Source organism: Chionomys nivalis, chromosome 12 (genome assembly GCF_950005125.1).
Source record: "Chionomys nivalis chromosome 12, mChiNiv1.1, whole genome shotgun sequence".
In the NCBI taxonomy this organism is placed as follows: domain Eukaryota; kingdom Metazoa; phylum Chordata; class Mammalia; order Rodentia; family Cricetidae; genus Chionomys; species Chionomys nivalis.
The window spans coordinates 50,584,377-50,656,465 of record NC_080097.1 but is presented as its reverse complement, the minus strand read 5'-3'; the positions used below and the strand labels follow the sequence as shown (position 1 = coordinate 50,656,465).

The following is a 72,089-nucleotide window of genomic DNA, read 5'->3' as shown; positions in this document are numbered from 1 at the left end:
AATACTCAATATAATACTTGCAAGCAGAATACAGACACACATCTAAAAGATTATCCACTATACCCATATTGGCTTTAGCCTTGAAATTCAGGAATGGTTCAACATTATACAAGTCAATAAGTGTAATAAACACTAAAAATGAACTTAAAGACAAAAATCTCATGATCCTCTAAGTGATGCAGAAGAGGCCTTGGATAAACTTCAACACATCTTCATGTAAAAGTCTTAGAGAATGTAGAGTTAAAGGGACCATATCTCACCATAATAATAGCTATATACGAGAAACTCACAGCCGACATCATCCTAAATGGAAAAAAGCCTAAAGCAATCCCACGAAAGTCAGGAATGAGACAGGGATAACCACTGTTCCTCACTTCTTTTCAAGGTTGTGCTGGAAAGACTAGTTGAACAAATAAGGCAACAGAAGGAAATTAAAATCATACAAATAAAGAAAGAAGTCAAACTATCCCTGTTTGCAGATGATGTGATACTATACACTAGATAGCCCAATAATTCTACTGGAAAATTCTAAATGAAAAAGAAGCCAACAACATGACAGTGTACAGAATCAATTTGCACCAATTAATAGCTTCTCTAAACATCAACAATAAATATATAGAGGACATCATGGACACACACACACCCCATTCACAATAGCCTCAAGAAATAAAATACCGGGCCGGGCGGTGGTGGCGCACGCCTTTAATCCCAGCACTTGGGAGGCAGAGGCAGGCAGATCTCTGTGAGTTCGAGGCCAGCCTGGTCTACAAGAGCTAGTGCCAGGACAGGAACCAAAAGCTACGGAGAAACCCTGTCTCGAAAAATCAAAAAAAAAAAAAAAAAAGAAAGAAGAAAGAAAGAAAGAAAGAAAGAAAGAAAGAAAGAAAGAAAGAAAGAAAATACCTAGGAATAAAATTAACTAAGGAAGTGAAGAAAGGCCTCTACAATGAAAATTTTACATTTCTGGAGACCGAGATTGAGACAGGGAAAGACACTACATAATCATCAAAGGAAAAATCCATTAAGAAGATATTGCTTCTGAGATCAGACGAGATCGGGTGTGTCCAGGATGGTATGACGATAGACAAAGATAATGCAAATCTTAATATTTATGCACCAAACACAAGGGCACTTGAGCTCATGAAAAGACACTACTACACCTTCAATCACATATTGACACTCACACACCAATGGCGGGTGGCTTCAATACCCCACTCTCTCCAACAGGCAGATCGTCCAGAAAAACTAAACAGAAATGTTGGCATCATAAACTAAATGGAACCAACAGATATCTACGGAACATTTCACCCAAACACAAAAGAATATTCCCTCTCCAAAGCATGGAACCTTCTCCAAAATTGACTATATACTCGGACACAAAGCAAGTCTCAACAGTTAACAAATGTAATTAACACTCTGCAGCCTACCTAAGCACCACAAACTAAAGCTGGGTATAAATAACAGGAAGCTTACAAGCTCATGGAAAGCGAATGACTCGCTACCAAATGAAAAATGGGTCAAGAAAGAAATTAAAGATTTTATATAATGAATGAAAATAAAAACACGGCTTACTTATTGGATACAATGAAGGTGGTTCTAAGAGGTAAGTTCATAGTCCTAAGTATCTACACAAAATAATTGGAGAGATCTTATATTAGTAACTTAACAGCACACCTGTAAACTCTAGAACAAAGTGAAGAGACAGTGCCCAGTACGAGCAGATGGCAAGAAACAATGACCTCAGGGCAGAAATCAGCAAAATAAAAATAAGAGAAAAAATAAAAGAATCAATGAAATGAAGAGTTGATTTTTTGAGAAAATCAGTAAGAATTACAATTCCTTAATCAAAATAATCAAACAATAGAGACAGAATACCTAAAATAATAAAATTAGAGATGAAAAAGAGGACACTGAGGAAATCTGTAGAATTATAAGTATACACTTTAAAAATCTGTACTCTACCAAACTGGAGAACCTAAAATAAATGGATAAATTGCTTGTTATGTAACACCAGCCAAAGTTAAATCAAGATCAGATAACAATTTACAAAGAGCTATAACCCCTAGTGAAATAGAAGCAGTAATGAAAAGTTTTTCAATCAAAGAAGGCCAAGGGCCAGATGGATTCTGCAGTGGGATTCTTGTCAGACTTTCTTTGGACTGCCAGCCCCCAAACAATAACGTGGAGAGTTATTAATTATGAAAGTTTGACCTTAGCTTAGACTTGTCGCACTAGCTCTTCTAACTTAAATTAACCAGTTTCTATTAATTTACATTTTGTCCCATGGCTCTGTACCACTCCTCAGTGCTATGTCCGACCTGCTCCATGTCTCACTGACACCTAAACCACACAAAAACTCAACAAAAGGAAAAAAATCACAGACCAATATGCCTTATAGAGATAGATGCAAAAATTCTCAGTTAAATATCTGTAAAAGGAATCTAAGAACACATCAAAAAGATCATCTACCATGATAAAGTAAACATCATTCCAGAGATGCAGGAATAGTTCAACATACATAAGTTGATAAATATAAACTCTCACATAAACAGAGTGAAAGGCAAAAAACAAATGATCATATCATTAGATGCAGAAAAGACCTTTAACCAAAAAGAGGATACCTCTTCATGATAAAAATCCTGGAGAGATTAGGGATATAAGGAACATACCTCAACATAATAAAGGCAGTTTACGGCAAGCCCAGAGCCAGCATCAGTTAAAATGCAGAGACATTCAAAGTCATTCCACTAATATCAGGAATAAGACAAGGTTGTCCACTATCTCCATACCTATTCTTAGCTGGAGCAATAAGATAAAAGAGATACAAATTGGAAAGGAAGAAGTTAGAGTATATTGATACTTGATATAAAGGTGATATGATAGTATACATCAGTGATCCTAAAAATTTTACTGGGAAATTCCTACAGTTGATAAACAGCTCACCAAAGTAGCAGGATACTTATCAAAAAAAGTATTCAATACCCTTAGTTATCAGGGAAATTCAAATCAAAACTACTTTGAGATTTTATTTTTATACCCATCAGATAGCTAAGGTCAATAAAACAAACTACAGCTCATGCCGGTGAGGATGTGAACAAGAGGAACACTTGTGCATTGTTTTGGGAGTGCAAACTTATGAAGCCACTACGGAAGCATTGTGGTGTCCCTCGGGAAAACTGGAATCAATCCACCTCTAGACCCAGCTATTCCACTCTCAGGCATAAACCCTAAGAATGTTACATTTTACTGCAGAGACCCTTGTTCAACCATGTTCTTGGCTGCTATAATCACAATAGCCAGATTGGAAACAACCTAGATGACCCTCGGCAGACTAATAGATAAAGACAATGCAGTACATTAACACAATAGAGTATTACTTCTGTCTGGGGGACCAGCCTCCAGCAGCACAGGGCTAGGAGAGAAACAGACACCTAAACACTCTCTTGATGTTTTCCTTTTTTATTTGCCTACCTTCTGGTGGACAGACAGAGCTGAACTCGGCTGGCTTGGCTTACCCCAAACAGTCGAACAAAAGCATTTTATAGATTGCTACATGATGTGTATCCTCATAGCAAGGTCCCATCCTAATTTGCATGTCTTAGTGAGGGGACAATCACATGCCCCCATCACTCTATTCCTTCATTATGCATTGTGTGCAATACACAATAATACAAGAGCCCCAGGTGTGTCTGAGGTGTCTTGTGACCGAAGTCATGGTAGGTCCCAAGGGAAGACAGCACAACAATTGTTGTTTTCCATGAGGATTTTTCAAGGTCAAGGTCCTTCTGAAACACATATGTTTGTTCTAATCTCTATGCTACGCAGTGATTTTGCTGAGTTCCTGCAGAGTACAGGTAATACGCTGTTCATCTCCCTTTCATGATTAAAAACAAAGTCATCCCAATAGCCCATATACACTTACGTCTAAGTAACACATTGCAGACTAACAAAACAGGAGCAGACAAAAAGCATCTCTCTATAGCCAACTCCCTTGCTAGCAGGCTGCACACCCTGGCTACCAAAAAAGAATCAATCATTCTACTGTCTATCTAGGAAGTTAATCTTACAAGGAATCCTGAAGGAATCACAAACCTAAACTTTTGTACATTTACAAAGACAATCAGTCAGCTGTACTTTCTATCTTTAGGGTGGATAACCATCTATCACTGGTTTCTCATATCAGGAAATTGGGGGCAGGAATGGGTACAAGAAGTTAATATCTTTTAAGCATTAAGAGAATTAGGGTCAGCCTGGCTCCCGGAGAATTCAATTGTTCTCCTTAATCATTAATCTAAGCTATGATCTAAAACAGCTCCCAGGTGTAACTCACAGGCTTTGGCTGTGAAACATATGCTTGTATATACTTTTACTCATCAAAGTTTTGTATAAGCTAACATTATTATCAATTAGATGGTGCAGCTTAGGGAGAAAGTCACCTTCATAATAATCCACAGGTAAAAACACCCAGTAGAAAAGATATTTCCATGAGATAAACACATTACCTTACAGGCCGTGGGGAGTCTCCCCACCCCCAATTCAACCATGCCAGATATCAGAGAAGGACAGCAATAGCAAATATGTAAAGGGCACAGCAAGAAGCAAGAGACATTTTGGGGTCTCTGATGTCAGGGACCTTGCCTAACAGAGAATTATCCATCAGAGGGTTGCCTTCTGGTGGATGGGCCTTCTACCTCGGTGAAATCCTTAGGAGGGCAGTAGTGTGGAGCATGCAGAGAAATTCCTTTTAAGGTGAAGGATAAGTTATTGCACCTGGCCCCTCCCTCCACTAAGAAAGAAGCACAATGTTTAGTGGGCCTGTTTGAAGCTGGAAACAGCACAGTCCCCACTTAGGTGTGTTACTCCGGCCCATATACCAAGTGACACAGAAAGCTACTGGCTTTGTGTGGGGCCCAGAACAGAAGGCTCTTCCACAGGTCCACGCTGCTGTGCAGGCTGCTCTACTTGGACCATATGATGCAACAGACTTGATGGTACTTGAGGTGGCAGTGGCAGCTAGGGATGTAGTTTGGGACTGTAGGCATGTCTTTATAGGTGAGTTATAGATGAGACCTTTGGGAGTTTGGAGCAAAACTCTACCATTATTTATAGACAGCTAGTCTCCCTGTAAGAGACAGCTCTTGGACTGCTATTGAGCCTTAATGGAAACTGAACATTTGACATACACCATCAAGTTGCCATGTGATCTGAACTGGGTCACCTTAGTTGGGTATTAACTGACCCACCAAGCCATAAAGTAAGATGTGCACAGCAGCAACCCATTATCAAGTGGAAAATGTATATATGTGATAGGCTAAGCAGGACCTGAAGGCATAAGCAAGTTACATGAAAAAGTTGCCCAAATGCCTATGGTTTCTACTTTCATTACAATGCTCTCTACACCCAGGAATGCCCTACAGCTCATTGGGTGCATCCTATGATCCATTGACTAGGGCCTGGTTTACTGATGTTTTCAGGCATTATGCGGGCACCACCCAGAAGTGAACAGCTGCAGCATCACAACCTTTCTCTGGGAAACCCTCAAAGATGTTGCTGGAGGGAACTCTTCATTCGGGCATAATTTCAGACAGTATACATAGTTACACATTTTGTTTGGAAAGAGAAATAGCCAGATATGTGATTCTTTATGGGCTATAGCTAATGGGTTGGGTGGATGGTCAAGGACTTGCAAAGAACATGACTGGAAAATTGGTGAAAAAGACGTCTGGGAAAGGGTGTGAAGATATTTGTGTCCCATGTAAATGTTCATTGAAAAGTTACTTTGGTAGAGGAATTCAACAATTAAGTAGATAGGATGAGCCATTCTAATGGGCCGTCAGCCTATTTCCCCAGCCATCCCGGTTATTGCCCAATGGGCTCATGAGCAAAGTGGCTTTGATGGGTTATACAAGGACTTGACAACATGGACTCCCACTTACCCAAGTTTACCTGGCTATAGCTGTTGCTGAGTGCCAGATCTGCCAATAACAGTGACCAACACTGAGGCCCCAATATGGCACCATTTCCTGGGGTGATCAGCCAGTGACCTGGTGGCCGGTTGATTACATTGGGTCCCTTCATTTGTGAAAAAAAAAAAATACTTTGTCCTCACTGGAGTAGATACCTATTCTGGTTATGAATTTGTCTCTCCTTTATGTAATGTTTCTGCCCAAATTACCATCCATGAAGTAAGCCACTCTAATAAATCTCATGTACATGTATAAATGTATTATATATATATTCATTTTATCAGTTCTGTTTCTCTAGAGAATCCTGACATTGGAAATGTGTATTTTCACATCTCAACTATTTTTTTTTTTACTTTTTTGAAAAGAAAAATCATGGAGCAGAGATCTTTCTACCAGCACTTTTTTATCCTAGGCTATTTAAATGGGCATTTCAAGGTTGCACATGTGCCTAAGAACTGCAGTCTGGCCCCCTCTGCTCTAGAAGTCTCCACAAGGACGTCTCTGTGGGCTCTTCCATCCCTATTGCAGTTCTGACAATGCTAACAAGGGAAAGTGTACCAGGCCTGGATGTCTGGAAAAGCTAAGTACCCCATGATTCCCCAAAGAATCACCACATAATGTGTGTTCGTGGAAATCTCCTGCTGCCCACAGCTGGTCCACAGGCTGATGCAGGTTCCAAGGGGGAGGCTCAGCAGGTACCTCATGTTCCTCTCTGTAGGGGCTGAAAGCCGCACGCACAGGACTAGGGCATACATCCGAGGATGAGTCAAGCCTGCAGATTAAGCCTTTCATAAAAGCAGGTGGAATTGAATGATCAAGTCGGTCTCCTGGTGTGTAAGTGGTACTTTCTGATACCTGCTCTAATAAATTACATCTCCAGTGTATCATTTGCATACTATTAAATATCCTTATTATGAGGATAGGAAATTGAGAAGTGAGGGCTAAAGCTCAAGCAGGGCATTAGTTAGCACAGTGGGAGGGCCAGAAGTAAAGCCAGCTCTCTGTTTACTGAGTGTTGGGGAAAAAGTGATTTACCATCAAAACAGCAGTTCTGCTTCTAACAGTGTATCCTACAGATGTGTTTCACGTGGCCCACTTAACAAGAGATTGCAGGAGAATGTTCATCAAGGAATTAACAAGAGACTGCAGAAGAGCGTTCTTCAAGGAATTAACAAGAGATTGCAGGAGGACGTTCATCAAGGATTTACTTGGGTATATAAACATATTACTAGATGAATACAGATGTACACAAGATGAAATACTTAAAATACAAAGTGAATTTTAAATAATACCACCACAAAACAAGCATTCCATGTGAAAAATAAAATGTATACACATATATACATGAATATATATATATATGCCATACATTGTTCTCTGTGGATAGATAGTTATATTTTATAAGTATACAATAAAATTACAAAGAAAGCAGATTCAAATGCATGCATTTAGGAACATCTATAAAATACTTTTAAAAATGCAGGCATAGGACCGCCTCAATATAATATTGCAAATACATGAAAGAATGTATCCATATACACAAGAGTTTGCACAGAAAGTATCTAGAAAGATGTGGGAAAATGTGGGAGGGACTTGGGTAAGTGGAACCAGAAGTTCGGACTGAAAAAGAGCCTGACTTTTCATCTCACACAGTTTTGCGGTATTTGTCTTCTATTATATATATTAAGCTTAACAAATCATGGTGCTAACTCACTGAAAATTCAATATAACATGATAAGAGAACTTGCTAGAGTTGAGATGCTTGAATTCCTCCAAACCTTTTCGTTTTCTTTATTTCTCTTGTGCCCAACAAGATCCCTGGTTTCCCCAGACTAAAACTTTGGAGACTCACTGTCATCCCACGCTGCTCACAGAGGCATATTCCAAAAAGGTGGATCCTGTTCTGTTTATTCCTGAACAGTTTCTGTGAACAGTGGATAAATAAATAAACAGTGTGTTAGGTGGTGGCTGGTGTAGAAAGAAAACGCAGCAGAGAGGGCCTAGAATGAGGAAAAACCTTGATGAGGTCATAAGGGAAAAGCTTGTTAAATTGATATTTGATGAAGACGGGCACAAGGCTATCAGGTGAAGGGGATGTCCAGGCGGATGAGCAGCAAGTGCAGAGACCCTGGGATAGAGAGTGCTTAACCAAACAGTGTGCTGAATTCCTATAAAACTTTCACTTCAAACGTACACGGATTGTTCGTGGACTTAACACATACATCAATATGACGGATTTTAATTACTTCCGGTTGCTTTCATTCCTAGGATTAAAACGCATTAACCAAGGCAACTACTTTATTCTCTCAAGCAGCTGTACTAAGAGAACCAGAATTGACTTAAGTTGGCAGCCTGGCAGAATTGGGGTGACTTGGTGCAGCAGAGATAAGTCAATTCCTCTAAGAACAAACGTTGTTTATTAAGTACTTTACAGTATTCAGGGTAATTTTGCCCGTGACCCCGAGTGGTAAGACTTAGTTCTTTCTTTATAGACAGTATCCCAAGAAAGATGCTAGGATAGCTAGGTTTAATTGTCAGCTTGACACACCTTGGGTAATCTGAGAAAAATCTTCAGTGAGGGATTGTCTACACTGGGTTGGCCTTTGGGATATCTTGGGGGCTTGTCTTAAATACACTAATGGGTACGTGAAATCCCAGGCTGATGCGAGAGGCCTTATTCTAGGCAGGGGGTTCTGAAGTGTACGAGAGTGGGGAAATCAAGCTGAGCACAAACAAACAAGAAAGCATGCATCTGTTTCTCTCTGCCTTGGACTGAATGTGACGTGGTTAGCTGTTTGAAGCGCCTGCCTTGACTTCCTCACAGTTACAATCTGTAACAAGGATTGCAAATGGAAACAAATCTTTCTCCTCTGAGTTGCTCATGGTCAGGGTATTCCAGGGACAGAAATGAAGCAAGAACAAACACCCAGTTCACCCCTGCCTTGTGTATGCCTCACTCAGGTTGGATCTGAGTTTGCCTATCCTTAGACGGAAGCAGCAGCCTGCCTGTGACATGGTTCTCTTCGTCTCCTGCTAGGGGCCCATTTCTCAGCAGCCACCGTCATGACCTCTTTGCCTCCCTTGTGGTGGAGGCTTCCTTCAAGGTCTCATGACACTTGACCTCTACCTTATATCTGACGCTAGCTGACCAACCTCTTCCCCAAACTGTCGCCATTCTCAACCACCATGACATGGCCTCTTACTAATCTTGAATGTCCTTTCCTGATGTCCTCCTTCCCATGTTCCTCCTGTAAACTACCATCTTCCCAGGTGCTGGAACATTGTCTAAGAACGGAGCCGTATGTGAAGAATTCTGAGTGCTTATGAGAAAACGCCAAGAAAACACGACAAGAGTCTTGGGACCCTAGTTTTTTTCAAACCATGGGATTGTTCTTAGAAGGTGTTGTCACGCTCCTCCCAGGTGTAGTGGATTTGAATGCGTTTACTTCAGCTGTGTTATTCTATGACTCAGTGGGGAAGAGGTTTGCCCCGTGTGGCTTGCCCTTGCGACTGGACACTTTACTCCTGTGACTCCTCCTAACCCTGAGTATAAATTATTTGATGCTCTCAATAAAGTTGGCTGTTGCATGAGATTTTAGCCCACCTCGTTTGCCAGCTCTGCTGCCCCAGGTCCACTGCCTATTGCGAGGTGACAGCCAGGGACTGTCTTTACTTTTTTCTCCTACCACCTGGCACTGAGTAAGATACTTCGGGCAGTCTCCCAGTGTTAACTCCCAGAAAGAGAGGCTACTTCCCTCCTACCTCCCAGTCATCGCCATTGCGACTTATGAATGTCACCTACCAAATGTTAAACCGAAAGCCAACAATGAAGTGTTAATGTCAACCAGAGACAGCAGGAGACAAAGAGATCTTGGGTACACATGAGGTAGACTCAGCTTGTGTTTGTGTGGTTAGCTGTGGGAATCTGTTTCTTCCCACAGAGGCACAAGTGAAGTGGGGTTTTCACTTTCAGATAAGGATCCTGGAATCTGAACAATAATATTTTACTTCTTCTGAAGAAAGATTTGAGTGGCAGGTGGGACAACAGGGAGTCTAGAGAAAGAGCACATATAACTCTCTTCAAATATTCAGTGGCCCAGAAGAGAGTCTGTGCAGGCCGACTGAAAAGCTCACATAGCCTACAGATTATCTGATGTAAGTGGCTGAAGTTGGGGTTCTTGAGAGGAGAATTCTATTTGGGGTATCTTGGCAAGAAATCAAAAATAAAAAGTCACCAAGTAGCTGGGCGGTGGTGGCGCACGCCTTTAATCCCAGCACTTGGGAGGCAGAGGCAGGCGAATCTCTGTGAGTTCGAGACCAGCCTGGTCTACAAGAGCTAGTTCCAGGACAGGCTCAAAAAAAAAAAAGTCACCAAGAAGTGTCTCTGTGCCCACCTTGGCCTCATAGCCTTCTGAGTATTATAGCTGGACACTCCGTGAGTGCTAGCACTGTCTTCTCAAGTGGTGGAAGCTTACTGCCAACACTGCCATCGCTTTGACTTATAGCTTTTACTTGGAACCAAATAAGGAGTGATAGTTTCTGGAGACAGAACTCAGGAATTAATCACCTAAATTAAAATTCCATTGAACATTTTCTTGACAATACAATTTTTAGCACATTATCTTGATTTCCATATCTGTGATTTGTGGGTAAAAAGAGCATCTAACTCACGGAATTCAAAGGTTCAGCAAATTAATACGCTCAAAGGATGCTGGCTCAGAGTTAGGTTCTCAGTGTCAACTAATAGGGAGGGGATCAGGAGGAAGACCTCATACCTCAGCCATTCTGATTTTAGGGTGCTTGCTGTGCGACCCCCAACATCTGCTCATCATTTCACTGATTCCTTCCCCCAAGAGCAGTCAGTCAGAGGCATGGGACTCATCTCTGGTGATTTTCTTTCTCTCCTAAGATCCGAGCAGAAGAGAAGTCTTACATTGCTATTCATTCACTATACTGTTTTATTTCCCCAAGGACAAAGCGTCTCATAAATCAGAACATTCTTCTACACGGCTCCTAAAGATTGTGAAGTCACTCTACTGAATCCTGATCTGTTTTGAGCTGAAGAGTTCTGAGTGTAAACCATTCCACAGGCTTGTGTTCTACTTTTGAAATTAGCTCGCTGTTTAGGTTTTTCTGTTAGAAGAGAGGGGAACACTTTCAGGAAAAGAAATCTCATGTACAACTAGCTGCTCAGTGATTTTACACCAAGTTTAGCTAACTGCAGCCCAGAGAGACGGGTCAGCGATTAAAAGCACGCGATCTGCAGTCATGGGAGACAGAAATCATATGCCAACATACAAGTAACGAGACAGGTGTTCCTGAAATGGCTGAACCCAGCTCTAAGGGTGAAGATAGCTGAGCCTTGCTGACTTCCAACCCAGTCGAGATCCACCCCATGATGATAAAGGGACCCTGCCTCAAATAAATAAATAACTGGAAAGTGATAGAGGGAACCAGATGCTGTCTTCGGCCTCCATGCTAATGCACAGGCATGCACACACACGTACACGCACACGCACACACACACACCACAGAGTCACATATGTACACACAAATAAATATATCTCAAAAATATTTAACTAAGTGCACAGAATTTTAAGGTGCTTTCTTAACATGGGCTGGATCCATACTTTTGACTATCCTGGATCAATAATTCAATAAAAATCATCCCACTTGTTTCCTTGGCTTGATACCTGTACTCACCATGGAGTTATAATGTGTTACAATAATTTGGGTTTAGGCAGAGAATGTTCTTGGTGGTGATATTAAGTCTGTGGGAAAATTTGGTAATTATATTTCTTACTGTAGATTCATGAGTTGATATCATGGTTAATTATCAACGCTTTGCAAGTCGGGATATAAAACAGCCCCTAAACGCTGGTTGGCTGGGAGTCAGGGTTCCTACAAGTCAGAATACCTGCTTCTCTAAAGCCTCCTCAGTGCTGTGGCCACACCCAGGTCTGAATGCAAGCATTGGTTCTGACTGAGGGACTTCCTTTACAGCATCTCTGCTACTCTGATCTACAGGCATGAGACAGAAAAAGAGTGAGACTAGACCTGGTGTGGGTTTTTGAAACCTCAAAGCCCACCCCCAATGACACCTCCTCCAACAAAGCCCCATCTCCTAATTCTTTCCAAACAGCTCCACTAACTGGGGACCAAGTATTCAAACGCCTGAGCCTAGGGGAGCCATGCTCATCCAAACCACCAGAGTCCTATCTGCCACACAGCAGTTTCACTTAGCTATCTCAGAGATACTGTTAACCCTGCCACTTGAGAATAAAACCAACACCACAGTGCAGAGGTCATAATAAAAGACAAGAAGGATAGTGTGAATCACCTTCCCGTGTCCCTGCCGGAAGGGGCAACTGGGGGTCCAATGTAGAAAGTGTTTCTAGGTATGGGGGTGTGGACACAAAGGAATGGGCATGGGCTAGAAGAAAGGGCTAAGAGGATCCAAAGAAAGAGGAAAAGCAATTGTCCTTGTATCCCATATGGTAGAGGCGCTATCTCCAGCAAGCCAGTGGGAAGGTGATAATGCTTGGCTCAGTTGTGTGCCTTCCAAAAGTATAAAAGCAAATGTCTGCTACCATACTCCCTGCCACGATGGTCCTGGACTAACCCTCTGGAACTGTAAGCAAACTCTCGGTCAAGTGCTTTCTTCTATAAGTTGCTTTAGTCATGGTGTCTCTTCCCAGCAATAGAACAGTAACAAGACAGAAGATGGGTATCAGGGACCGGGATAGTACTGCAATAGGCCTGGCCATGCTGTTCTTTGGAGAAATATGGAAGATTTGGGACTTTGGACTAGAAAAGAAGTTGAATGCTGTCAGTGGGGCTTAATGAAGCATCCTAACAGGATCTTGATAGACAGTAGTGCAGAGAGTAATGTGGACTATGTGTTAAGAAAAAATATTAAGAAAAAGGACAGCTCCGCCGACACAAGAAATTCAATTAGGTCAAATTAAACCAAATCAAAGTACCCATCGTTTTATTAAGCATGACGCTTTCGGGTGACTGAGTACATTGCAGGGAGACAGGACAGCAGGGAGCCAATGCAGACCCGAAAACCACATGATTCTCCCCTGGGAGCCCACCTAAATACCCTGCTGGGATTTGGAGTCCAGAGCAATGAAACTCCCAGGCCATGGATGCCAGGGGCTGGGGTTACGCTCCCAACTTAGCACTATAGAGACCAAGTTAAAAAGATTTCAGAGGGGGGAAATACTGACTGGGGTGGAGACCATTTTTGTGATATTTTGGCAAAGAATATGGCTGCTTTCTGATACTGTCCAAAAAACAAAACAAACAAAAAAAAAAACAACTAGAAATTGCCTTGGTCCTGGCATTTCTTCCCAACAATGGAGCAGTAATTAAGACAGGGGCTTAGTACTAAAGCTCAACTGGGAGAAGGAAGTGAAGGATACTTGTATTTGTGAGAATTCATAGGATCATCATGGGGAAGAAAAGAGAACGAGAATGACAACCGCAGGGGCCAGGTCTGACTGGAAATCAGTTGAACTACAGAATCTAGCAAAGGAAACTGAGAGCAGGATGTAGGAAAGCAGAAAGAAGCCAAGCCCACAGGGATGACACTATGGATGTCAAGAGCAGGAAGTGCTCTAGGGAGGATGGTGTACCTCTAAGAGCTGAAACTAAGGGTCAAGTTGAAATTTCTTCTAGCCCTCTCCTGGGAAAAGTCTACTCTAGCATTGGAATATCTATTTTTAAAGGTTCTCTGGATTTACAATGTAAATTCCAGTTACACTCAATAAAGAAAAGTTGCAAAAATTATTTATTTGGCGTCAAAATAGAGATTTTGAAAGCACATAATTGTTCATCCAGAAATGTCTGTGCAATGCCAAACATTTTAATGTTTTCAAATATCTCAGTGTTTGGCATCATATAAACCAAATGGACAGATGTTTAACTTTCTATTTCCCTCACAAATCATCCTGGCATTCACAAATGTACAAAACAATCTAGAACTTTCCATAACTTGCTGACCTACATTGCCACAGTTTCGCTAAAAGCCGGTGGTTTCTCTGGACCTCCTTATTTTCTGCGCTGTTGACTACTGAAGTCTCTTAGCATGGCATCTGACAGCGTTCTGAGACTTACAGAGAGAATGCCACATGCGTCGCCTCCCACCACAAAGCTGAACCCAGATGAATTTTTAGTCAGTAGCATAAGCTCTCCAAGTTCCCCATATTGGGTTTTGCTTGTTGCCAAGGTGACAAATCCTAAGACTCGTTACTATTTCAAAGTGCAGAGCCAGGCATCCGTCACTGCGATCTATTCCATGTTCTGTTTAATCTCAGCCCCAGGAGACAACTCAGGGATTCCACAGGGTTCCACACCTGTCCTTCTGCAGACATCCACGGGATCACGGTGTCATAATGCAGGAGACCTGGGGAACTCATGCAGTCAAGCTTCTCCCCTTCCACAAAATTGTTAGCCTAACCCCGAGAAACTGAATGCTGTCCATATTTAAAAGATAGTCCCTTCCCTCCAGCAGAGAAGATTCTACAACTTCTAACATACAGCTCCCTGTACTGTTGAATCCCCTCCCTGAAGGACCCCCAGGTGCCCCAGAATCAACACCCATTGCATTTGGAGATCAGCATTGGCAGATAGATGTGGAAGAAAGTGACCTAACACCTAGGAATGACTCAGACAGAATACTTTGAATTCTGGAAAATATTGGGAAGAAATAAAAAGAAAGAAAGGAAACAGAAAAGCACAGCCAGTTCAGAAAATCATGTTTTCCAAATTAGATTACTCATGCCTGAGAGAGTCCAGAGGTCACAGTGTCCACTCGGGGTCAGTTCTGGGGAGATACGGGGGTCAGAATTGTCACTCTTTGTACTCTTTTTGCATGCCTCTGTCAGTTAAACTCCCAGGGGGAAAAGATGTAATGATTCGAATTGTGTCTGCTCTTCTCCAGTGTTTCTTGCCATGTGAACACTTGAATAAAATTGCCTTTTAAAAAGAGAGTAGTTTTTCATTTTCCATAGTTTCCTACAAGGGTTATAAGAGGAATAAAAATCTTCAGAAACCATCTATTCGGTCAACCCTTCATCAACATTTGTGAAAGACCTACTATTGCTGTGTTGAATGATAACTACTAGGCAAGAAAGTCCTTTTAATATCACCACTGTGTGTAACAGTCACTAAATTGACTGAAGGTTCAACAGTCAATGTCCAGTCTCATCTCCACTAGGCTTATGATTTCAAAGGAGAATAATCAAAGAATCTTACAAGCGAACAATGAACCAGGACTTTGTGAAAGTCCCCTGAGTGCCTTAAATTGGGGAGGGGGAATTGATCTAGTTGAGAAGAGGATAGTGACCAAGTAGGAGTGTGCCAGGTGACAGTGGATCAAAGAGAGCATTTAGTGTGCCATGTGTGGAGGAAGACTCCTAAAGAACTAAAGCAGGCCATCTGGATGGCAGACGAGGGCACTCTGGTGACACATGAACGAAGGCTGGGATCAGAACAATGGGAAGCCATCATTACACACCTGTGTACCGAGGAGGCAATGGCATGGTCTTCCCTCTGGCTATGGTACGGTAGCTGGCAGTATGATGGGGTATAAACTGAAGTGAGAAGCCATTTGTAGGAGGAGTGCATTGAGTTGTCTGGAGGGGAAGGAATCGGGACTCATATGACTATAGTGGGATTTGAGATGGGAAAATTTTCAGGGCACATAGATTAATGGAACTGGCTAGGGCTCTAACTTGTGTGTGAAGATGGGTGACCATGCTACTCACTAAGGCAAGTCTGTATTGTACAGAATAAAGGGGGCTGACCACAGAGGGCTCATCTTTGGATGACTTTAATCATAAGTGCCTGTGATCATTGAGGAACAAGGTCAAGAATTAAGTCAGGTCAACAGGTACAAGGAGATACTTCAGCTGGGGGTCACAGGAGCATGCCTTAAATGAAGGCCTGAGGGTACCAGCCAAGACAGAGAAGCAGACCAAAAGCAAGTGAGAACATAGCCATGAATGTGACATCATGGGAAACAAAGATGCAAGGGAGGAAGACGGAGGCCTGCTACCCTGGAAATCAGGGAAGAGAGCACTCCAAAAAGAAAGGAGGGTCCACAGGTCTAAGAAAACTGCAGTCTACTCTAGTAGAGAGCAGGTGAAGATTATAAATACAATGCTCACATGATGGGCAAGGTGGCTGTAATCTCAGCACTTGGGAGGTGGAAGCAGAAGTGTCAGGAGTTCAAGATCATCCTCTGTTATTCATGAAGTTCAAGGTCAGCCTAGCTAAATGACTCTCTCTGCCTCTGTCCTCTTCTTCTCTGTGTCTAAGCTATGTATGTATTGTGCTGAGTGAGTCCATGTATGTGTGTGTGAATGTGTATGTGTACATGGTACTTACAGAAAATTTGTTCTGCACATGCAGAGTGGCTGATAAAAGAAAGTACAGGGTTTAAAACTTTATTTGCCTTCCTCAACACAAAAAGGTTAGTAGTGTTTTTAATACTGATGGTAGAACCATGGAAGACAAAAGACATATAGAAGGGCAGGCAATGCAGTGAGCTCTCTGAGAGGGAAGGCACAGGCACCTTAGGTGGACAGAGTTTATTTTGAAAGTCATCACTGGAAATGAGAAGATCAAGTGTTGACAGAGGTTTCTGTCCTACCCGATCTCACAGCTCTTCAGCCCCAAAGAAACACACAGAAGTCTACATTAATTATAAACTGTTTGGACTGGTGGCTCAGGCATCTTATTAACTCTTACATCCTACATTAACCCATAATTCTTGTCTGTGTTAGCCATGTGGCTTGGTACCTTTTATCAGAGAGGCCTTCTCATCTTATTTCCTCTGTGTCTGAGTGACAAAAGCAGAATGAACCTTTCCTCTTCCCAGAATTCTCCTGTTCTGGTTGCCCCGCCTATACTTCCTGCCTGTATACTGGCCAATAAGCATTTTATTAAAACAATACAAGTGCCAAATCTTTACAGGGTAGAAGACAATTGTCACACATCAATCAAGTGTTTGATTATCTACAAAATCAGCCACATAACTGCTAAAGCAAAGACTATCATTGTCAGCACAAAAGAACCCCAAATAAATAGCTCTTTGTTCTCTCTATGCCCCTCCACTCTACTTAGGGTGCTCTCCACTGGTAGACCTATTGGAGCAATTGTCTGGGCCTGAGACTTTACTCAGAACTTTACCTAGCTCAGCAGAGAGGCCGCTGTAGGGTTTTGGTTCAAAATACTTGTAAACCCACAGCTCAGAAGAGGACTTTGAGCCACAGGCAGTACTACAAAAAAAGTCAGAAAATCTTGAGTAAATCATCAGGTAATGTGATAAAAGTTATAGTAAAAGTCTGGGGAGTTCTGAGATAATGAAAACTCCTTTCCCCAACTTAGAAGATTAGCACAGCATTGCCTCAAGACCTTTCTAACTCTTCTGTTCTTCATGTACCCTCTGTTCCCTAAAATAGACCCTGACTCCAAATCTTTCACCACGTGACATAGTGACTTTCAAAGTCAGTATGTTCCCAGTTCTTTCAGAGAAGCATAAATACCTGTCTTTATGAGATTAATGCACAGTTAATGTTTGCATTGCTGTGACTAAAATTCCTGGCAAAAACAGTAAAGGGGGAAATGACTCATTTCATCTCGTGGTTTCAGAAGGTTCATTCAGTAGCCTCTTAGCTCCATGTTCCTGGTCCATTGTAAGGTGACCACCAAGGCTAGAGGAGAGTGGTAAATGAGTGGCCTCATTCAGAGCAGAAAGCCAAAAGAAGAAAAGTTCTACCAGTAACCATCACGCTAAGAGCAAGTAGGGAAACGGGCAGGGCTGCAGGAGACAGGCATGCATCTGTGTCTTGTAGCTTAGGCTGCACAGTTAGAACAAAGAGAAAAGAAGAGCTGAACTGGGCAACATGATCTTGAACCAAATGCCAAGGCCCTCCCAGGGCATGGTGAGGGAACAAGAATGGCTGAAGAGCTCACCAGTAGCAGTGAGGAGAGGGTTGGGGGCCTAAGAAGAGTGTATCTGCCCTTGCCCAAAGACAAAGTCTCTTTGCTGACCTCTGTTCACTCATTAAAACCAACCCACATGATTAATTTGTCAGAAGTCTTCCCATCACTTCTTCACTTCCCCCTCTCTCCTCTCCCTCTTCAGATGTTTCTGGCTCTCACCACATCTATGACAAGCTTCTGAGCTGACTTCCCCATAGCCCTGCATGACAGCAATCACACGGGTTTATTGGTCGGCTAAGGTAGAATGTCATGGCAGAACACAGATGCTCATCTCAAGCAGCCAGGAAACAAACCAGAGGAGGAAGGGACCAGGGACAGATATATTCTTGAGGACGTGTCTCTGAGCACCTATTTTCTCTAAATAAGCCCATTTCTTAAGTCTATCAGCTGGTGACCAAGCCTTAGTACACAGTCTTTCGGGGATACCTCTGAGTCAAAGCAAGCAGAACCCAGCATACTAGGGTTAGTGAGTATCTCACCTTGATTGCCTACCACTGACAGTGAGAGCTCAAGGGTGAGGTCTCCATCTTATTTACCTGAGATCCAGCAAAACGTTATCCACATCAGTATGTTGCTGAGGAATGTAGGCATTGCGTGGAGAGGAACTCTGGGACACAGACCCCAACAAAGGTCATGGAGAAAGAATGAGACTTGGAAACCAACTGCAAAGCACAATGCCAATGCCAAGTGTTTCCCATGTGCCAGATATGATCTCATGCAGAAACTGAGCAGTCCTGATACAAGCAAGAAAACAGTGCCAGGTAGGCTAAGTCAGTTGCTCCAGAAAGCAAATCTAGTAGATGATAGAGGGAGGATTTGAACTTGGGCTGTCCTACCTGCTGTGAGCTCCTGTCTTGTTTGTGAAACAGCTTCAAAGACAGTGATCTGGGCTGAATTTTGTACTCAGAGATATCAGGACCTCAGGAGGCAAATGTATTTGTAGATCCAATCTGAAGAAATGATTGTATTAGGACGGGATAACTAGAATGTTCCAAACCCAATCTAAATGGAGTCTGGAATATAAAATTTAGGCATACGAAGAGACAGGAGTATGTATGCAGAGGACATGTCATGTGTTGACAGGAGAAGACAGCCGTCTTGAAGACAAGGTCAGAGGCCTCAGCAGAAATCAACCCTGCCTACACACCTTGAATGTCTGACCTGAACTCATACAGTTGTGCGACCCCAAGGACTGTGCTGCTTGAGTGAGTCACAGACAGCAGAACTATAAAAACAAGGGGAGAGTGAGTCTGAGGGGAGCAGGCCAGCTCCTCCCAGATAGAGGCTCTTGGTAGCACAGTGAATAGATGGTTCTGCCCCAGTTCCCAGAGGACCGCTCTATGCTCGCAGGGGCCAGTGCCCTCAATTGGAGTCTCCTCGCACTCTTATATCCCATGGCACGTTCTCATTGTGTGCCCATCAGGCTGCCAGGCACTGGGGGCACAGTGGGCAGGTGGGGGAGTGTAAGCTGCAAGTGGGGAGTCCTCAGAAGATTCCAATGTGGGGCCGCCATCTCTGCTGTCCCTGTCCGAGCAGTCATTTGAATCTCGATAGGATCGTTTTACAGCTCACAGTCACCCTCCGTTCGCCCTGCCTCTGCCATCTGGTCCCCTTATGCTTCCACGCAGGGCCAGTGGCTTCTTTGTCTAAGTACATTTGTCAATAGTTTATAATTTCTCTTGTCATGATCAAAATATTTACTTTCACATTAGACAAACTTCTGGAAACTTGGAAGAAAATGACTTTTCCCCACGTTTCTCTTTAACCCGAAATTCTGATAAATGTGGGCTTTTAAAATCAATTAATTAAAATAAATGACCAAAACTTTCTAAAGCAATAATTCTACAGTTGTATTTGATGCTGGATAATCTAAACATGTGTTTTATTTAGATATCTTCATTAGATCAGATTAGTTTTCATGCAGGTGATACAGGGACATGCACTGGAAGTGATGTCACCTCTTTTGAAGTTCAAATCAAGAAAACCCCATGTCTTGGATCTCTGTCTCTGTCTCTCTCTCTGTTTCTCTCTGTCTCTACCCTCTCTCTCCTGTTTCTATTCTTTTAATTTATTATTATTGTGTGTTTGTAAACTATGGAACTAAGGAGTGCATACATATCATAGCATGTAGAGGTCAGAGGACAAATTTGGGGAGCTGTTCCTCCCCTACCTACACAGATGTAGGTTCCAGGAATAAAACTCAGGTTATCAGCCTTGAATGACAGCGGATCTACCTACTAAACTGCCTGACTGGCCCATCTTTCTTTACCTTTCTTTCCATTTCTTCTCTCTCTCTCTCTCTCTCTCTCTCTCTCTCTCTCTCTCTCTCTCTCTCTCTCTCCCTTTTTCTCTTTTCTTTTTCTTTCTTTCATTCTTTCTTTTTTTCTTTCTTTTGTTTTGAGACAAGGTCTTGTGACAGTCTAGGCTGGCCTCAAACTTGAGACAGTCCTCCCACTTCTGCCTCCCAAGTGATAGTAAAGTTTGTTTGCCATCACTGGATTCAAGGTTCTGGTGTCTAGGATTCCACCTTTCCCAATTGCTTTTTGCCCTGCTGATCCCAAGTCTATGTCTTTTATCCAAAGTTGATGATCCAACCAAAAGGCTTGCTTTATTCTTTAGACCTACTCTCCTGGCCAGCCCCATCATGCGCCTGTCAAGTGGGTAGGAGGTTAAGAAGGATGGACTTGGTGAGAGTGCCATCCTTGCCAGCAGACTCTGAAGCCTAGTAAATGTGCTCTCCTAACTACAAAACTTCGCAAAGCCAGACATGAGGTCTGACTGTTTCCCAATGGGCCCCAGGCACCAGTCCTGTCTTGCACACTGAGCGTACACTAAGTAAGTGTGTGAATGGCTTTGTTTTCTTAACCATGCAAGACTATCAGAAGAGGTGGGATGGGAACAGTACAAGTGACACATGACCACTATGATACACGGTGATGGGAAGCTGAGTGATATCTTGTGTTCCTAATTTCTGTAGTTTTAAAGGACCTGGAGCTCCTTTTGAATTTCAGATCAATAACTCCACTTTAAGTGTAATAGAAGCGTCAAGTATTTATAGCATTCTGTAGTCTAGGTAGCAAAGCTGCTCTAGATCATGTATTCTAAAGACCGCCCCTCCCCAGGTGACCTCATAATTACAAAAGAAGGAGCAGAAACATGTTTGCATATCCTGACCATCTGTCAGGATGGCATGGACCTACTTATCTAACTTCAAAATAACCAAGCACTCACAACCTGAGTTGGGGCATGCAACTATGCTTGCCAATCCCCAAACTCTCTAACCAGTTGGAAATGGGCTGCATTTTTCAGCCTCCACAACTCCTCCCCTTTTATTAATTTTAATAAAGCCTATGCTTCTGCAACAGGACAGATGATTGGGTCTGCCTTAGGTGAACACTTTCCCATTTCCCAGACTTATCCGTCTTCAGTATCTGTATTTTAATCATACAAGGCCATGTCTTAGGAGCCTGGGAGGAAAAAGGATCAAACCCGAAATGACTGCTGACCTCTATAAACAAAGGATTAAAGGAGAAAATACTTTTGGGCTCTGTGGCTCTGAGCCAATTTTTTGTCAAGAGAGTTCATCTGCAATTAGATAATATTTTGTGAATAAACATGCTCCTAATGGCTACAGTCTCCTAATTAAAGGAGAAAGGATCACCAGGATTTGGAATGCCCTTTTCAGTTCATCTAGAGTGCTTCTTAACAATTTTTGGCCATATCAAAAAAAATTATCAAATACATTAAATCCAAGTATTCATAGGAAATGTGTAACTTTTCATAACATCTTATGGGGAACTAAAGCAGTTACAAGCATCAATGGGTCAATACCCATAATTCTAGATGGGAAATTAACAATAAACATATAATTTGTCACGTCACAATTCTGTTAAATTCATTCTAATCAAAAGACAAGGAGAGGTTTTTCTGATGGGTGAGAGTCCAGCTGCATTGCTGCTTTTAAATAATTGTCCCAGTCTCTGAGCAGCAGCAAAAACCCTTAAGCTACCCCTCCTCATATTGAAGAGGGTTTCACACTCCTTGCAATGAGTACTTTTTCCCCGGAGGGGAAAATGAGTTCTCAGTTCTCAGGTCCAATATTTTAACAGTAGATTGAATACCATACTGTCAAAATGAGTTCCATGTCCCGAAGAGTAAAACAGTCAAATATTTAGTCTGTGTTTTTGGTCTGGCTCCAAGGTCAACAGGACTCCCTAAGTCTGGAAATCTGCCCAGCAAGTCCAACAAGAGGCTGGGAATCACCAGTCATCACCATGATCTTCTCTCCCTTCTTAGACTGCAGCAGGTTGTAGTGAATCAGGAGCATTGGTTCAGGGACCCCTTTCCTCAGCCTGAAGCATGATGTTCTAAGGAGGTCAGGATCACATGCTCAGGAACCTCTTTCTGCTTCTCCCATGGAGTCATCACTGACTGCGATGTCATCAGGGCTGGTACTTCTCCGCTGTAAATGCAGTCATCTCATCCGGCTTTATTTTCTTCCAGCGAAAAAAGCACAAACATATCCTTGACCCCAAATTAATAAAGGATCGGATCTTTTTCATAATCCAGTGTGCTTTGGTACCTCAGAACTTGTTATCTTCAATGTGTTAAGCATTGCACTTTTGATTCTTTATTGGAATGAAAAAAAAAACAGAGGAAAGATTGAATTTGGCTCACAGGCTCAGAAGTTTCAGTTTGTGGTTGCTTGGCTCCATGTTTTTCAGCCTCATCTCACAGAGGGTGTGGCAGGGTACAGGCTCTCACCCAGTGTGCACAGGTAGATCCCCCAGTGACCTACTTCCTCCAACTAGACCCCGCCTCTTAGTAGTCCAATTAATTATGAATTCATCCAGGGAATGGTCTATTGATGAGATTAGGGACTTAAAGAGCCAACCACTTCTCAAAAAGTCCATTAACTTGTCACCAGGTTCTTAACACATGAGGTTTCTGGGGACATTTTTTAGATTAGAACCACAACACAGCAAATTGGGTCTGTCTCTGTACCAGGCTTTTTGGTTTGAACTACCAACCAGCTCCCAAATCATGACACTGAGATTTATTATTAGTTTTGAATGTTTGGCCTTAGCTTAGCTCTTATTTTAATCTGTTTCTCTTTATCTATGTCTTGCCTTGGGGCTTTTTACCTTTTTCTTTCCTTCTTTCCTTCCTTCCTTCCCTTCCTTCCTTCCTTCTTTCCTTCCTTCCTTCCTTTCTTTCTTTCAACATATCTTACTTTCTGCTATCTCCATGTCTGAATGGCAGTTGCCTGGCTTCTGGCCCCAGGTTGTGCCCCTCTCTTTCCCCCTTGTTCTCTTCTCTCTAGAGTCTTCCTCCTACTTATTCTCTCTGCCCACCAGCCCCACCTATCCCCCTCCTGCCTAGCTATTGGCCGTTCAGCTTTTTATTATTCCAAACAGGTGCCATAGGCAGACAAGGTAAAACAAATGCAACACATCTTTACATCATTAAATAAATACAGCATAAGCAAATGTAACACGCCTTTACATAGTTAAATATTCTGCAGAATAAACAAATGCAACACGTCTTTACATGGTTAAAGTGATATTCCTCAATATATCTCCCTTAAAGAACCGCTTTTTTTGTTTAAAGAGCACCAAATTGAATATAACATATCCATTTTTGCTTGTTTGGGGAAAAGAATTTTAGATTTAGGAAAGGTTATTCAGATTTGTGGTGAGCACACACTCACCTATATTTTTTTACCAGATTGTGAGATTGCAAATCAACTCTGCTTTTGTTTACTGCCTTTCTCTTTCTTATGTTTAAAATAAGAATCAGAAGGCAACGACAACTATATAAAGCAGGAAGAAAGAGCAGGGAAGGAGAGAGGAAAAAAGGAAAGAGACAGTATTGCTCTTCATCACTTGTCACACTGGAGTGACACTACCGTACAAGCTGAGAGTGGGAGGGACTTCAGCTGGCTAGGCTTCGCCTGTGACACCCACAGCTACCTGTAACTACTACCTGGCACGTATCGGGGCTCCCACAAACTGTTTTACAGACATGACCTCATGTAACCCACAACGGAGGTACAGGGAAGATAACAGTAGCCTAATAGGTGAAGAAATTAAGGCTCAAGGAGGTTAAATAACTTGTCTGCAAATAAAAGGTGGCTGGCTAATTAGCTGGGTGGCAGAGCATGCGCAGGGGCACCGATTCGGTCCTCAGCGCTACCCTTCAGAAGAGACTAGAATACACGTGTGACTTCCATGTCTTCTAATAGCAACACTGCTAGAATTAAGTCTAAGATGTTTTAACCACACCACCAAGTTGCCTGCTAGAGTGAAGATGACCTTCTGCTACCTCAATCCTTAACTCAACCTGAGGGATGGCGACGTTTAACAACATCCACCACCCTGTTGCTGCCAGCTTCCTTGAATGCAGGCACATCCACATCTCTTCGTGTCATTTTGAAACATAACAAAAGAATGTGCGCTGTGTTTGCGCTCTGAGCAAGGTGATAACGAACTCAGTTTCGGCAGTTCTGAGGAGCCTGGAAGAAAACACCCAGGTGTTTGAACTAGTTCCTCAAATGGAGGCATTCCACCCTGCCCTGGTTATGCTGGTGGGTGTTTACCCGGTGCTGTTAGCCGACTGAGGCCGGAAAATCTCTGGGTAAGCCCGAGGACTTCGGATTCGTCACTGTGGGCCCAGGGGAGGGCAGCTTTGCTGCGTATACTCCCATTCTGCCCGCACCAGTCACAATAGAAAACATAGCCGTTGGGCATTTCCTCGGGTGCATGCAAGATTAAACCCTGCACGCCCACTACACCCCATTCTCATAGAGATAGGCCATCTCACACCTCCCCCACTCACGCTTGCGCTCGTGCACACGCGCGCCACCCGTGCACAAGCTCGGGTCCTCGCTGGGTGGCACCCGGGCGCGCCCGCGCAGCGCAGAACGGAGGGTGCGGAGGGCGCGGCCGCGAGAGGGCGCGGCGAGCGGCTGGCACGCGGGCCGGGTCGTTGCCGGGCCCGGGTACGAGGCGCTTGGAGCGACCCGGGGCGGAGGGAGAGCGGCGGGCACGCGCGCCATGAACCCGAAGGCGGGCGGTGAGGAGGAGGACTGCGTGGACTCGGGCGCCGAGACCGGAGGGTGAGCCGGATCAGGCGGGGCGGGCGCTGAGGACTAGCGCTCGGGAACCCGAGCCACTGTGGCAGTATCGGGGCTGGGACTCAAGTGTCTTGCGGGCCAGCGGCGTGGTCCCTTGGAAGGGCCCCACACGGGACTGGAAGGTGGTGGGACCCGAGGCTCGGCGTCACCCATAGCAGCCCTGTGGCCTTTGGTGCCAGGCTCAGCCAGTATTCGCGGTCAGATAGAGATGCGCCTGCACTTGTTCCCACCAGCTGGGGAACTCTGGTAGCTCGAGAGCCTCTGGGAGTATGGCCCTGTAGATGAGGAAAGCAGGTGGAAAGGGTGGGAAGCCGGGCACAGAAAAGACTCTCCGAAACCTACTAAGAGAACTGCATAGTTTACTTATACTGTGTTACTGAGCCTCTCCACCCCGCCAGCCTTGGGTACCCGCAGGATGGTGTGATCAGGGGTCTTGTATGCTTCAAAGGACTCAAGTAATTAGCTCAAACCTTTGGAGGCTAATTAGCCCTCTCCCAACAGCAGTTTTCTTGTGTAGGACAAAAGAATGCGTTTTCAGAAACGAATGTCCCCCAATGGTTTCCACCCAGTCTCTATCTAGAGGATTTCCCTATGCACAGTCAGCGCTACATCCAGGATGCCCCGTAGGAAGGACTGTCTTCTACAATCTAGAGAAATTCTGCTAGAGGTCAGGGGCTACCCAGACTACAGAAGACCTCGGAATTCCTGGAAGGTGGAGAGGGTTCAAGCTAATTTTAGGATTTGGCAATCTGCTGAGGACACAGAGAGAGGCGTGTCCCAGAATAGACCTCGGTTCTGAACTAACCCAAGAAGGTGTCCCTCAAACTCTTCCTGTCTCCAACCCCCACCCTTCCTTGCAGCCTCCTCTGTCACCCCTACCCTAAATCTGGACTTGCATTTTTCCCTACAGTGGTCTTTCCCTGTTACTCAACTGTATTACCCGTAATGCAAGAGTAACTTGATTTGAAGCCCCCACCCTCGTTTTTGCTTTAATTTTGTTTGTGTGAAACTTGCCAATTTAGTTTCTTTCCTGATTTTTATGGCGCTTAGGGTGCCAGCCTAAGGCCTCGTGCACAATAGACAAGAATCCTTACACTATGTCATTTAGTTGACCATGCTTGGTTCCTCTCTCCTCCCCCATTAGCTGGACCATGTAGAGAAGAAACGAAGCAAAAGTTGCCAGCTCTTTTATTTCTAGTGTGAAGCAGTCACTGTCCCACTAATTTTTAACTCGCAGCGCTCTTCAAAAGCAGATGCTTGCCAGAAGGTCCTAGCCTTGGAGAAGAGGGAATAAGCATTGATTTTAAGGTGGTGTCTTCACCCCAGGAGGCAGGCTAGCCAGAGAACTACCATGGGCTCCTGGGAAGGGTTGGTTAATGTGGAGACTCCCAAGCTCCTCTTTTCTGCTTGTCACTAGAGTGTTGCTGTAACAGGACAGAACTGTTTGAAGAATTCTTATTACATCACTAGCAGACTTAAATTAAAATGTAAAATGATATTATTTGAAACAGAAGTTTCATGTCCCCTAGCCTTGTATTTGCTAATCTACCCCTGTATGCTTTGAATTTTAGTTTAGCTATCAAATGTGTGTTAATAGTCGGCTCATTTTTCTGGTGTTTTCCCTTTCTGGTCTAGTCAAGCATAGAGCACACAGAACTCTAAATGTTTGCTCCTTGTTGTTGTTGTTGTAAGCACAGTCTCCTGTAGTCCAGGTTGAACTTGGAATCACCAAGTAGTCAATGACAACCTTAAGCTCTGATCTTCCTGCCTGCCTTCCCAAGTGCTGGGATTATAGGAATTTACCATTTGTCAGGATTTCCTTAACAGTGTTCCTCTCCATTCCAAGTGTTTATAGCTCTTTTGTCTATCGAGGGCAAAAACTAAACATGGTCTTGGACTGCGAGTTCCTCCCATGCTGGCCAGTTGTCCTCAGGCCTTTCTTTGCTCTTTGACCTGGCCATCCTGGCCTGCTTTTCTGATGCCTCCCTTTTTACCACCTACCCTTTCTGCCAGCTCTACCTTTTCTGCCTGGCATTCCTATCTATCAGGTGAAATTCTTCTCTCTCTCTCTCTCTCTCTCTCTCTCTCTCTCTCTCTCTCTCTCTCTCAAAATCCGCCTCAAATGACATATCCACTAGGATGTCAGTCCTTAACTTGGGGTCCATAACTGGCTTTGAGACATATACAAAATAATAGACTCAGTAAAGTTTTGTGAGAAGAAAAAAAAATTGAATTGAATTCTCAAACTAGGCCATGATCCCTTCTAACCCAAGTTAGGGGAGAATGGGGGATGTTTCAGGGTCAGCAGAGGCAGTCTGAAGAAACATTAAGATGGGCTGTCAGACACCGGGTGTATTTGGAGTTCAGTGTGGAGATCTAACATGACAGTATCTTTGGAACTGTCCTTGAAGCCCTGGGAGAGGTGAACTCAACGCATGTTGCAGTGAACATCTACCCAGCATCCGCCATGTGCTGCCTGCTGTTCTAAACCTCTGCATGCCTCATTGGCTCACTGAGTCCTTAGCCAGCTCAGTGCAGCCTGCTGTCCTTAAGCCTAGCTTGAGAAGCCATTGCGTTGAAATGTCAGGCAAAGGCAGGGAAACTGATGGCAATGCCCCAGAAGGAGGAACAGGCTGTCCTGGAAGCCGAGAGAGGGTTAAGTTGTTGAGAAACCATGATCAATAATGTCTAGCTGAAAATCTCATTCAAATAAGGACTGTGGAGTGGCCTTTTATTAATGGAGAAACCGGAGGGAGACTTTGAGAGTAGAGTGGTAGTGTGAAGCCAGATGAGATTGTCTCTAGAAAGGAGTAAAGGTGAGGAAAGGGTGAGGGCTGAGCCATGTGTCTAGAAAGTTATCCAGAAAAATGAGGAGTAGAAAGGCATTCAAGTTAGAATACCCCTGCTTCAGCCGATACCAGGCTCCATATATTCTTTATACCCAACACAATAGACACACAGATTCTTTTAGACACCTTAAGGAGGCCAGACATCATCATTCAGAACACCCAGCCCATGCCTTGGTATTGTTATTATTTCACGTATAGGTTGTAGCAAGTCAATGGGTGTATATGGCTTATTGGTCTGCAGCCCCTGTCTTCTGCATGCTTCCCACCTAGCAACCGTTGTCAAGGAACCATTTCCTCTATAATTAGTCCTTGTTTTCTTTCAGGGGAAATGCCTTTTCCAACCTACCTGCACCTAACCTGGGCCAAGACTAAAGGCAGACTCAGTGTTCTGTGGCAATTGATGTCATTTGGAAGCTCCCCTGGGAAATGAGCCTGCGCTTCTGTGTGCTGTTAGGAGAAACTAGCAAGCCACTTTTGGCAAAGTAGCTTTTGACACAGAATTTCTTCACAGAGGGACAGGCACTTCTTGAAAATACAAATAAAAGCCATTGCCAGCAATGACAATTTCATTAGTGCATCTCCAAGACATGGCCTCCACACTGCTCTTTCACGTGTGGCCATACCTAGTGAATTGTTTTCCTCCGGTAGTTTGGTCTGACATCAGTGGAATTCCGCCTGTGTGCCAGCTGCCACTGACCTTTTGGCCCAGGGCAATATCACGCCTTTCAGGGAACTACACCCCGTGCTTCGCTGCAGCCTATGAGGAGAGGCAGGCACTGAGAAGTGAAACAGGTAGATGGGAAAGAATAGGTACGAGAACATTTTAAATGGGCCAGCATTTTTTTTTAAAGGAAATCTTATATAGAAGACAAGTGACTTTGTAGCCCTGTATGAAGTTGGTGTCCAAGGCTAGTTAGTTCTGTTACCATGACCTTCAATTTGGTGTACTAAGAATCAGCAGGGGAAGTCCATGACACAGGGAGCCCTGGTTTTGCAATAACAGGAAGGTCAGTTTTACAGAAAGGTCAAGTTCCATTCTTAGGCCATGGTTTCCTGGAAAAGAGAATCTAGAAAGATATTCCTCTTATAAAATGAGTATATATGCAAATTGCCTGGTGAGATCCCAGCAGCAGTGAACAATCTTAATTACAGAATACCTTCCCATATAATCCTGATGCAGCAATTAGCATACAAATATTAAAACAATATTTGGATATTTTGTGTGTGTGTGTGTGTGTGTATGTGTGTGTGTGTATCGGGTGAGAGAATAATCCTTGTGTTAGTGTATGCCATCTACTGTATAGGTTCAAGAGTTTTTTTTTTTTTTAATTTATTTACTATGTATACAATATTCTGTCTACGTGTATTCCTGCAGGCCAGAAGAGGGCACCAGACCTTACTTATTACAGATGGTTGTGAGCCACCATGTGGTTGCTGGGAATTGAACTCAAGACCTTTGGAAGAGCAGGCAATGCTCTTAATCGCTGAGCCATCTCTCCAGCCCCTAGGTTCAAGAGTTTGACATTCGAAAATTCCTGTTTACCTTTCACGCTCCATGCTGAAAGACTTGCATGCTATGTGCAGAGATAGCAGGGGAACACTTTGTGATCTGAGGCCAATAAACAGAAATCTCAAGCTGTCCCTATCCATCCTGAATAAGTTTGAGGAACACCAAGTCCTACAGAGCAGTCTGGTCAAATACCTGATTGTTTTTCTGAAATTATTTTAACCTGTTTATTCATGAAGTTGTCTTAAGCTTTACAGTTTGCCTCTCACTGGCAATGCCACTAAATCATCTTATTTAGAATATGAGCCGCAGACGTGGGCATACCTTGACTCAGCCTGTATTCCCCAAACATGGTCATTTTTCTAAGGACAGGACGTAAATAAATATAAAACTTTATTCATAAATATCCCATCACCCTGTATCTTGTAAACATGAACCAAGAACAATCACACAGTCATTCCCGAAGAGAAGGGGTTGGATAAATTGCAGTGCATCTGAATTTATCTGCAGTGGTAACTTAAGGAGCTGCCAAGCAGCATGGTTTAAACTAAAAAGAGCAGTTCAGAGCCGTTATCTTTATCATTGTGTTGAGATGCAGATTACATAAACTTGGAACCAGAAAGCTGGAGAGCAAGGAGAAATCTTTGATGCCGCTTCTGTTTGATGTGTTTTAATGGGATGAAGGCCACAGAACTGGGCAGAGACCACCCTCTGTGGAGAAAAGGGTCTGTGTTTTAATTAGTGAGCATGAATGTCCTTGAAAGTCAGACATGATTAGATGGGTGCTGTGCAAATTGGCTGCTGTGTGAAGGAGTTGGGGTTCACAAGTCTGCCAGAGACTGGCCAACTGGCAAGCCTAGCCCCAACATTACTGTGAAAGCCTTGAGAGATTTAGGGGGACCTCATGGAGGAGTGTCCTTTATGTTAGCACTTATCCTAAAATACTACCAAATGCACTTTAAGATTCTTGAATTATGGTTTCAATGTAATTTTCAGTCTATGATCATATCCATCCGTGTGCAGATCTGTACAATGCCTGCCAGTGTGAATCTCATCTTTGGCAAACCCTAGCTGGAAAGACTGGCACATTCTTCTATAGGAGACATAGTAATATTACACTCTCCGTGTCAGATGGGCAGACGTGGGTAACTGTGCAGTTTTTGCAAAGTCTGGCCATGTTCATCGTGTGTCAGAAGGTCTTTGCTACTAATCTGGTATAGTGGATGCTTGCTGGTCATTCACGGTATTTTATAGAGCTACATTTCTCAGTGTCATCCCTGTGTGTTGTTTCTACTCTGTCTGGCTCCAGATGGAATTTAAGGTGCCAAGGCTGGGTGTGGAAATCCTGGGTTTCAGTATGTTACCAATCCTTGATGCTTTCACTTTCCTCAGCCAAGATGGCACTGTGCCTCAGCCCAACTCGTCCTACTTCTTAGCTTGCTCATTACCCACCCGCTCTGCCTAGTGAGTCTACACCCTGTCGCTCCTCACTTCCTGGTCTCCATACAGAAAGTCCCACTTCCGTTTTCCACTGACCAGACCAATGGACTAGACTTAGAATCACCTTGGAGACACAGCTCTGGACATCTCAGTGAAGATGCTACCAGAGAGGCTCTCTTGAGCAGGGAAGACCCATCTTGAATGTGGGTGGCACCATCCCACAGGCTGAGGTCCTGGACTGAATGAAAAGAGAAAGCGGAAGTGAGCTGAGAGCAGCATCCATCCCTCTCCACTTCCTGCCTGCACACAGGTTGACCAGTTGCCTCACACTCTCCCCCACCTCAGACAGACCCTTCCTCCCTTCCTTAAGTTGTGCTTGTCAGGCATTTTGTCGTTGTGACTAATATGACAACAGGGGAAACAAAATTGAATTTGGCGCATGGGAGTGCAGTTTATAAAGATATGCAAATCCCTTTTGCCGTTTTTATTCTTTCCAATTTGAAACAACAATGACTGTAATTACTAAAATATTTCATTTAAAAAAGAGAAAAACAATGTCCGTTGCCTTCCATTTTATTCCTTCCCAATAAATCATGGCATTATGGTCTGTGAAGTGTAGTAATTTTAACACATAAAAGGCAATTTTTAAAAGGTTTTATATGCACTTTGTAAATGCTATAAATGGAGTGGAAATTGGATCATTCAAGAAAGGCAACTGGAGGCTAAGGTGATAAAAGGAGTTTATGCCTATAAAATTAAACCTAATGTGGAGCTTTATTTGCCTAACTACCTCCGCTAACTGCCAGGCAGTGTGAATCCCTGCATCCCTAAGGCATTAATTTCCTACTAAAAATGACTTTGGGGTGCAAGAGAATAAACAGCTTCTATACCAAATTCCTTGCCAAGGAGGAAAGCCTTGACAGCTCTGCCCATGGGGCAGGAACTTGGCGGGATTCCCATTCTCGTAGTGACTGACTGCCAGCCACTGAGTCCCCAGGATAAAACCCATATGGGCCACTTCTCAACCCCCCTTCCCCATCACAGTCCACACCCGGCAACTCTCCTACCTAGCAGGATCAGGAAGGGAAATCCACAGAAGTGCCCTGTGCTGAAGGTCCTGCTGGTCAGCCAGTCCTGGAGTGTGGACACACCCCTATTTCCCAGCCCAATGCTGTCCTCCTTCCTCAGGGTCCCTTCCATCATGTCATCAAAGAAGCATCCAGAGATGCTGTGTGAACCCTGGCAAAGGGCTCCTTAGTGAGAATACAACCTCAGGGACTTGTGAAGCTGTTGAAGACTTGGAGGCTTTCTCACCAGAAAAATAAACAAACATTCCAAAACTTTCCGGCAAATTCAGAGGCCTGAGACCCTCATAGGGTGACTCATGGAGCCCATGTGAAGGCCCCAGTGTCGCTTTCAGAATCCAGACATAGCACTGATTTGCACAAAAGAAGCCTCAACACCGTTCTTCGCCAGTGACAGCTTCAGCAGGCAAATGCTACTAGCTACCACATCACCACTAACGGAGCTCTTAGATCAAGTGGTTCATTTGGGTGAAAGAAAAATGATATCTAAGTCTCCCTACATCTTATGTTTCAGGTCCGACTACAGCCATCTGTCCTCCACCAGCAGTAAGTATTCTTTGAACGTCCTTCTAAGTTGTCTTTTAAATTTTTTAAATATAGTTACATCATTTTCCTGCTTGCTCTCCACCCCCTCCCACAAACCCGCAAGTCCCTTCCAAATCCATAACCTCCTCTTTAACCATCGTTATTGCATATTCATATAGACAAGAAACATAAGTAGAGCCTGCTCGGTCCATGCGGTGTTGCTGTGTGTGTGAGTTTTTAGGGCTGACGACTCAGTATTGGATAATCAACCACGGGGCGGGGGGCTCACGACTCATCCCTGAGAAGACTAATTCTCTCTTAGCAGTTGTCAGTTGCATGTGGCTCCCTATCTAGGGGTGGGGGGATATGTGAGATTTCCCCCATCTCTGTTGGGGTGTCAACTGCTGATGGAATTGTTCAGGTCTTGAGAGGCTGTCATGTGGTTGAGATTCCATGGGTGCAGCTTCCCTGCCATAACTAGAAGGCACAGTCTCCCAGCAAACTGCCTGCTCTTCTGGCTCTCAGAATCTCTCTACCCCACTTCCATGATGACCCCTGGGCCATAGACACAGGAATTGTGTAGTAGATGTATTTATTAATTGAGTTCATCATTATCTGCATTTTGACGAGTTGTACTTTCTGAAATAGTCTCCAGCTGCAAAAAAGAATCTCCTTTGCTTAGGGTAAGATCTCCACTTAACTGTGTGTATAAAGCTAAGTATTTAGAGTAAGTTAGGAATTACGCTAATTTAGGAAAGGGGCATTTGTAGGTTCTCCTTTAAGATCCACCATCTCCCTAGCCACAGGTAGTTGTCCTGTTCAGTAGGCCTTGAGTCCATTGAGACAGCTGTTGGCTACTGCTAAGATTGAATGCCGCTCTTGCACGTTTAGGGGTCTCTTGTCACACTGGGCATTGCTGTGGTTCACAGGTGTCAAAGATGGGTAAGGCTGGTGATTGCTTACACCCCTCAGCGGCTTTCACGGTGGTTTCTAGTACCCACTCCTTCCTGTTGGAATTGAAATATTGGGACATTTGTATATTGGAACTATATAAATTGTCTTATTTATGTTTAATAAAAAAGAAAGAAAGCTGGTTTCTAGGAGGAGGTGCTCAGGTCAATTTAATCTCAGATCCGCTGGGTCCTATGTCCAAATATGTAGAGTCTCCAGCAATAGGGATTTACCTTTAGCTTCTGGGAGGCAACCAGAGGCAATAGCATTAGTCTATAGTGTTTTAGGAGCCTTTGAGCTCCCCTGCCTACTAACTCAAAAGGAAGTTTCCCATGCCTGGTACTAGAATTTTTGTTAGATAGTCTATAGTTCTTGGGTAGAGTATTATAGCTAGCCCAAAGTGGTGTAACTGCATTTATACTGTCTATGTATTTATAGTTATATATGCTCATATGCTTATATGTATAACTTTAAAATAATAATTCCCCAAATCTCTGTGAGTTCAAGGTCTACAGAGTGAGTTCTAGGACAGCCAAGGCTACACAGAGAAACCCTGCCTCGAAAACACAAGCAAAAAACCAAAAAATCCTTGTGCCCTTTTCAAACATCCTGAGTGTTACGTATCCCTCCTCCCTCCCTCTCCTGTATTGATGCCCCTCACCCCAGCTATAGACCTCTCCCCTGCTTTCCCCATTTTCCCCTTCCTATCACCTGTATCCTGCTAGCCCCTTTCTCCTGGCTTCTGCAGTTACTCCAGACTGTATATTGACATCTGAAGATTGGGAGCTAGGAACCACAGATAAGAGAGAACACGTGACATTTGTCTTTCTGGGTCTGGGTTACATGACTCAGTGTAATATTTTCTAGCTCCATCCATTTACCTGCAAAATTTGTTCTTTCATTTTTCTCTACATATAAGTAATATTTCATTGTAAATGTGTACAATGTGTTCTCATTATCCATTTATTGGCTGGAGGACATTAAGGCTGTCTCCATTTCATGGCTATTGTGAATAAAAACTGTAGTGGAATGGCTGGTCAGGAATCCGTGGAGTGGGAGGTAGAGGCCTTTGGGTATTTGCCAAGATGTGGTGTAGTTGAGTTATGTGGTAGGTTTATTTTCAACTTTTGAGAGTTCTCCACAAATTTCCAGAGTAGCTGCCCCTGTTTGCAATCGCACCATGAATGAGCGGTCCCTTTTCCCACCTCCTCACCAGCATCTGCAGGCAGTGGTTCTGGTGATCTTTGCCATTCCGACTGCTTTGGGGTCCTTTGTTGTTGTTGTCCCATATAAATTTTAACATGCTTTTCTCTCTTTCTGTGAAGGTTGCCCTGGGGCTTTTGATTAGGATCGGACTGAATCTGTAAATGGCTTTGGGTCGAAATGTCGTCATCACAGCCCTAGCTGTCCTGGAACTAACTCTTGTAGACCAGGCTGGCCTCGAACTTGGATGTAGGCATTTTATTAGCCCATGTTCCTATTTTGTAATTCCTGGCTTATAAGTGATCATTAAATGTAATAAAGATATGAGTAAAAATAGTTTTTATATGGATACTCTGAACATTGAGAGGTGCTTATACTTAATATCGAAATGTAAGTAAGTGTATGCACAAGGAGTGAGACCTCATGTCTAGACAGGATTTTTAGTGATTAAAAGCATTACATCAAAGCTCTTCATATTGGTTGAACATTTGTTTTAGAATTACCCAAAACAATTGTCTTACAATAAAAGCCTTGACTTTTTGAGTTGGTAAATACCGGGTTGCTCTGCCCTCCCTCACGGTCCTGTTAAACTCTCAGCTCTAATTCCCAACTGGATAGACCCTTAATTGGATCATTATGTTTATTGATGTTCTGGCTGGGTTTTCCTCTGCAATAGGGACCGTGAGAAAAGCTGAGCATCTGGAATTGTGATTTAGTGTCAAATTAAACTTGGTTATTAGGGGGGACGGCAGTGAGCCCTTTCTGGTGTTCTAGCTAGCTGAAGGCCCGTTGGCTCTGAAAGACAAGCCCTTATAATCATGAGAGCAGTATTTAGCTGCTCTACAGCCAAAGCTCCAGAGCTGTTCTCTAGACTGCTGTTTTCATCCCTGTTTGACCCAGACCCGACACTGCCTCGAGAATAGTTTCTCTTTAAAATAGCTGCCTACCACAATTGCTGAATTTGGAGCTCTCATTGCTGTCCTCTAGGTCACAACAGCAAGCCTGGTCATTTAGTTTGGATCTTTCCCTCTGCTCAGTTGTCTTTAGCTGCAGTCTGGAGTTGTGATCCCTCTGGGGTAGCTGGGGTCAGTCCTAAGTCACCGTTCTTCCTTTTCCCTGGAGTTGAGACCTCATACACAGCGTGTGCTTCTATCGGGAACTATGCTTGCCTATAAATGATAAAGAAAGATAAGCGCTAAGCAAATAGAGATTTATTCTCCTCTGTTGTGAAATGACCATAGCCGAGGAGGCAGTGCAGATCTGGAGAACGTTTTTTGTTTTTGTTTTTGTTTTTAATTTTTTTTGGAATTACTTGTTTTAGTTTTTTAATTTTATTTATTTATTTTTTAAATATTTATTTATTATGTATACAGCATTCCTTCCATGTGTGCCCGCAAGCCAGAAGGGGGCGCCAGGTCTCATTATAGATGGCTGTGAGCCACCATGTGGTTGCTGGGAATTGAACTCAGGACCTCTGGAAGAGCAGCCCCTGAGAGCCACTGAGCCATCTCTCCAGCCCCTGGAGAGCGTTTTCATCATTCTGCCACACCGTGCTCAGCTCTTGGCTTCCATCCTTAAGGTTGCCTGAGAGCGACGATATGGCTACGCCAACAATCATCTTCACATCCTTATTCTCAACAGGAGAAAGAGAAGAGGAGGGTCAGAGTGTTGCCAAAGTCCTTAGGGTCAAAGCCCGACAGCCCTAACAAGCCAGGCTTGGCCACCCGTCCTCAGTACACCAACTAAAAGCCATGGGTAACAATGGAAAGCAGGGAGAGGTGTGGTTTGGTTTTTGGGTTGTGGGTTTTTTTCCAGTGTGGCAACACTGGGATGAGAAAGTCTACACTCATCATGAGTTTTAGGTTAAAACCGAGGACCAGAGGAAAGCGTAACTAAGCAACTGGGTCAATGTGCTGTCCTGCCCATCGTTGTCATGGCAACTGTGTGGACTTTCTTCCTGGGAAGCCAGTTCCTCCCCTGTCACCAGGCTTCAGCTTTTCTGTGTTCCCCCACCCCACCCCCAACCCCTCCAGTATAAGACTCCTGGGGAATTCTGATCTCTTACACTGTCAAGTCAATAGTTCCCATGACCATGGGACTGTTGAGCTGCATTCCTGGCCCTGCGTCTGGCTTTTAAAGTTTTCCCAAAGACATTACCTGGTCATTTTCTTATCCTTTGAGCCAGATCTTCATCAAATGTTTATCTTTAGTTCTGAGGAGTCAGCAACCCTCTGCTGACACTAAAGAGTAATGGTGGGTCACAGCTGCCCTTCCTCAGCTCAGCACCTGGCCTGACTACTCCTAGCCAGGAACATAAATCTTGCCCCCCCACACATACACACACACATGCTGAAAGCCCCTTGGGCAGTCATTGAAAAAGAATGCACTTTTTGAAAAGATTTTTTTTAAGTCTACCATGGAAAACAAATATCTCCATTATGCAATATGCTCTTCCAAGTAGATTGCTAAAATTACATCTCCTATGACCTAAATAATCATACTCAAAGGGCAGAGTAGGGACAGGATGTCAAGTGTGTCATTGTGTAGCTTTGGAGCCTGTCCTGGAATTAGCTCTATAGACCAGGCTGACCTCAAACTCACAGAGATCCGCCTGCCTCTGCCTCCCTAGTGCTGGGATTAAAGGCGTGCACCACCACTGGGTTATAAACTTTTAGCCGAATTGTGTTACAGATTAAAGATTTTTTTAATCATACCAAATAAATTTATAAATCCGGTGATAGAGTTTACAGCATAGTCTTAAGAGTTTTTCTTTTTTCTTTCTTTTTTTAGAGCAGATCACAAAAATTGTAGTAATAAAAGATTTTGAAAGAACATTAGCGATAAGAGACTTTTGGAAGTGCAGAGCAAGTTTAGCTACTGGCAGCTGCCAACATCTATGAGGATTTAGAAGTCAAATGGGTCAGTTTTTGGCCGTTGATCTGTACTGAGGCCAAGCTGTATGCAATTCAAGGAGGAGCGAGAGTCGCAGAATGAAATTTCGCTGGAGGGAATTTCTATAAGCTCCAAAAGAGAGAAGAGGGCATGGAGGGGTGGGGCAGAAAGCCTAGTGACCCAAATGGGCTCCGGCTTTGAGAAGCTTCAGGAGGAGAGCAGAAGGAAGAGACAGCTCTGAGCAGGGAGAGGGAATTTTAATGGGGAGCTGAGAGCAGGAGCTGCAGGACTGCAGGTAGGAGCCCAGGGACAGAGAACAGGATCCCACAGGCCAGGGCCGGCTTAAGGAAGCTGCAGGACTGCAGGTAGGAGCCCAGGGACAGAGAACAGGATCCCACAGGCCAGGGCCGGCTTAAGGAAGCTGCAGGACTGCAGGTAGGAACCCAGGGACAGAGAACAGGATCCCACAGGCCAGGGCCGGCTTAAGGAAGCTGCAGGACTGCAGGTAGGAGCCCAGGGACAGAGAACAGGATCCCACAGGCCAGGGCCGGCTTAAGGAAGCTGCAGGACTGCAGGTAGGAACCCAGGGACAGAGAACAGGATCCCACAGGCCAGGGCCGGCTTAAGGAAGCTGCAGGACTGCAGGTAGGAACCCAGGGACAGAGAACAGGATCCCACAGGCCAGGGCCGGCTTAAGGAAGCTGCAGGACTGCAGGCAGCTCCTAGGAGAAGAGAAAAAGGGTTGTATAGCAGGAAGGAGCTGAGCAAAGATAGGGCAGCAAAGTGTCACTGATGCCAGGAGTTTCGGGAATGCAGGCAGTGCCCTGGAGGAGGACACAAGGAAAATGTCACAGGTATCAGCCATGGACTGCACCTCCTAGGAGGAGGCAAGAAATAGTAGCCAGGGGTGCAGGGGACAACGTGTCCATTTGAAGAGAATTTCCATCAGGGGCTTCCCCAAGTGAAAAGGGAAACTTGTCAGAAAGAAAAATGTTCCAAACCAGAGGAAAGGCATCCCTTGTTCTTGTGACTGGGGCCAGTGGAGGTAAGAGGAGCTTCCTGGCACACCAGTGTGACTTTTGTAGTAGTAGACAAAGCCGGCAGCTCCATGGCGACACTTATCTAGAAGAGAGATCTGGCTATGTGGGTATAGTTGGCTCCAGGAGCCAGAGAGACTGAGAGAGGAGGAGAGGTGGGGGTCAAGAATTGGGGGTCAAATCTGATGGACAGCAGGAGCCAGCAAATGATCCATACATACCTTAGGGAAGTCCAATCAGCTGCTTGGTTCAGCGAGGCCAAGTTCCTTGGAAGAGAGGTCATACATGCCAGCCCTGGGTTTCAGCACCAGATGAAGGAAATCAGTGAACTTTACAAACTAGAATGGAGGGGAGGGGGAAAGTTTATTCCAGACTGGCAAGGCTATCTCTTGGGAAAACAGAAAGAAGCAATAAGGGGAAATTCCTGGGGTTTTAAGGGAACAGGTGTCTGGGAGAAGGGGTGGAGGGATTTGAAACATCAAGAGTAGAACCTGAAGGAGCCTAGAGGCTAGCATAGACCTTGATATGCTAATAGGTACCACAGGCCTGGGTTGAGAGCCATAGGTCCCCTTTGCTCCAGATAAAAGAATGATTCCTTTTAGGCAGGTCGAGATTATTTTCTCTATTCCCCGAGGGAATGCTGGCTTTTGTCTAAGTGCTAGACTTTGGGGAAAGGAATTTCTTGTTACTAGACAACCCCCAGCTTCTCCAGACTGTTTGCAGACTGCAAGCCAAGGATTGCAATGTTCCCCTCGTTGTCCATCTCTGAGGCAAGGATGATTGAGTCGATGGGTAAGGCCTCCTCTTCATGATCTGGAGTCTCACTTGCACTTGTGATCCCTTCCAACCAGGGAGGGTGTGTGACTGGGGGTTTCTTTAACATGTGGCTTCTTTGGGAAGGGCGGGGGGTGAACTTTTCCCAGTTACGAGTGGTTCACTTGTCCTTTATCGGTTGCTGGGTTCAGCTCCACTTTTGTGCTTTCTGAAATGTTCAGCGCACTGTGGCCCTGAGAGAATTTCACTGAAATAAAGAAAGAGGAATTCCATCCACTCTCAGAATTTTAAGCGGTGTTTCAGGAACTCTGGTGAGATCATCAAGCCATGAGGCACGATTTGCATTCTTAAGTGGTTTGAATAAAAGGGGCAAATTTTATAAACAGGATGAGAGGAAAACAATAATTATACTAGGGAAAAATTTAAGTGTACCACGTAGAGCTGCTGAGATCTGAGCCCGGTGATTGGGTATTTCCAGTCACATAGAGATTATAAGCACACTTGGGAATTACTCTTAGAAGGTACTAGGAGCTTAAAAATTACATTTTTAGGACCACATGACATCTCTTAAGGCTCTCTAACCCCAGAATAGTGCATGTAGGAAACAGACGAAGAACTAGCTGTATATGACTCTCCCAATTTGGGCCTAAAGTGGCTCCAGCTACAAGATCAAGGAGCTTTCCTGGCTCCTTTCCACTAGAGGAATCAAAAGAGTTATGGGTATTTTCCCAATAGGAAGTCTAGGCATCTTGGCTGGCCACAAGGCACTGAAGCTGGCCAGGACCCACACCAGGCTTATCATTCCTGCCATGCTGCAGGGCCGTACTGAGCGTGCCTCCTGTCCTGAGACCATCTTTTCTTGCACGTTACTGCCTTTTGAGTTTCTGCTTCCTCTTGCAGTTTCAGGATACTTATCGGAGCATCAAAGATTGGCATTTTACACTGGTTAGCTTCGTGAATCCAATAGCTTGTTGGAGAGAAGTGAGCTCACTCTGGTTGAATCACTAGCTTAACTGCTGTCTGTAAGGAGGAGGTGGCAGAGACAGCTACTGTGTCACAGGAGCTCCACACAGACCCCACAGCACGAGAGTTATCATTTTCTTCCTATTTATTAGAGGTGATCACTTATTGGTAGATTTCTCTTCCTTAGAGTCAGTTTTTATTATATCATTCCTCCAAAGGAAGATCAGTATTTTGGTAGCCCTGGTAGCATGGAATTTAACTCTGATCTGTTTGGAAACATTATCATCCCATTTCCCTCCTGTCTTTAGCACATGATTGTGATTCTCGGGACACATGTTCTTCAGAGTCCTGGTCTGTAAATGCTCACACACCCGAATCTGTTCATTATCCTCATGGAGGATTATCTGAGCCGTTGAATTTGCTGACTTCATGATTAGCAAAGGACAGCAGTGCATACAGAGTCAGATGAAAACTCATGCCCATCCCTAACACAAGGAAAGCATCTAAAGGAAACCCTCCAATGCCCCGCGCCCCCCCCCCCCAGCTAGATGAGGTTCGCCGTGGGACTTCTGTGCCTCCGTTCGGTCTATCACACTTTCCTTGATTTCCTTCTTCCTCAGTTTCTGAGGAACTGATTAACAACATGAACGGTGCTGTCTTGTGTACTGTCGGCTGCTTAACTATCAGCGTCCAGTCTTGACAGGGTTCACACGTTCTAGGGCAGGGGCATGAGGATTAGAAATACTAGGCAGGAGGAACAGAGATACGAAAGAAAAGGAACAGAGAAGCAAAATAAAACTGGGAGGGCAACCCAGTGAATACTGATTTTGCCTGTGTTTATTTTCCGTATGTTTATACACCCCAATCCAAAAGGGGGGTAGAGGCAAAAGACTGCTTTAACATGATAGAAAGAACAGAGCAATTACCTCTTCAATATCTGAAACATCAAGCAACTATATCCTGAGTTAAGCATTCTGTTGTTTAGGCAGGACATGCAATGACCACACCTTAGACCAAGCATCCTGTAGGCAGCCACTCTCTGCCTCAAACCTCTTATCATATCCTTGAAGGAGCAGGAATAGGCTTGAATTCTCTGATGTTTGGTCAAGGTGGAATGGACCCATCTCTGTGGGCCATCTCAATACCCAAAGCACCAAGTGACCACATCCTAGGTGAGGATATTTTGTTTGTAGCCACACCTTAAGTTAAACCTCCTGTCAATAGCCTTGAAGGAGCAAGAGTAGGCTTAAACTCTCTGGCCTTTAGTCAAGGTGGGGTGGACCTACTTCTGTGGGCCCCTACAGTAACAACACTGTTTGTTGTATGGTTATAACCTAATGGATGTCATAAGCCACATTATAACACTAGGGAGAAGGTACATTCATTTAATGGAGGCAATTCTTAGGGTTTTGAATTTCTACTCTACCGTGAGGCAAGTTTAATTTAACAGCGTTCAGTAAATGAACCCCAAATAAGACTGTCTCCGTTCTTCTGATAGTTTAGATATTGCTCTGGTGTAATGATGATGATGTTCATATACAGGTCTCTTTGCAAGAGAGTGATATGGTGAGTTACTGCCTGGCTGGACAACTGCAGCCCTAGACAGGGCTCTAATGCACAGCTGGTGTTAGCAATGATGTTAGGAATAGCCTGGTTCTTCTTGGGTGGGGTAATGACTGCAGACAACAGTAAGAAACTGCTTCGATGTGCTATCTCACAGAAAAAGCCATCTTGTTTCCTCTTAACTCCACAGAAGCTGTCTATTTAAAGATTTTACTTAGAAGGTTCTGCTGCATATAGTGATGTTACCGTCTGGGATGCCTAAAGTTGCTGCCCCTGTACCTAGCTATGACAGTGTTCTTATTCTACTCCCCTCCCCAAAGCAACGGCCTCACTCTGGCGGCAGCTTTTCCCACACCCCATACATCAGGCCTTCATATAACAAGTATGGCTTCGAGTCTGGAGACCTTTGTCACGTTTCCTGACCTTCCTTTTAGGATGGAGTCATTTAGTAGCTCATAGATAACATTCTTTGATAGATCTGGGTCTTGCAGTGATTCACGTGGAGGCTTGGCCCCAGCTAGCAGATTGGGGCAGCCCATTTGCTTCCATATTTTATCAACCTGAGCTAGTCCAATGACGTATACTAATGTTTCCTGTACTTGACTGTGACTTTGTAGGTCCCTGAATTACAGACCGCCTGCTTAGGGAATGGGCTCACTTGATAAATACTTGAATTATTTTTTTTTTGAACTTTATAAATAAATCACAACATTCTTCCACTAACAATGGTTTGCTTTAAAACACAGAGCCCATCCCTTCCACTTTAGAGTTCTTTTTGACAAATGGCTGCAGCATTTACTTGATCAGTGATGGAAGCGCTAAGCGAAATCTCTAAGATAGTGAAACACAACCCAAAGCGTTTGTATTTGATGGTGTAGGGTTCCTATGTTCTCTGCACGAGAACGGAAAGCTAGCCACTATTGCTGTTTGATAGCTGGCCAGGAACAGTCAACAAGCCAAGCTGTGTATCAGGAGGTTGAAAGGTAAAGATATCGGCACAGAGACCACTTTTCTATGCTCTGCTATGCTCAGATCTAATTTTAACAACACAGTGGAATCCTTCTGACTTCAAAAGCATGAGATATGACTTCAGGGTTTTCATTCTGAACTAGCTACAGCTACACAAAATTTCTACCAAAGAAGTAAAAGAAAAATGGAATCTGGCTCTCTTGCTTATATCCTCTCAGAGAAGACCAAGTGGTCCCTCAGGAACACATGGTCTCTGCAAGACTTGTCAGGACCCTGAGGGAGAGAACAAAAGAGAGAAGCTGACACCATTTGCACGTGCCCTTGAGGTGACTATGACATTTCTTATTTTAAAAAGAATGTTATTGTCCAAATAGTTCATAGTCATTGGCTTTTTAAAAAAATTTTAAGTCAGAAAGTGCAAGTTCATAAAGAGATTAAAACCTAGAATCCCACCCAGAAAACCCATTGTTTGTCATTTGATGTCTACCTTTGCATATTTTAATGACCACCTACATTATCATAGATATATTTGTTAGGATGGTAGAGACAGATGACAGGTGGAAGGTGTCCTCTTCTGTCCTCACTGTAGACACTGTAAATGACTGTCTCCAGGTGCACCCTTCTACGGCAGTTTGAACACCCATTTACCTCATTGTGTTTCTGTGTTGTGTCTCAGCCACAGTCACCAGTGCCTAAAGTAGACCCCGCAGGCTGTGTTCCACTTTCACTATTATAAACATGCTTGCCAGGAACATCCTTACTCAGTGGTGAGGAACTCATAACTTATTTGTATACCTCCATAATGAGGGTGAACACCTACAGGTAGAATGACCGAGATAAAGATGAGCTGTTTGTAAAACCCACGGCCCCTTCTTTTCATCACTGTGGACCGTTTCACTCTCCCACTAACACCGAAGAATAACCAGAAGTCTCATAAACATTGTGATTTGATGTGCACAAGAAAGACACATGCATGTAGACACATATGAGACACTGTATTTAGACTTTGTAATGGATTAATTAAAAATGCTACAGATCCCCGGCAGCTGCAGCAGCAGAAACACTGCAGATCCCTAGCGATGGCAGTGGGCCATGTGGCAGCAGGCAGTGGGCAGGGGGTCCCAAGAGCAGCCAGTCCCAAGCAGGGACAGCGCAGTTCCCCAAGTGGCTGCAGCAGGCCACGAGGACAGACAGACAGACAGATGGGCACACCACGAGACCATGCCACAGGTCTCAGAAGGCGGCTGGTCTCGGACAGGGAGCCACATGGCAGCAGGCTAGAGACAGAGACATGGATAGGCATACCATGCAGAGTGAGGTTGGATATTTATTTAGTGGGTTATGAAGGGGAAAGGGGAGAAGGGAGAAGAGCAGAAGAGAGAGAGAGAGAGAGAGAGAGAGAGAGAGAGAGAGAGAGAGAGAGAGAGAGAAGGGGGAGAGAAAAGCTACTTCCTCAAGAGAGAGACCGAAAAGGAAGAAACTCAGGCTGGAAGCTGAAGATCAGCTTGCCTCAGAGGATGGGGGAGGGAGTGGGTGTGGCTGGTTACTTAAAGAGAAGGACAGACCATTACATTTCCATCTCTGTTTTTATAATAAAAAGGCGGGAGGTTAGGCACCACAGATTAAAGGAATTGGAGCGGCGGATTCTCAAGACTGCTTCCTGCTTTTGGGGGGGGCACCATCTTTGGGGAGGGAACCTGAGAAAGCTGGGTGCTGGCACACTGATGTCCTCTGCCTAGTGATGTGTGCCTGCTCAGACTCTTTGAAAACCATTGCACTGATTAGATGCAAATCCTCTAGTCCGTTTGTCTCTGGTTGTGTTTGTATCTCCTCAGACTGATTAAAGGCCCTCTCGGCATCTGTGTCAGGCTGTGGCCATCTCAAGTATCTTTTCTCACTGTTTGGTGGTTGCCTTTGCTCTTCTCACCTTCCTATGGGATGTTTCAGAATGCAGCCCGGATGAGACTTGGCTATACATCGAAGGTAAAATAGAAATCCTGCCTCCAAGAGGAGAAACGTGCCATGTTGTCCACCGTACTGGCTGTGTTCTTTCCTCTTCCCAGAAATGTCCCACTTTTAGAAGAGCTCAACGTGTAGAAGTCCAGGTCCCTGATGTCATCTCTGTGCAGTGGAAACTGAGCGAACCCAAGAGACTGCAGCTGTAGCCAAAACTTCTTCCTTACAAAAGCTTCAAAGGGCAGAAACACAGAGTCCTCGTTGTTCTCCACCAAGAGAAAGTAGAGGTCTCAGCTCAGCCGCTGCAGCCTGTGCTCCGTCCTGAACTTCAGGACCTTGTAAGGCCTGAGATGAGGGGAGGAGCCATACTACTTTTGCTGTGAATGCAGCTAGGAATTACCCAGCCACCTCCCTGCCAATTTATATTGAGATTATAAAATTACCAAAAACTGAGGAAGTCTGAGATTTTATCCTAAATCTTGGACACTTGAGGGAGTTGCTCACGATTTTCTCATGAGTTGAGAGATGTAAATAATTGTCTTTTCAAAACAGGCTAAAAGCAAAGAAAGCAGGTTAGCCACTGTATTCTGGAGGAATGGCTCTCCCAGGAAGGAATTTGTACCCCTTTCCAATGCTGCTTAATGGAAGAGCGTGGCCCTCTGTGGATTTTGTGTTCCTCGTCATTGGGAACTGTCCCTCCTGCCTTCTGGCCGGTTGTTAATTCAGCATCAGTCTGTGCCCTGCCTGAGTCTATTGCAGATCTGACCCGTGTTTTCTACTACTGGGTTATATGTATCTAGTTGACATGGCAGTCATATTGATTCCTGGAGCCCTTCGTCACTTAAGTGAGGCATTAGAGAGGCCAACAGATTCACTCACCGTCCTGCGAGTTTCCTAAGACAGCTGGAGGTGCTCTAACTCAGAGCCCCGAGCTCGGGGCACTAGGGTATTCGTTGGTGGACATTTTGGCACTGGAAGGGTACTGGGTGGTTTGTTCAGCTGACAGCACCTGGTTCTGGCTGCTGCCTTCGTTACCTCTTCCTATGTGGACATAGAACTCGTGTTTGCTAAGTAAAGTAGCTGTCACTGCGTATGCCATTATTTATTATCAGCTCACTGAAGGCAATATCTATCTTACTCTCTATTATATAGTACCTAGCACACAGTAGCTGCTCAGTAAGCATTCCTTGACTACATAAACGAATTGCCACTTGTCAGTGACAAGCCGAGAATGCAATAACAGCAAGATCAACTGTTGTTCAAAACATCCAGGAAAGCAGATCTGAGTTTGTCATATGCTAAGATTAGTTAAGAGGGTCACTTTGGAAGGTTGGATCTTAGCATTCAGCTAGGACATACCCACTACCAGGAAGTAGGTGCTACGGAGACTTCTAGTCTGTCCTGAAAGATGGTCTAATGCAGCAGCAACCAGATGTTGGGAACTCGTACAGGCAAGCCTAGCGTGTGGCCCTGGTTTGGAGAGCAAGGTGGTGAGGGTTCCTGTGCAGGAAGCACGGAGACACTCAAATGGCCGTCTAGCATCCCAAAGTCTCTTGACAAGCAGAAAGGCCCTGGTCCCCTGCACTCTCCTCTATAGCACAGAAGTACGACATGAAGTGGTCGACTGGTTCATAACAGGATCCTGCACTCAAAATAGCTAAAGATGCTGGAGAGCAGGTCTAGAGCTCCTCTAGCCAAGGAAACTAAGGATTGGGACAAAGATAGAGTTTATGAGGTGACAGCATAGTGACTGGGGAGACTTGGAGTTCAGATGGCCCCTGCTCTTCTCTAGACAAAGGACCTGGAGCAGCATCATTTCAGCCACTGAGTAAGAAAGATATACCGCTGGCATTTTGTTTCAAACATAAAATGAGATCACACAGATAAGGTTTTAGGACAGTTGTTGACAAATAATAAGCCCTTAATAAATGTTTGTTATTGTCTATTTTTTTCTATTGAGTTTTGTTAGCCAAAATAACTAGGGAGGGTTTACAGGACAGAAGACTGTTGAGGGGAGCAGAGAAAGCTTGGGTTGGCTACACTTCCTTTCTCATAGAAGGCCTGGCCTCAGCCCTGCTCTCCTTACCACTGGAGCTGATTCTGTAAGAGGAGCCCTCCTTCCCCTCTTCAGAGACTTGGGCTAATTGGAAGCCAGGCCTGTCCCTGTGGCAGCTTCGAGCCTCTCACGCTATCTGCGACAGTCCTTGTGGTGTTGCTTTTGCTGCGTTCCACCCTGATGAAGCAGGTACCCTATGGGGTCCTCGGAAGACAAGCAACAGATATGATAAAGGCGGCATACATCCTGGCGCAGCTGCATCACTGCTTCTCCAGGGAAGTCTAAAGGCTTTCCATGACAATTATTCACATTTTCTCTCCTTCACCTCAAATACTTGGTTTCCTGATCGGTGCCATAGAGAGGCACATGTAACCCTAGGTGCCCAATGACAGGTTAGAGCTGCGTCAGGGTCACGCGCAGAGAGCACTCAGCTGGTGTCGCTGAGTGTTCGGAGCTGGGCTGGGGAAGGGCTTCAGCTTCTCCTGACTCCATGTTCAGACAGCTCAAGTGCAATTCAGGCCCTGGCCTTGTCTTCCACCTGCTTGAGCTTGGCTGCATCCTGGTTCCCAGAATTCAGGGGCCCAGTGCAGTGCTTTTCAGCCCAGCTCATTCTCCCAGGCTGGGCAGCCTGCCCTTTGCAGAGCTGTAAACACACATGCAGGCTTCCGCCTTTGTGTCCGCTCTCTGGGAAACCTTTATGAGGAGGTTGCATAAGGCTGAGGGCCCTTGGGAAATTTAGCCCCTGCTCCTCTGGCTTCTTCATGCCCAGCCTCTCCTGCCCACCTGCGGGCTTCCCTGAACTCTCTGTTCTGTTAGTATTTCCTAGGCACCACCCACTGTGGCTCTGGCCTGTGTTGTCCTCCAAGCCCTTGCTGAGATGTAAAACTTCAGCAGGAGCCAAGGGGGAGGTGGCTTCTCTTAATGCTTGTACTTAGGAGATCCAGGGCCAGAGGAAAGGAATGCAAATGATTATCAGGGACAGGGAGGTGGTGGCTGGGAAGGGGCCACTGAGAGGGAGAGGGGAAGGTAGGGCAGCAAAGCCAGATTTGGGGGGTGGGGGTGGGAATGGCAGCTGACTGTCCTGCTGGGAAGCAGATGCAATGGAAAGGAGGGGTACAGGGACTCACAGACCCCTGTGCTGGAGAGAGGGTTCTGCCTCCGTCTCTGCTGTTCTTAGTGGGTAACTAGCTTCTGTGCCTTGATTTCCTGCTATCTAAAATAGAGGCAATGATCTCAGCCACTTCAAGGGTTGTACCGGCACTAAATGAGCTCACGTGCTCTGATCTTTAAAAGAGAACCTACAGGTTCACCCATCTCTCAGGGACTCTGGATGTGTGTGAACCCTGTGAGGGGTCTGGATCTTAAAGGGGACCCCTCACTTCTCAGACAACTTCTTTTCCCAGTATCCTTTCTGCTCCATCTACTCTGGTTTCCCTGATGGAAACCGGCTGTAATTCCTTGACCAAACTTCTTCATCATTGTCTCGTTCAAAATCTTTCTGTCTTTGCCCATTCATGTTGAAGACTGGTGATTAGAAAAGTCATAAGTCTCTGGAGTTAGGAGTTTCACTACCCCACCCCCCACCCCCAGGAGACGGAAGTGTACATTTTGGGAGCCTCGGAGCCCTCTTTCGAAGAGCTCCAGCTGGGGGAAGGGACTGACTGCATCCTCCCTGCTTCCGCTGTATCTGCTGGCTGCCCAGGCTGTGCTAATGTGAAATGAACCGGAGGGAGTCAGTTAGGCAGAAAAATGGGCCAGAAAACCCCCTGAGTGCTCCCTGAGCCATCAAGATGGATCTTCATAATTCAGCTCTGAATGGAAACACACACATCAGATAACCACGCAGGTGCCAGAGACTGTCTAAAAGTGGCAGGTCCGCCCTTAGCTTCGGCCACCACTGCAGCAGCATCTAAGTCTAGCCAAGGGACAGCCTCCTGGAACTAACTGCCAGGCCAGGCCAGGTGGCTTCATGGCGTTCTTGGTCCTCTCCCTTCTTGAGCCTGCCCTGCTCTTCGGTTGCCTCTCAGTTACACAAAGCATGCCAGAAACATGAGAGGGTTCCACTCTCTCTCTGCTTCCTATGTACTGCTCTGTGGCTGTGGCCTCCAAGCTACTTACTCCAAAGCAGCCTGTGACAATATACCTCTTCTTCTACTTTCCAGTTCCACCTGCATCTTCAGTACTGCCACACAACTGTCGTGTCCTGACACCTCACCCCTTTGTTACTTCCCGTGTGTCTCGGGTCACCCAACTGAGCCAGATCTCCCCTACCATCTGTCTTTGTCTGATCTAGCCTGGACTCAGCTAGGGTAACCCTGCCCCATTCCCTTCCCAAACTCCCTTTAGTGTTTTCTCCTAGAAAACATCCTAAAATCCTACTGCATTGCTTGGACATCATAGGCCACTGCTTACTCTGTGACTCACACCAGGTGACATTGTAAGGACGTTGGATTCCACATAAATCTGCCTACCCCACTCCATCCCTCTCACACTTGGTCAAGAGATGTCTGGATTCACCTGAGAGCAATCCCATACAGGTAAAGCACACATAGCATGTTCACCTAGGATTCATCACATTTAGGTTAAGGCACATGGTCCATTCTGATGGCCAAGCCGCTTTCTCAGGTATGGTTTCTGAACTGGGCACACACCACTTTTGCCAGCAAACAGCCTCACCCTGGTGCAACATATTGCCAGGTTAAAACTCTCAGCCTTCCTGTTGCTGTGACCAAACACCGTAACCAAGGCAACTTATAAAAGAAAGCATTTAATTGGGGGGGCTCTCAGTTCTAGAGGGTTGATTATCATGATTGTCATAGTTAGGAGCATGGCAGCCAGCAGGCAGGCATGGCACTGGAGCAGTAGCTGAGAGCTTACATCTGACACAAGCACAAGGAAGGGGGACAAGAAGGGGGGAGAGAAAGCCCACAAACTGGGATTGGGCTTAAGCTTTGAAACCTCAAACTCACCCCCAGTGACACACCTCCTCCCAAGGACACACCTCCTAATCCTTCCCAACCAGCTCCACCAACTGGGAGGAACCAAGCATCCAAACATATGAGCCTATGGGGCCATTCTTCAAACCACCACAGAGGTATCTGCCCGGGGACTCAGGAAGGGTGATTGACCCATTCAAGATCTGTGGAATTCTGGGTGTAGCAAAGTAGCTTTGCCTGAGCATACCTGCCTTGCCTCTTTACCTGGCTCCTAACCACAACCCCAGGGTGCTGTGCTCATCTCTGAATGGTCCTTCCTGTATCTCCAACAGCACAGTTGCAGGTTCTTCCAGTGAGAGTGAGCCGTGTGCTGAATGTCTTGACTGCAGGCTAGAGCGAATGCCCCATCCCACACATACTGGGTGTTCCTTGCCCACTCAGTGCCAAATTCATAGGACAGTATATGATTCCTGGGACCCATTTGGTAGAATGAGAGAACCAACTCTCCAGCATGCAGACTGTCCCCTAGACTTCACCTCACACACACAAATATATATATATATATATATATATATATATATATATATATATATATATATATTTAAAAAGAAGTTCAGGAAGATTCCAGTGGTTTTCTATAGGTAGCCCTAACTTCTTGTTGACTCCCACCCCAAGATGCAATTCTATTTCATTCATTAGGGACACATATCACGTTGAATTTACATTTCCCATCTAAATCATTACATTCTCACCCATGGGAATGGTCCTTTAGAAGGCCACAGCCTAGGTCACACAGGTTGTAGATCGCATGCCTCTAAGGGAGCTCTGTTTGCTCAGAGTCTTCTAAACCCCTCAAGTCCTCCTTGTCTCCCTACCGACTCCCTAGCAGATATTAGCTGCTCGAATAATGTGAGGGTGAGAGAGTGGGAACAGCGAACTCAGCTGTTCTCAAGACAGACAGCAGAGTTGAGATGATGAGTTGAGACAAGCTGTGATCCAGCATTGTTAAAGCCCTGCGACAACAGGCATATGTGTAAAGAGGCTCATGGGCCCACTAGGGCTTTCTGAGTCAAGAGGCTTGACTTCTCCCATCTAGAAGAAACTATGCAACCTGCCGGATGGAACCAAGGTTTTTCTAACACTGTCCAAGATAAAGCAACAGCCCTTTTTTTCCTCTCTAGAACATGGGAATCATAAAATCTAAGATCCTGGATTCCATTCTATTGGAATTTTGCTTCTCTTCCTGTTAAGGCAATATATATCATTACTGTTTTTTAATGGAATAATCATTCATACACTCAGCCATCCAGCCACTCACTCATCCACACCTCCATCTGCTCATCCACCCGTCTATTCTTTCAAGGACCCATTTATCTATCCGTCCACTCACACGCCCATTTATCCACCCACCCACCCATCCATCTGTCTGTCCGTCCATCTGTCTGCCACCCACCCACTCATCCATTCATTCATTCCTATGTGCTCCCAGGTGAGCTTTCTGTGGAGGAGACACAGGACCCTTTTCTGGTGAGCATCCACATCATCGCAGACCCAGGGGCATCCCAGCCACTGCAGGAGGCCATCGACAAGGTTTTGGCGTGGGTTCACCCTGACCTCCCACTGTTCCGAGTGTCTGAGCGGCGCACAAGCAGGCGAAGACGGAAGTCCCCTAAGAGTGCTCAGCCGGCGCTGGCCGTGGTGCTGTTCCTACAGGAAGAGTACGGAGAGGAGCAGATCCTGCAGGTGCACCGGGTGCTGCAACAGCCACCCTGGCGCCATCACCACACAGAACGTGTGCACGGCCGCTTCCTACCCTACCTGCCTTGCAGCCAGGACTTCTTCACTCTGGCTCCCGGGACCCCTCTGTGGGCCATCCGGCCGGTGCACTATGGCAAGGAAATTGTGCGTTTCACCATCTACTGCCGCCACGATAGCTACGCAGACAGCCTCCGCTTCTATGAACTGATCCTACGCCGGAGCCCCAGCCAGCGGAAAGCGGACTTCTGCATCTTCCCCATCTTCTCCAACCTGGATGTGGACATCCAGTTCTCCTTGAAAAGACTGCCCCGCGACCAGAACCCGGTGCCCACCGACTCCTCCGTGCTGGAGTTCCGAGTGAAGGACATTGGGCAGCTGGTGCCCCTCCTTCCCAACCCCTGCAGCCCCATCAGTGAGGGGCGCTGGCAGACTGAGGACCACGATGGCAACAAGATCCTTCTGCAGGTACAGAGGTCGTCTGACATCTGTCATCTGTCTGTCTGTCTGTCTGTCTGCGGGTCTGTTGTGCCAGAAAGCCATGTAAATGTTACAGAGCCGCCGGGCGATGGTGGCGCACGCCTTTAATCCCAGCACTTGGGAGGCAGAGGCAGGCGGATCTCTGTGAGTTCGAGACCAGCCTGGTCTACAGAGCTAGTTCCAGGACAGGCTCCAAAGCCACAGAGAAACCCTGTCTCGAAAAACCAAAAAAAAAAAAAATGTTACAGAGCCATGAGTTAGGGCAAAGAAGAGTGCAAGGGCCTTGTCCATCCTAGACCAGGATGGGGCATTCCATACTCTTCTGAGGGAGAGCAGAAGTGGAAAGATCTCGGCCTCTGAATTCTTTAGCGTCCCTGCAGCGAGCAGGCTGGGCCTCTACAGACGCATGCGCAGTTCTTCCAGGTGTCACCCAAGGTTGAGCCCCCCTGACACTCATAGCTCTCTGGGGTGGAAGCACACAGGCTTCTCACCTGGGGAACTTGCTGATAAAGAGCCCTAAATCCGATCTTCCACACCTGGGGAGGTTTTCCGCTCCTACACGAGAAGCCCCAGGGTTTGAAAATTGTTCTGAGTCTATAGAGAAGATTTCTTTCTGCTGCCCTCACCCTCCACTTTCCACACTTGCTGCCACGGGAGGTTGTTAAGATCAATGTTGAACCGTGGCCCCTTGTCAGCATTTGAAGGAGTGGGCAATGCCTTTGAAGTAGCCCCCACCACCACGTGGGTGCCTTTTAGGGAGCCTGTATTGACGCCAACTTTTCCAGACTGCTACCTCACAAGCTTCCTTTGTCTGGAACCCCAGCATGGTGTGTCCCACGCTCATCAGAGACAAGCGGTTACAGTCTAAAACTCAAAACTGAACACGGAAGTTAAAGAATGCCCTAACCCCCCCCCCCCCACACACACACACACACACACACGCTTTCCTCAGCTTTCTAAGCCAGGCGTCCTGAGTCCACAGGTCAGTCAGTCCCAAGAGAAGGGGGCGCTGTTTGCCGGCACTGCTTTGGGTTGGAGATGTAGCTCAGGGTTAGAACGCTTCCTACCATGCTCCAGACTTTGCCTCTGTCCTCATCACCAGTAAGGCCTCAGCTGCTATGGTCCCACTTTTCATGTTTGACTGCCTGAAGAGAAAGAACCAGTAGCTGTTCGGGGACTCCGTGACCCTGGGGAATAAAATATGCCTGCTGGGTAAAGTTTCACCATTTGGACTGACTTTAAGCACCAGAACTTTAAACGCCCCTCTAACACACACACATACACAACACACACACACACACACACACACACACACACACACAATGAGGTGAAATGGTACATCTTAACTGGCCCAAACTATATCCAGGGCACCTTGCTCAAGGGAGGGGATCACCTTGAGATGGCTGTCATTTATAGGAGCTCCTTGATTTTCAGACTTCCTTTTGAAGAAATCAAGGAATATGACTCTGTTATCGAATAACTGAAAGTTAACCTTTGCTCTCTAATCTGCCTTGAAATGCGTGAAAAGACAGTTCTGCATCTGAAGACTGCCAGTTGTGCAAAGTAACTGCTTAGACTGCTACAAAGGAGAAGAATTTCCTGAAAAGCAAAGAAAATACCTGGAGCTTCACAGCCAGGCTGCATTTAGTCATCGTGAGCTGCTGTTTATTCCCTGTGACTTTTTAAGTGTGAAGTTGCATGCGTTTCTTGTTATATAAATTCCATGTAGACAAGATAGCTTCAGCGTTCTTCTCTGAATGGGTCGTGTTCATGTAACGGAAGTAGAACTTAGCTGTTTATAAGAAACTGCTTCTATGGAAGCACTTAGTGAGGATTGAAAAAGGTGAGGCCGCCCCTCTTGTGGCAGGGGCTGGTCAGTTCTATGTTTTGCCAAGATATCTTCTCCCCAACAGACCTTGGCTGAAAACCCCTCTAGCATTCACAGCTATAGTTGATGTATTATGTTGGGTTGACCCAGTCCAGCCTCCTTGACTGTAGCTAAACTATAGTGTTGAACCGACCCAGTCTGACATCCCTGGCTGTAGCTGATGTACCATGTTGGGCTGACCCAGTCCAGCCTCTTTGACTATAACTTCTGTGCTGTGTTAGACTGATCTAATCCAGCCTCCTTGACTGTAACGGATGTACCTATCATGTTGGGCTGACCCAGTCAGGCTTCCGTGGCTGTAGCTGGTGTGTTCCGGATACCTGTGCGCCTGGCATCATATAGACATTTGGAAAGAAAAGTTACTCTCCTTTCTGGTGGCTGAAAACCCCACATGTAAAACTTGGGCACAGACAGCAGCTGCATTTTCCAATAAAGAGGGAAAAGTGTCCCGCTTTGAGTGGAGGGCACGGCTCTGACCTACAGAGTAGAGGCTGGAGAATTGTAAGACAAGGTCTCCTGTAGACCTGTAGCTTTGCATATCCCGGAGCTGCGATCTCGCGGCTGTAGGTGTCCCCTCAGTATATGGGCTGCTTTTGTCACAGTTGTGACAGAGTGCTGACAGGAAGTGACTTGTAGAGGAGGAAGGGTTTATTCTTACAGTTCAAGGGAATACAGTCCTCCATGGTGGGGTGACAAAATCAAGAAGTAGCTGGTGACATTGCCTCCGCAGTCAGGAAGCAGAGAATGAACAGAAAAGGAAATGAGGGTCTCGACCTCAAAGCCCACCCCCAGTGACCCACTTCATCCAAAGAGGCCATACCTCCTAAACATTTTGTAACCATCACAAACAGTGTCATCGGCTGGGGACCAAGTGTACAAACACATGAGCCTGCCGGGACATTTCACATTCAAAACACAATGCTCAGTGCAGGTGTGGTTTAATCTCAAATAAAGGAATTCTCCCTTCTTCGTAGTGTGTATAGGGTGTTTGTTCTTGATAGCCAAAGGAGGAGTGCCCTTAGTTTTCATAGGCAAAACTCAGTGCTGATCTCCATCCTTCTAGAGAACCATCTGTAAGAGAGGAGGGATGGTGGGCATTTAAAAAAAAATACACTCCGGCCTGGCCTGGACACTGCAGGCTAAAAGGTGGCCCCTGTGGAAAAATAGCAATGTACTGTATTGTCCTACAATCTGATCTCTTTATAGGAGGAATGGAACTTCTTACTAAATTTTACAAAGTGTTTGCCTCCACATGCAGGCACATTAAAAAATGACTATGGGCACAGGCTTCCGACCTAGTCATCCAAATCTAGCAAGGGAAGGTCTCAGCTAGGTATCAGTAAAAGCAAGTACTTCTGTTGGCCTGGTCCTCAGAGAAGCCATGTGTGCTGTCTGCCACCCACCCAGGACCTTGTACCATGTAAAGATATGAGAGATGACCCTGAAAAGTCAAGGTTTATTTTTAAAATTTTTTTAAATTTTATTTTCATGTGTTTGGATGCTTTCCCTGGATTCATGTCTATGAACCCCATATGTAAGTGCCCACAGATGCCAGGGAAGGGCATCTGATCTCCTAGAACAAGAGTTAGAGACAGAGATAAAGGAGACTGACCAGGGAGCTGGAGAGATGGCTCAGTGATTAAGAGCACTGACTGCTCTTCCAGAGGACCCGGGTTCAATTCCCAGCACCCACATGGCAGCTTACAACTGTCTGAAGATCCAGTTGCAAGGGATCTGACACCTTCACACCAATGCACATAAAATAAAGTTAAACCATAAAAATATTTAAAAAAATGATTTAAAAAAATAAAAAAAGGAAACTAACCAAACACCCCAAGAATGAAGACACTGTGCCCCAAGAACACCTAAGGGAGATATTATTTCCAGCAGAGGTTATCATTATTTATCTCATGGTATGGAGATGTCTACAGTAAAACCAATTGATGGAATGCACACTCATGGGGAGGGGGAGAGAGGACCCTCTTCCTAAACAAATATCTCTATAGTAACTCCACACCACAGTTTTCACAGTGTTTTCTAGATTGAGTTCTGCAGGATGTTACAAATATCAATCTAATGATTTTTGTTATTATTCTGCTGCTTCTTTCTACCCGCTACTTAGACTCCCTTCAAAACCCAAAGCACAGTTAGGTAAATGACTCTACATTTCTATATAAAGTTAGAAAGCCCATGAAGTTTACCTGGGAACTTCCCCAGCCTCATAGTCTAAAGGCACGTATGTGTACAGATAACATTAACTCACTACATTATCCTATGCGTTTAGTTTTGGCTCAGCTTTCTTTTATTAAGCTGACATGGCACAGCCCTAGCCTCTAAGCCAGTGATTCTCAGCCTGTGGGCAGCGACCTTTTGTGGGTAGCATATCAGATACCCTGCATATCAGATATTTACATTATGATTCATAACAGTAGCGAAATTACAGCTATGAAGTAGCAATGAAATTTATAGTTGGAGGGTCACAGCACTAGGAAGGTTGAGAACCACTGCCCTGAGCCAAACTGCCATCTTCTGACTCAGCTGTGCAGCTTGCAGAAGGTCTCCACAGCTGGATGTCCTGACTGTTGATGCTCCTTTATAAAATGATAGTTTGGGCAGAGTCATTATCCCACCTCAGTATCCAGCCGCTCTTCTTAGCCAGTTGTATGTAATTGTGCCCTAATTACACACGGCCTTGTGGTTTGGGGAGCAGTTAGAATACATAGGCTAGGGAGCGGGGAATCCGCCATGTCTGTGAGGATGCCGCCATTCACGCTGTGTAAAGACTTTCTGGTGCAGCTGCTTTGGGGTCCCTCAGGCTTCTGCAGTAACCTTTTGCCCATGTTCTAGAAGTAAGCCCAGTGAGTTTGTTGGTTCCCCAGGGTGAAATCAAACCTAGGCTTGTCACTGGGACTTGATAAAGAGGGTATAGACAATGCCTAGTCTCCTCCACTCCCTGGGGAGGACTCACAGCAGGTGGTAAACGCATTTGTTAATGTCACTGTGCTTTGTGGTGTTAAGGGGAAAAAAAGTAAATGATTTTAGCAAAAGTGGGTTTGTATATAGAGAAAACACAGGCAAGTTACAGAAGTCTGAGTAAGCCAAAGAGTGAAAAAAATGAGACTTGGAGCTGATGTAGATGGTATTAAAATTTCTAAAGTCAAAGTCCAATATACTGATTCAAACCTGTGCTCAAATCAGTGGAGCTACTGATGATTGTTTCTTGTTGAGACAAAAACATATGTAAATGGAGGTTTCTCTGTCCTGCCCCATCCCATAGCCACTTCCAAATAATCACTCAGAGGCCTATATTAATTATTACTGCCCAACCAGTAGCTCAGGCTTATTAGTTGTTAACTCTTACATTTAAAGTAACCCATATTTCTACCTATGTTTTGCCATGTGGCTTGTTACCTCATCTTCTACATGTCCTGCTTGTTCAGCAGCTGGCTGACTTCTCTCCCAGCTCTGCCCCTCTTCATCTGAGTTCTCAGTTTGATTGTTCCGCTAAACTTATCCTGCCTGGCTAATGGTCAAACAGCTTTTGGTATTAACCGAGAGGAATATTCACAGCACACAGAAAGATCATTTCACAGCAAACATATGCTTAATCAAGTTTAGTTGAAAATGTTTGTTTGGCCCAAGCTTTCTCTAACTATTGCACAGAAGTGACGAGTACCCGATTGGAATAGGTAATCTTCTCTGTGGTCCACAGCCATAACTGGAGGCTGCGCTGATGTGTCAGAGGAATTCAAAAGGAGGTCCCAGTGAGGTCCCAGGGGACTATAGCACATCTCAAATGTCCTGTGTCTGGGGCACTGCATCTATTTGCTTGTTCAGAAGAGCCAAGGAGACCCCACCTGGTGATTCTAACCGGTGTCCAGTCTACAAGCAGAGGGTCAACACAGAGGAATTGTGTTCTCAGGGCTTCCAAGCAAAACCATGGTCAAGCAAGGCCCTTAACTTTTCTCCACATGCAGGGAACAGCTAGCAAAAGGAGGTTCAGAGGAGCCAAAGGTCCCTCCCAAACCCAAGTGACCACTGAGGACCTGATTCTAAACTGGCCTTTGCAGGAAAAACAGTGGCCGTCCAGAAGCAGTGGTGCATGCCTTTAATCCCAACAGTCTAAAAGCAAAAGCATGTGGATCTCACTGAGTTCAAGACAAGCCTGGTCTACATAGAGAGTTCCAGGACAGCCAGGGGACATAGACCTTGTCTCACAAACCAAACAAAGTTAGTTAATGTCCACCTACATGGTCTTAAACATCAAGCAGAAAAATATGATCAAAGACTAAAATGATTAGTGTATTTTTTAATAGTCCAATGGATTGCACTCCCCAGGTATTAGACATCAGTCTATATAAGATGTCATTTAGACAACTATGTCTTACTAATGATTTTCTCTTTTTCTTTTTCTTCTTCTTCTTCTTCTTCTTTTTTTTTTTTTTTTTTTTTTTGGTTTTTTGAGACAGGGGTTTTTCTCTGTGTAACAGTCTTGGCTGTCCTCGAACTTTCTTTGTAGACCAGGCTAGACTCAATCTCCCTGAGTTCTGCCTGCCTCTGCCTCCCAAGTGCTGGCATGTGCCACCACTGCCTGACATATGATTTTTCTTCTTGATAAGAAAAATGCTACCTAGATACAATACTTCAGACCTGAGCTTACTTCAACACTGCAGTACCTTCCTGGGCCCACTATTGTTTTTAACCACCACCCCCCAAAAAAAGACAAATGTCTTCTCTCTCTTCGTCTGTAGCAGCCATCTGGGAGGGACATCACAGTGTCCCTCTAGCTATCTTAAGAACTATCAAAGTTCAAAATGGCTTAAAACAGATTATGGGTTCATCACTGCTGAGTCCAGCCGTGTAAACCAAGAACAGTGGGGCGCACAAGCAGATGGACGCTCTTGTGAGCCCATCAAGGAAGTCTAGTGGACATTGATTTAGACATAGCCCTTGTTCTGGTTTGCCCCGATTCCCTGCTGCACTGGTTAGCTTTGTGACAGCTTGACAGAAGCTGGAGTCTTCTAAAACACGGGAACCTCAATTGAGAAAATTTCCCCATCAAAGTAGCCTTAGGTAAGCCTTTAGGGCATTTTCTTGATTAATGTTTGATTTGGAAGAGCCCAGCCCACTGTGGGAAGGTGGCTATGGGCTGTGTAAGAAAGTAAACAGAGAAAGCCAGTAAGTTGTATTCTTCCCTGGCCTCTGCTTCAACTTCTACCTCCAGGTTCCTGCCCTGACTTCCCTTCATGATCTGTAGGGTAAAATACACCCTCCGCCCCCCACACACAGAGAGGAAGGATTTAAACAGTTGAAGAAATATTAATAAGGACAAAGAGAAAGTTTCCAGAACTTGGTTGCTATTAAAGACAATTTTACAACCCCCCAATGTTCTTAAAAGAAGGGCTCTAATCTTTCACATAAGAAAATGGGGTCAAATCAAAACTAACAGTTTTTTCTTTTAGACACAACCTCAGACTCTCACTGACCTTCTGGTGTGACTGTCTTCATCAGTGTCTGGGAGGATGGGAGATCAGAAAACTAACCTGCTAATTGCGTTCCCTTCTACCAGATGTCCACCCTCGGCACAGTCCCATGGGTGGCAGGAACAGGATTAGATGGCATGAACACGTAGAACCAGGACTTCAGGAGAACACAGAAACTGGGGGCTCGGGACCACGAATGATGCTGTAGGTCCAAGGAAGCCAGAGAGGGAACCTGCCTGCCTTGCGAGCAGCTTTGAGGTCTCCATCCCACATTGCTGTGACCAGACACTGTGACCATGGCAACTCCTATAAAAGAAAGCATTTAACTGGGGGCTCGCTTACAGTTCAGAGGTGTAGTCCATTATCATGGCGGGGATCATGACAGCATCTTAAAGAATGAGCACCTCGGGGATGAGAGTTCCAAGTTGTTATTTAATGTTTTTCTTTACAGTTTACCACCCAGGAAAACCCACACAGGTTTCTGGTCAGGAGAGGACCTTATGGTGGAATGGTGGGAGTTCCTGACACACTCCTGGAACACCTCATATTGACACAGGAAACTTTGGGGTGCTTACCCCAATTCTGTAGCATAGAGGCACTGTTATTAGTCTGAGTTCAATAGCCAGCACTCTCTCCCAGCAGGTTTATGGGGAAATTAGGTCTGTCTTTACTCTTCAATCTATCCAATAACCGTGGCTACCTGAGCTCTGAGGAAGGCCACTGGAATTTCAGTCTAGCTTGGGCTGGGAGAGTTCTTTGTTCTGGGAGAACCCATTGACCTCCTCCGAAGTAAGCAGTCTTGGTGTGCCTGGCATCCACACTGCAAATGTATGTATCCTCTAGCTCTCTGTTTTAAGGGAATGAACAGATGGTATCACAGCCACAAACTCCTAAAGCTCTAAAAATGGTTGGAACTGATGAGGCTCAGGGCCGACAAGTACTTTTTGTTGTAAAACTAGATTCATAGATAAGAACAAGGAATAAAGTTACAGCAGAGGGGATATGGCAATGAAATTCCCATTGTCAGATCGCTTCCCAGACAGTGAATGAAGAAGACGAGTTCCCTGTGACTTAGCCAAAGTGCTTGTATAAAAAACGGAGGAGTGACTGATCAGTGAACGGTCACAGTTGGAGACTAGACAAAGAGGAAAAGTGTGGTCCCCTCCGCATTGCTCTCTGGGTCTCAGTGTTCCAGAGCCAACTTTTGGAGCTGTCAAGTTGCAAACACTTACTTCATGTAAATCAACAGAAGTGTTGTTACAGCTCTGACAAGGTCATGTGTAGTCCCGAAAACATGTAGCCATTCAAAACAGTACTTTCAGTGGCCATAGAAACAGGTTTGGAACCTTTACAAGAAAAAAAGGTGAGGCAGGAGGGGCTGTCAGCAAGTCAAAGAAGTCACAGCTCTGCCTGGACATTAAGGTCACCTGAGGAGCTCCATATGGCCTGCCTGGGACCCCAGAGAGGCTGTTTCTGGTGCTACGGAGTTGGGTACTTTTTTAAAGCCTCCCAGGTGCACTCAGGTTATGAAGTGCTTGACCCTTGTCATGGAATAAATCCAGTTATTTCTGTTCCGTCTAGCATGTGTTGGTGACAACCTCAGTCTTGAGACATTTTCTCCAGCATCATTTCTGGCAAAAACATACAGCCATGTGTCCAAATGGTGCTGTGGGCTGTCCAAGCTTAAGGTGCTAGGAAGGGAAAGAGTTTACCAGATGTCATCAAGGCATGCCATAAGCCTGGCCAAGGCCAGGGGAGGTTTAGAAGATGTTTGACAGGCCTGCTTCATTGGTATTTCTTTTCCAGTGTGGTCAGCTGGCTCAGTCTTCCAGCAATGCTGCCTTAGAATTCTAATGGCATATTTATAATCTATAGAAGATGGTAGTAATTCAGTTATCCATGAATTTATGCTTTCAAGTCCAGGAAAACCCTACCACAATAACAACAAACAACACGAAGCCCCCTGAGATTGAAGCTCTGTCTATCAGACTAGCCTTTTTCCTCTTTGAGGCAGCCTGACTGGTCAAGTTGAACAGAACCAACCCTCCTCCCACCCCAGCTCCACGTGAGGAGCTGGATGCATTGCGTGGGCAGGATATCTTTAGGAGTGAACCATACCCCCTTCCTGTCCTTGCTGACTGCCTAGTGCCTTTACCATGGTGAACCATGAAATGGCCAAGAGTCAGTGTTCCAGGCTGGTATTGTCATGGAGGGGTCAGAGGAAGATGACCGAACTAAAAGGAAGACAGGCAGACAGTAATCCTAATTCATGTGTAGGTGAGAGACTGATAAAATTAGAACACTGATTTTAAAGTTTATAGAAAAAGCAACCAGCAAGTTAAAGGCCATAGGCCAAATATGGCCCACTGTCTACTTTTGTGAGTAAATTTTTATTAGAATACACATACACACAACAATGGAACCTCCATATTGTCCTTTGTCTAATATCAAGTTATATCATTGCATATACACACAAGGCAGTTGGACTAATCAGACTATTGACTGATTTTGCAAATATTTCTTCACACACACATGCACGAATAGACAGACGACAGTCAAGGGGGTAGGGACAGAGGCTCGTTCTCTAGAAATGTGGACCCGCCACACTAGGCCGGAAAGCTCAAGCAAAGGAGTAGGGAGGGAATGCCACATTGAGCCAGGAAGGGCAAGGCCTACATGCCACTCCTGGAATCACAGCGATCCCACAAGCCCCATCTCCCTGACAGGCTTCACGATGCAAATAGTAGGGTTCCTTATACTGGTGCTGGCAAGAAAGAGAAGAGCCCCAGGGACAATTGAAAGGCTGGTTGCTCTCCGTATGCGCATACTGAACATTCGTGGTGTGTGTGTGTGTGTGTGTGTGTGTGTGTGTGTGTGTGTGTGTGTGTGATGGTTCCCAGCGCTCCTGGAAGCTCTCTCCCTCTTTGCTGTGTCTCAGACCCTTGCCCCATTTCCCCTATTGGTTCCAGCTATTGTTACATAAAACAGGTTCCTGAGGTGACTTGCAGAATTTTCTCACGTAGAAATTATTGTTCTCAAGCATTAGTTATACCTGCTGTCTTACTTTAATACAAGAATCTTTGCAACTTTTCCCTCTCAAAACCAAATGGCAGGCCAGGTGTGGTGGTGCACACCTTTAATCCCAGCAGTGAGGAGGCAGAAGCAGGTGGGTCTCTGAGTTTGAGGGCTACACAGAGAAACTCTGTCTTGAAAAACAAAACAAAACAAAAAAAAAAGATAACTGTCTTATGGTATATTTTTTTAAATGTTTTCTTTATTATTTATTATCTATACAGTATTCTGCCTGCATGTACACATGCAGACCAGAAGAGGGCATCAGATCTCATTACAGATGGTTGTGAGCCACCATGTGGTTGCTGGGAATTGAACTCAGGACCTTTGGAAGAACAGTCAGTGATCTTAACCTCTGAGCCATCTCTCCAGCCCCCTCTTATGGTATATTTTAGCATACATATACATCATTTAAAATGACCTTAATATGAGTTTCAGAAGCATGTGCCTACATGCATGCTTAAGTGTGTGTGTGTGTGTGTGGTGTTTGTGTGTGTGTGTGTGCATGCCGCACGCCCAGTTGCACATGTGCCACAGGGGTGAGGGTCAGAGGTCATCTTTCAAGACTCAGTTGCCTCTTTTCACTAGAGGTCCCGGGGACGAGCCCTAGGCTTCATGCTCGCATAGCAAATCGTAGCCTCATTGGCACCTGCAACAATTCCTTCTTAACATAGCACAGTAGCAGCACTGAGAAAACATGTAAATGTCTTCATTAAAACTAAAAGTGCTTAAACATAAATAGAAGTGTTTAATCGTAAAAACAATCGGAGAATATCTGTGGTGCCTATACCTTCTTTAAAGTATTCAGTCCAGAACATATACAAAGGGCAGGCACTTCACACACAGAGTCGTCTCCACAGCCAATGAGCATGGGAAGATGCCCGGAGTCAGGCATGGTGGTACAGGCCTGTAATTCCAACCCTGCGGGGCCGCAGCAGCAGGATCCTAAATTTGAAGCCAGCCTGGACTACATAGTGAGACCCTGGAGACAGGAGTGGAGAGGTCATCAGGGAAATACAAATTAATGTAATGATGAGGCACTGTTGCCCACCAGAAGGACTACACCTAAATACAATGATAATACCGGAGCTTGGTGAAGTGTGAAGTAATTGAAATACATTTAAATTCCTGGTAGAATTATACGTTTTAGCATCAATTCTGGAGTGTTTAAAAGTACCTATTAAAACTAAAGATATGCTCACCCAGTGTCTAGAAATTCTGCCCGTATAATGTGCCCAGAGACTGGGTGCTTCCTACTCTGCAGGAGAAGAAAGGTGGCCAGATCAGTTTTCTTAATATCCCATTGCACTTTGCCTCAGAGGATGGGCAGGCGTCTAAGCAGAGATAGAAAGCAGCATTTGGGAAGATGTGAATGAAGCTTTTGTGTTTCAGAATAGAAATGGAAATCCCCAAAGGCCGGAGCACACAGGTAGGGATTTCAGAAAGCACAGCCGATAGAAAGTCAGGGTCTTACAGAGCTAGCTTGCTAAGGAGGGCGGTAGCCTAGGGCCGCTCTCAGGAGTCCACTCAGCTGTGGGGGGAAGCCAGAGGGAAGCCAGGGCCTGTTAGGAGTGCAGCTGGGGTGAGTTGTCACTACTTTGACGACATTTTACCAAAGCTGGGGAGTGTGCGCCTCTCTCTGGACCTGAGTCATTGCCACCGCCATTCTGAGGAGAGGAGCTGGCGCATTGCTGGAATCTGTGGTTTTACAGGAAGCTTCACCATTCAATAAGGATAGAGTGGGAAAGGGGTAGGGAATGACACTCCAGATAAATTGCCTTAAACCACCAAGTTTTTCTCTTTAATTTTTATTTTATGGGCATGGGTGTTTCGTGTGCATGTAAGTCTGTGCACTGTGTGAGTGCCTGGTGCTGCAGAGACCAGGAGAGGGTGTCAGAGCCCCTGGGTCTGTACTTAGCTGCCATGTGGGTGCTAGGTGTCAGATGTGGGTCCTCGGAGAGAGAAGCCTGTGCTCTTAACTGCAGAGTCATCTCCCCGGCCCCCTTAAAGTGCCAATTATTTATACAGCCAATAATCCCCTCCACAATCTTCCAACCTCCCCCTCAAAATGCCATGCATTGCGAGTTGTACCTGGCTGCCTCCACCTAAGGTGACCTTGTCCTTCTCCTCTGACTCCACCTTTTCCTCCTGTCCATTCAAAAGGGGACCTAGGCTTTGGCCATGGACGATACCCTTAGAAAGAATTTGGACACCTCCTAGAGGATAGCGAACAAAGAGCACAGCTCTGCCACCTTCTGTGGAACCCATGCTGCAGAGGAAAGTCTCAGATTCTCGTGACTCCGCTACCCACTTTCCCTGAGATGTGTCTCGTTGCTGTTAATCCCTGAGTTTAAAGGTCTATCTCTGATTTATTAGGCAGCGGGCAGTGCTATGCTGATCGTGTTTTTGGCCAAGGACAGAACAGGAGAGGATAGCCTTATTCAGAAAGAGGAAGCAGAGGCAGGACTCCCTGACCTTGAACAACCTGGGAGACACCCCAGGCCCCAGGGAGAGACCCAATCACCTCTGCTAGCGCTTACAGAAGGAATGGTTCTACCATGTAGGAGTGAGCCTTTTAAGACCCTTTGAGAAAGGGGCTTCACCCCAGGAGACGGCTTTGTTTGCCTGTGCTGAGGTCTCAGGATGAAGCTCGCAGTTGGATTCCAATTTCCTAGTGACAGGAGAAGCCTACCCAGGTCTCCTGGCTGGTTGCCCTCAGCAAGCAGATAATTTATGCATGCTGTTCCGCTCTTTGGGAGAGTTCCTTAAATAGTGAGGAAAGAACCTTGTGAATTGCAGTGGGGCATCCAGCCCACACTGCTCCAGAGGGGAGGAAGGCAGGCTGTCTTCACAGCTGCTGTCACTGCTGGGGCTCCCCGGGGCGTCCCTGAGAGCTGGCAGCCAAGCACTGAAAGCCCAAGCTCCCGTTTCTCTCCGGTAAACCCCCGCTGGGGCAGAGTGTCTGAATTCACTGTCAGCCCCTATTGTTCCTAATCAAGCAGACAGGGGAGGCGGGAAACAGAGTCAGCCCCGGGGGAGCACAGCAAGAGCTCCATCCTTGGCATGGGTGAGCTGTCCTTGGTCAGATGAGATCCCACTGGGTAATTCTGAGGCCGGCTAGATACACCATGTTCATCAGCCCTGGCTCTAGAGATGGCATCCTTCCCCCCAGGATGCCTGCTGTTATCCACAGCACTGTGCCAGCCTGAGTTATACACGCCCTGCAGGCACCTCCACTGTACATGGTCCACCCCCCAGCAAACCAGAACGGCTGCCAGCTTCCTTCGGAGCAGCAGGATGTGGGATTTCTCTGGCCTCCCACCTTCGTGGTGCCACAGAAACTAGCAAGAACACACGTGGGCTAGTGGAAGCATGAACTCCTCCGCTAAAGCCCATGGTCCACCTGCCTGCTGGACTTTAAGCCAAATTTAACTCCACCCTGCTTCTTGAGAGTGACAGATTTGTATGTCCCTCAGCAGTCACTTGACCGGGAACCTTGATCTTCAGCATCCCCTGAAACCATGTCCACTGGCTTCCCTTCTCAAGCAGTTCCAGACTGCAGGCTGGCTCACCAAGAACTGTAGAGGCACTGAAACTGTGCCTGTACTGTGACTCATACTGGTTAGTAAGCAAACATCACTTGGGAGCCCGGGGGAACCATGCCTTCCCAGACTTTGAAGAAGTCTCCATCCCTTGGGTCTTCCTTCCCCCACAAGCTCGTCCTGTATTCTCTTACTCAGCCAAGCTTAAGTCGTGGTGAAAATTGGTTTGTCTCATAACAGCCACCAGCTATGACCCTTCTCACGTGCACTTGGGACTTGTATGATTTAGGCTCGAAGAAAAATATTTTTTGTTGTGCATGTAGTGTGTGTGTGTGTGTATATGTGTGTGTGTGTGTTTTGTGTGTATGTATATGTGCAAAAGTGCAATTGGGTGCATGTCCGTGTGTGCACGCATGTGAAGACCATAGTTCAACGCTGAGTGTCTTTTGAAAACTTCCTTATTTTTTGAGACAGGGTCTCTCACTGAACCTCAAACTCACCAGTTCAGCTAGGCTGACTAACCAGTGAGCTCCAGAGATCTTCCCATCTCCGTCCCCAGCACTGGGGTGACAGGCACATGCTTGTCTTTGTATGTGGCTGACAAGGATCCTAACTCAGGTCCCTGTAATTGTGCAGCAAGCGCGTTGCCACCTGTGCCATCTCTACAGCCCTGCAGAAGTCTTGTTGTGGCTGACTGACTTAAGCTACACTTAATAAAAACAGCCTTAATAAGAGCTGCCGCTGTGGCTTGAGAGCCTAGGCGACGGGATGGGGTCAGCAAGCCATCGGGACGAAAGCCAAAGAGGCTGCAGACTGAGAATGTCTATACAGAGAGAAATGCCAGGCAGACAGTCCCCGGAGATTCTGCTCCTCTGAGCCAACGGCCAAGGAGTGGCTGTGTGTGTCGTGCAGGTGGAGCCTAGGTGTCCCAGGACATAAGAACTGGAGCATCAGAGCAGTGGCTTCTGGATAGGCTCCCCCAGTCCCCTCAGGTGCCAAGCATCACATCCTCTGGTTTCTTTCCTTTCAATAATGTTTAACAACTAAATTCACATGGTCAGACCCGAATGGTTTTCACTCTAGCTCCCTCTCCTTTGCCCCTGAGAAGTGCTCAATGGATACGTATTCCACTGAACAATAGCTCCTAGTGGCTTGTGGGAACCAGGTTCATTAATGGGGGAGGTGGGAGGGTGTGTTATGAAGGTGAGTGTCTCAACCTGCTAGAAGGAAAGGCCCGTCCCTTCTAGCTACTAGAAGAGACAGCAGACAGGTCTGAGGCCAGCCTCTGGCATGAGAAACCCTGGCAGGAACTTTCTGGTTTTTAAGGGATTCATAAATCAGGTGTGCCTTTCCTAAATAAATCCAGACCCACTGCCCTCACTCCTGTTGTCTGACTGGAACTCTGCATTATCATCTGCGTTCTGGGCCAGAAGAATAATTGGAGAGAAGCAGAGGAGGTGAGACATGCGTGAGCGGAGTGCCCAGCTCACCCCAGTCCTGGTGGACTGCACAGCTGAGCAGGGCTGGTGCATGAAAATGAGCACTGAGGGGTGACCCTGTCTTCCCTACCAAACATCCTCATGATTCCTCGGGAAGCAACAAGTTCCCTTCTGGTACCTAATTCCTAAAAGGCAAAATATAGAAAGGAACCTGTAGTTCCTACCGGAGTGTTAATAAGTGCTGATCCCCCCAACACCCTCTCTCTTGTGGAAAGCATCCTTACTGTCCACACTAGATTGTGCTTTGGTGTTCAACTATTTTCTCTGAATAGAAACAGAGAGCCTCGGGAAGTTATCCAAAGTTAAAAGTCTCAGGATACTCAGAAAGTTAAAAAGAGTCATAAGGCCCTTTCCAAGGTTGTAAAAACAGTAAGCAGTTGCTGGGGAGAGATTCTCTTCTGGGGAGCTGCCTGCAATTTAGATAGGTGCTGTAGGGATTCCTACTGCCAGTAGCCTTTAAGTTACCTGCCCACTTGGGCGTGGTCTCTTATACTATTTACGCTGATGGAAAGCATGCTTTCGGGCCTCTTTTCCAGGCTGCAGGATTCAGTTGCTGCTCCCCGTTCCAGCAGAAGATTGTGATCTGTGCATCTACCCCTAAATAAATAACCCCTCTATTATTCTCAATTCTGAGCTAGTGTGGGGTTTCTTTTAAGCGTCCTTCTTCAGGTAGGGGTTGCAAAGGATGCTGTTTTCCGTGAGTCATCCACTGCCCATCCTGGTCTGGGCTTATTTGGTGATTCCGCAACCATGGAGTGACTTTTGCTACTGTAAGTTACCCCAGTAAACTCAGTGGCTCACCACGCCGGACTTGGGTGGGACCATTTCCTTAATCTGTCATCAGTGCTGTATCTGGGTTAGATGTTTGTTCTTGACTCTCTAGGAAACCGCACGTGCTGGCATCTGGTCTCATGCTGACATGATCTCAAATTGTTTGAGCATATCTCAATCTGGCGGTGGGGGTCTACAACTCATTCCTGGGTGTGACAGGAAATCAAATTACTTAAAGTCAACAAGTCAATGTACCCAACAGACTAGTGCAAAGAATAAGAAACCCTTAAAAATGTTAAGCATGTCAGTAGCATTTATCTTTCCCTCCACTAAAGCCTTGCTGTGTGCTCTAAGCTGAAGAGCAAAAGCAGGGGTAGCAGAGCTTTGAGGAGTGCAGGGAGACTTCTAAGGATCCTCATCTCCATTCCTCGGTCTCCACACAATGCGATGCCCTGTCACCACGAGGAGCCAGCTGTATTTCTCAGAGAGAGCTGGAAGTTTCCTATGAATGGCAATATGTTTCATGCTACATTTAACAATGAGCCCCAGTATATCCTCTGAGTAATGAATCCCTCTCTCCGCAGGCACAGAAGACACACAAGAAGGTCCCTAAGTGTAGCCGAGCGCACCGCTCCTCCGAGAAGAAGCCTCGTTCCGCTCCGTCTACAACCGTGGACACACCCAGCACAGCCCAGGGCAGCAGCAAGACAGCCCCACAGAGCAGCCCGTTCCTGGGGCCTAGCCAAGTGGCCCTGCCTCCCAGGAACAAGCAGGAGTGTACCCCACAGTCAGGCACCTCCAGCCCTGCCCGGTCTTTCCAGAGAAGCAAGTCTTTGTTTTGTTTGCCCAGTGGAGGACCCTCCCCCACTGAACCACAGCGGCTCCTGACTGGCTCCCAGAGACACAGTGCCTCAGAGTGGAGGCCCGGCCACCTCCTGTCCGTTGATGACTTAGAGGGGGCCCAGGAGACAGACGTGGACACCGGCCTGCGGCTGTCCTCTTCAGACCTATCTGTGGTCTCTGCATATTCTGCACCCAGTAGGTTTTGCAACACAGTGGAGTCATCCCTCCCCTCCAAGAGATGTAGCAGCCACTGGCCAGCACCCAAGAGTCCCAAGGAAGGACTACTGCCTGCTGCCGGTGAGGTGAGCCCAGCTGCCTCCTGGGATTCCCACCCTGAATTCACCAAAAGGTCTCCCAGTCTCACAGACGTAACTAGTGATGTCCTTTCTGCTTCTGGGGTCTCCTCGCTTGCACAGCCGTCCCCACAGCTCTCTTGTCCTGACTCCAAAGCCACACAGAGTGGCCAAGACATGCTACCGCCACCAGCAACATCTGGCCCTGAGGATAACGACATGGAGGAGTTCTACATCTGAGCATGTCCTGGTTTTCAGGCAAGCTTGGTCACAGAAACTCCGGCACCACTGCCCCCTGCTTCTTGTTCACAGGGTGACCTCGGTCCCGTTTGCCAACTTTGACTAGTACTTGATTATCTATCTTGGAAGCTGGTTAGCATGTTGGCCATGCCACCTATCCAGAACTTATAGGTGACATTATTTCTAAAGGCTCAGATAAAAAAGAAAAAAGAAAAAAACTGACATTTTATGGAAATAAATTTTCAACACAATTCATAAAATCTATTTTTGAATGCTCAATTATACAATTTAATGCTTCAAATGAATATTTGAAATTAAAAAAAAAACAAACATAGCCAGCCAGAGCTGACTTGACAATTCATTGTTCATACTGTGAAGATAAAATAACGAAAGCCAAAATGCTGAACAGGACAAGGACACCAAGTGACTCCTCTCAGAGCTCAGTGTACAATACAGAATGCATGGCTTCCTCGCTCCCCACAGACAGCCACACAAAAACCAGAGACCCTGGAACCCTAAAGCCCTGCTTCCAGTGGCTGTGATAACTTCGTGGGGCAGCTATCAAGCTGCATCAGACAGCAGCATGCCTTGCTCTGAAGCCATTCAGCACTTGAAAATCCAGGTTTACACACAACTGGCTGATAAGCCTTAGAAGGATTTAGCATGAGCAACCAATGCCTTGCACACTTCCAAAATAACCTGAGTTATGAAAACTCGTTTTGCACGCTCTTCCACAGCCGGTTCACAGGAGTAAGCAAACCTGTAGACCCTCCTTTCTGGACTGATTTGTATAAGCGTACTTTTTGCCCTCAGTTGCAAGTAACAGGTTATGAAGCGTACGAGATTCTCTGACTTTAAGAAGCACACTATAAGGGCTGCACACATCTCTCCATAAATGCCCAGAGCCATCTTTTGCAGCACCGTCTCCAGGAAACAGTTAAAGTGTTTGGGACATTTTTGGCTCGCCTTTTGACTGTTCCTGTGAGCAAAAGCCCCGCTCCCCAAAGCTGGAAACTACGCACAGTGCTGCCCCACACAGCCAACCTCCAGTGCATAGAAGCCTTAGGGAAAGTGGGCGCTGCGGCCACACTTGCTTTCCCTGTCTGTTGTCCATTGCTGCCACGGTGTGAATGGTGGTTAAGCCTCCTGGTGAGGCTATTTCTACCACCCAACCTCACCAATGCCAAGTGCTGGCATTGGTGGCAATGCCAAACTGTCCCTACATTCTGTTTCTCCTTGGGAAAGAAAAGCACGGGTGTGTACTTTTCCTGCCTAGTATGGTGCTTCTTGACTAAATTACTCATGGCCGAGTTTTCTCCTCTCCGGAAGGGCCTACACCAGCTCAGACCTGTACAGCCTCAGAGCCTTTCCAGCAGGACCTTCAGGCTTCCTTAGCATCCATCACCATCGGCCAGCCTCGGGTTCGCCATCCTCACAAGGAGAACCTGAGGCTCTGCCTTGCCTCAAACACTTTGGACTTCCTAGGACTCTGAATTCTGTTCCAATGTAAATAAATAAAAACATGGTCTCTTCTGATTCTGGACCAGGAACAAGCCAACTTCTTAAAAGGGCTAGATAATAAATTTTTTAAACTTTGTTCATCATGTTTTAAATTTTATCCAAATATGTTGCTGTTGCTTCTATTGTAGCATGAAAAATAAAATATATATGAATGAGAACGGCTGAGTCACAACCAAACTTAATTTCTAAGAACAGACTGTGGCCAGGATTGGCTCTAGTGGCAATTGGGGAGCCCTCAAGATGGCTGTGGCAGGTTGCTTTAAGATTCCAGCTGGCCATCAGCTTAGACTTTCCAAGCTCATGTTGCTGCTGCTGCTGCTAGTGTGTGACACCAAGAAACACGCTTCTCAGGTCAAGCCAGTGACTACAAAGCCACAGGCTCAGAATGCAAGGGGATTCTGATCAGCTTTCTGCGAATCTGATTCCCAGTCCACTCCTGCAGCCAACACCCAGCCCAGAACTATGACTCCAGGTCAATTGCTGACAACGATAAACAGCATGCTAACATCAGAGAGGATGAAAAATAACATTGGGGTCATGACAGGTCTCCAGGGACAGGAAGTCAGCGCATCGCTGCCAAATGCCAGTGAGGCAAAAGTGAGCATCCTACATTCCTGTGTGGCTTGTCCCCATTTTCCACAGCACCCCTCTTTAGTATATTTGCCCCACGAGGGATGCTTTGGAGCCCAACTCCAGTGTCAGCATGACGACTCTTTCTCTGTGAAACGTCCCCCACACTCTTGTCTCCCAAACTGACTGACGCCTGAAGTATGTCAGAGATACCACATAGAAGAAAGGCTTGCGAATGCCACCCTTCTGCTTCAGACCACCCCCAGGCTCCCCTGAGCTGGCGTAGGAGGTGGAGGGAGGCTTCAGAAGA

General features: G+C 45.6%; 1 protein-coding gene across 1 annotated transcript; it reads left to right on the top strand.

The window, feature by feature from the left end:
- The first annotated feature begins 24,924 nt into the window (after positions 1–24,924).
- Fam124a (family with sequence similarity 124 member A) lies at positions 24,925–71,599 on the top strand. Its single transcript, XM_057785675.1, has 4 exons — positions 24,925–25,098; positions 32,512–32,543; positions 51,312–52,045; positions 68,897–71,599. Exons 1-4 carry the CDS (start codon positions 25,037–25,039, stop codon positions 69,686–69,688), a joined length of 1,620 nt encoding a protein of 539 aa, XP_057641658.1. The 5' UTR covers positions 24,925–25,036; the 3' UTR covers positions 69,689–71,599.
- Positions 71,600–72,089: the final 490 nt, after the last annotated feature.

What these genes read in the sequence shown, in the direction of transcription:
- Fam124a (XM_057785675.1), top strand. Translation starts at nt 25,037, where the DNA reads ATGAACCCGAAGGCGGGCGGTGAGGAGGAGGACTGCGTGGACTCGGGC. An exon ending in TCGGGCGCCGAGACCGGAGG is followed by an intron (nt 25,099 to 32,511) that starts GTGAGCCGGATC and finishes CTTATGTTTCAG; the next exon opens with GTCCGACTACAGCCATCTGT. An exon ending in CCATCTGTCCTCCACCAGCA is followed by an intron (nt 32,544 to 51,311) that starts GTAAGTATTCTT and finishes ATGTGCTCCCAG; the next exon opens with GTGAGCTTTCTGTGGAGGAG.